We start from the raw sequence: 72,089 nt of genomic DNA on the forward strand, positions 1-72,089 counted from the left end.
CATATCCTTAATGTAATTCTAAGTAGTCATATATTACCATAGATTTACTTGAGCCTTACTCTCTCCTATCTAGAGTTACATGTTTTCTAATTAAGTCTAATTAAAAATATCTAGAATTATTTGTACGAGCAGATTCCAGATATCTACACATTCTGACCAGCAACACATAGTAATTATAGGTATTAATAATATTAATAAAAAAATGTTTTAGATAAAACTAAACATTAGAGAGCTGAAACTGGACATATCTTAAATGCATATTGCTTATATATATATATATATATATAAATATATATATATATATATATATATATATATATATATATATATATATATATATATGCATATTGCATATTGCTTAATAAGAATTAATATTAAGAAACCCTAGACTAGTATTTACAATGCTCAGAATGAATTAATAGATATGTGGACCTGGATTTATGTAGATATCTGGAAATACAGTTTTTTTACTTTTACAGTTGTGTAATTTATACTAGTGCTGTAACTGCAGATATATTTAACTGGGCTTTGGTACCAGTGGTACCATATGTCTAGTCAATATTTCCCTACAATGATACGTGGTCCTGCTAATATGAGTGGTCATCATGTAGTCAAAGCTTTATCTGATATTATTACTACATATTTAGTAGTTAAGGAAAAACTGCACTGTAGACAACTGGATTAGAGATTTTAGTGGTAATAAATGAGTAACAGCTTGTGTCTTTGGTGGCATTTCAGGCTAAAGCGTCTTTCCATAAGCAGCTGAATTCTCCAGTTAGGAAGGAGTGTCTGTTTACTTTTGGACATGTGTGAGACAGCGTGCCCTTCAGGTTTATATTTCTGGAGTTAAATCTTTTTCGTGGACCGTCGTCAATTTAGTTATAATCTGCGATGTATGTCGGAGTAGCGCACACACACTCCTCACAGGAACAACAACAACAACACCACCATAGCGCCTGTTTTTGTTTTCGTCGGAACTCTCGCGGGAGTTGGCGCCGAGTTCTCGCGAGCGCGGGCGGAGAGGAGAAATGGAGAAATGAGGGCTGAAAGGGAGCCGACGACAGGAAGCAGGGAGAGAAGCATCGTCGAGATCCAGTTCAGGGACTCCCAGAGGGAGCAGGAGAGCAGCTCGGCCAACCAAAAGCAGAAAGAGGAGAAGAAAGAAATCTTTACTAAGGTAAGTTATAGGCCAGGGTCGGGGGTGGTCGCCCTTTGGAGGCAGAGAGAGAGAGAGAGAGAGCGGGAGGGAGGTGGAGGAAGGTGGAGGAGATTCAGCACCCGGGACAGCGACCGCCGCGTCAAACTAGCTAACGCGTTTAAACCAGGAGGATCGATGGGTGTGTGTGGCGTTAGGGGCTCGTCTAGTTCATGGACTCTCCATCGTTTTTGAAGCGTTGCCAGTTTGTCCTCTTTGCCGACGTGCTGTGCAGTCTGTAGACTGTGTGCTGCACACGCTGACAAGCCACCAGAGAGCCATTTAGCTAAGCTAAGCGAGGCTCAGGGAGATGTAGGCATGATGTAAGTAAGTACATTTAATATCTATAGAACAGATTTAACACTGCAGATCAACTGAAAACACCCTACATGTCCAAAAGTTTATAGACACCTGGGCCAACCAATGTTTCTTCTGAAATCAAGGGGCTTAATTTAAGCCCCATCATTCAAACGAACACAGCTTCCCTTCTTCACAGCGCAGTGCTGTGGGTCTTTATAGCCCTTTGCTGGTGCTTAGCTTAAGGCATGGTGATCTTAGGCTCATGTGAAGCCAAAAAAACAAACAAACAGAAGACGAAACACAGACAGACAATATGAGAATGAAAACAACATAATGTTAATATTTGGCTGTTTGACCAGCGGTGGAAAAGAGCAGGAGTCAAGGAGAAAATCTAGGAAATGCTTGGTCACCAAACCCTTGGAGGTTAGATGAAGGTACGGTGAGTAGTCTAGCTGTAGAAGACCTCAGAGAGCAAGAGGGTTTGTAGGGATAAAGAGGATCAGACCGGTAAGAAGGAGCAAGATTGTTAAAGGCTTCGTAGCTAAGTGGAGGAATTTTGTATTGTATGATAATTGTAACCAGAAGCCAGTGGAGATGGAGGAGAACTGGTGTAATGTGGTGTAGGCAGCAGAGTTCTGAACCAGCTGGAGTTCGTGAATGGAGGGAAAGCTGATGCCAGCTGGAAGGGAGTAGCAGTGATCCAAAATGAAGGCAGGCTGAGTGAGGGATGGCCTAATTTTTGCAGTGTTGCTCAGGTGAAAAAATGTTTAATTACCGATCAATATGGTTGACTACAGATTTAACTAAGGAAAAATATGCGGGTGCACCCTCACCGCAGTTCATGCATGACCTTGGGTTGCACACTGTTAGAAACCAAGTGACCAATGGCATGTGTCTCATACCAGGTTGTTATTCGCCGGCTGCCACCCAGTCTATCAAAAGACCAGCTTGAAGAGCATCTCAGTCCACTGCCTTCTTTCGACTATTTTGAATTCTTTCCGGCTGATCAAAGGTGCTGTTTCTTAGAACTTCTCAAATGACTGATGTTTGGTACTGGTATAAAAACAACAAGCATCTGTAACAAGCATTTTCATGATTTCTCCTGCAGCCTGTACCCACATCTTTTCTCCAGAGCATACATCAACTTTAAAAATCCTGAGGACATCGTTCTCTTCAGAGACCGCTTTGATGGATATGTTTTCATTGACAATAAAGGTAATGCTTTTAGTCTTTATCAGGACTTGTATTTGCATTTGTAGCTGCGCTTCCCTTTCATTAGTAAAGATAACACTTCTCTTCCACTGCCCTTCACATAGGCCAAGAGTATCCAGCCATTGTAGAATTTGCTCCTTTTCAAAAAGTTTCCAAGAAGAAGCTCAAGAAGAAAGATGCCAAGGCAGGAAGCATTGAGGAAGGTATTTGTCAGTTATTCGGTTACTGATTTTGTGTGTTGTCAACAACAGAAGTGTTCAAATCTGGCTATCAATAATGACTGGTAGTTGACTAAGCAGGTTATTTAAATACTGACGGTCTATAAAGTACTATAAAACACTATAAAGTGCTATTATTTATTTCCTGTCAGACCCAGAATACAAACGCTTTCTGGAGAACTACTCTTGTGATGAGGAGAAGTCAATGGCCAACCCAGAAACACTGCTGGGGGAGATTGAGGCTAAAACTAGAGAGCTCATAGGTAAACATGTTCTTCTGCTTTGACAGTATGCACACTAAACCTGACAGTGGTTTTCCCTTTGACACTTATATTTCATTTGTCAATTAACATTTTTCATTGCAGCGAAAAGGACGACACCGCTGCTGGAATACATTAAGAACAAGAAATTAGAGAAACAGGTTGGGAAACAAATAGTACAGGCTTTATTTTTGGTGAACATATAAATTTCACAGCTTCACCTTCTTACACTGCATTGTTTTTTTAAACTACAGAGAATCCGTGAGGAAAAAAGAGAAGAGAGGCGACGGAGAGAGCTGGAAAAGAAACGGCAAAGAGAAGAAGAGAAGAGGAAACGCAGGGAGGAGGAGAGGCGGAAACGTAAGGAGGCAGAGAAACAGAAGAAACTTACTGAAAAGGAGATCAAAATCAAAGTATGGCCCCACTTTCTCTTTCAGATTATTCTTTCAAATGTTTCTTAAGACATCAAGGTCCATGATTCTAATGTTTTTCTAGCTCTTGAAGAAGTGTGACAGAGATGATGAGGTGGACTCAGACAGACTGAGAGATAAAGGAGACAGTGGAGAGACCGACAGGAACAAGTGGGAGAAACCGGCTGGCCACACCAAGTCAAAGGAACCAAAGGACAAGTAAGGACCTGTATGCTCCAAATGTGATGCATATCCAGACACCAGCTTCTGTCAGTGTTCCTGAGGAATCTTAGCCAGTTCCTCATTGGCAGTGGCCTCCAGTTCACTAATATTGTATGGTTTGCATGCTGCAATCCATTTCTTCAATTCCCACCAACACCCCAAGATTTTCTATAGGGTTCAGTTCAGACTGTAAAGATCCAGGATCTTTCAGGACTTCTTCTGTGCTTTGTGGTATACTTGGGATAATTGTCTTGTTCAATTCCTTCATTGGAAGGTCAAATGACGTCCAAGCTTCAGCTTCCTAATCGCTCCACAGAGTTTGTGGGATTGTGTTCTGTGGACCAATAAAACAAAACTGGAACTTTTCGGGCCTATGGATCCGTAGTATGTCTGGAGGAGGAAGAATGAAGTATACACTGAAAAGAACACCCTGTCTACAGAAAAAGCATGGCAGTGGTTCAGTGGTGCTCTGGGGCTGCTTTGCTTTCTCTGGCACTGGAAACCTGCAGTGCGTGCAAAGGCAAGATGGATTCAGTCAAGTATCAGGAAATCCCAGGAAAAAAACATCATGCCTATATCATCGGACCTTCCTCCGGAACAGTGATCCCAAGAATACCAGTCCACCAAGGCCTGGTTTCAAAAGAAGTCCTGGAAGATTCTGGACTTGCTGTCATAGTTGACACACCTGAATTGAACCCCATGGAAAACCCTTTGGTAGCATTTGAAGAAGGCAGTTGCAGCATGCAGAGCCAAGAGTACTCAGGCTGTGCATTACATTTGCAGAATGTTAAAATTGCAGTAGTCATTAAAGTGGCATTTTGTGTTGATTATGGAAAAAACAAACCAAAAACAAACTCCCTACTGTCCCTACTGCTCAACTGAAGATTCTTCTATGTGGTGGATTTCTTTGTGGTAGAGCTCAGCTGGAGAGCGATAAGGAGCAGCGCGAAGGCCATGGCCGCCGGCAGCGGGACAAGGAGCACCGGGGCAGAGAGGAGGAGCGCAAGCGGCAGCGGCACCACTATGAGTTCGACAAGTTCATGCGCCGTAAGGAGGAGACTAAATGGGGCAAAGGCTACTGTCAGGACAGGGCCAAGAAAGACGGCCATCACCATGGCTATTCGTACTGCCCGGAGACGGGGGACAAGCTGGGCAAGGAGGACAGGGACGATATGGGCAACAGGAAGGAGCGCATTCGCAATAAGGTGAGCAAGAGCTGATGGAGCCGCAGAGTCTCAGCCACAGTCCATTTACTGCAGGCTCTAGCTCCTCATAAGCATCAGTGTGTGCCAGATCCACTCAGTGATTAGCATCATGCACTTTATTGTGAAAGTTCAGTCACTACTTAAGGACAACACAAGCACATGTCATGGCATCGAGAGCATTTACAGTAGTGATAACATTCATCAGTCTGTCTGTCCAGCACTCAGCTATGTGGTTTTCATTTAGACTGTTCCTCCGTGGTCATTGTAATTCACATGTCATTATGGCTGTGGGTGTGCAATACAAATCCTCCTCCCTCCAGGGGCTTGTATTGCAGCCCATGCTTGTGTTGTGAGCCGTAGAGTGCTAAATGTGTTGTCGAGGCAGTTAGCTGTGAATTTGGCTGTGAGTTGGAAATCTTGGGCTTGATGATTGATGGAAGACAACGTGTCTCTCAGTCTGTGTTAGTGCATCAGGAGAAAAGGACCTCCCAGTCTGAGGGGACAGACCAGATAGGAGGGGCTCTGCCAGCCAAGGTACAGCTAGCCTTTGAGCCTTTCTACCCAAGGGGAGGGGGATACCGCACCGCTGTACGCTGGGAGACCCCACACCTTACCACGCTAGGCCTCGTTTTTGACAGCAAAAGGAGATGTTGCCCAGCGCCACAGCACTAGGGGTGTAACAATACACAATTCACCTCAATTAATTTTGCCATAGGATGCAACTGCATAGTTTAAACCTTTTAAGACACAGACAGCTTGTGAAGTCCACACTAGCATGTGAAGCATCTGCATGTCATAACGACACACTCTCTGTCTCAACTCACACCAGCACACCAAATTTCCTATTACATACTCCGAACATAACCCACAATAGCACATTCAAAGTTACCAGTTTATCACACTGCCAGCCTTAAGGTATCCCACACCACATTACATGACAAATGATGTAGAAATTCAACATATACTGTATATTGTGGACACCCCTTCTGATTAATGCATTCAGCCATTTATGTTGCACCCATTGCTGACACACAGCTTTGCCAGCCCCTGTAGAAAAGTACTGCCAATATCAGGTAAACATGACCTTTGTGGCACCATGCCTAATGCCAGGCATGGGCTAGAGGGGTATAAAGCCACCCAATGGCTGTCGAGCAGCGGAACTGTGTTCTCTGGAATGATGGATGGTGCTCCATCCAGTACTTTTAGGATGAGTTGGGAATGCAGTGGGGTGGTGATCATACAAAATCCTGATCTCGCTAACGCTCTTGTTGCTAAATACAATCAAATTCTCACAGCAATGCAGTTACTCCAACAACAAAAAGCTGGATCAACTCTTTTTAATACTCTTGATTTTGGAAGAAACTATGAATGAGCCAGCGTCCCAGTATTTCTGTCTATATAGTGTATAAGGTTTGATCATATTGTGTTGTATCATGAAATTAACAAATTAGCTTAGTTTGATTAACGTATTAACATATGTCTGGTCTATTAGCTTGTGGATAGAGTGTTAGATCAGGAAACTAGAACATACAACTATTGTTTTAAATAGTGTATATTATTATTATTAACACAGATAATAAACATTAACATTCTCAGCTCTCAACTTCTTATTTTTTAGTTTTAAAAACATACGCCACACTCTCAACTCAACGTCACCAACTCGTCACACTGCCATCCTTAATGTAAACCACACCAGCACATTCAGTTTTATACCGCACACTCCCGACTTACACATGTGAGCATGTTTAGCATCAGACAAAAAACTCTCAATCTCAATGTTTAATTTAACAGCATGCTCAGTGTTGTATGACACACTTCCAGCTCCTAAAATATATATATAATAATAATATGTTGTGCAAGATCATGGATAATTTTTCCTTATGCCATAGGATATTTTATTTAAAATATAGCAAGAATATCAAATTGCGAACCTAGTATCGACAATCTAATGAAATTGTGTGCTGACTGTATCGCTACACCCATCCAAAAAGCTTTAGTAATCAAGTCATTTTGAACCAAATGTTTTTTGAGACCCAATTTCAAAACCAAAAGTGATGGTTTACGAAACAGTTAAACTAGAGGTGGGCAGTATGACAGTATTTTGGAACATTTTGTGATCAGGACTTTTTGAGAATATGTGAGATATTTTTGTGAGAATATGAGAGTAGATTTCAGCAAAGCTTGAAGAACATTGACCTACTCCACAATTCATTACACAGAACGCAGTAAGTTTAATTGGATGAAGTGCAATAAAATTTGAATAAAAATCATTGTACCAAGTATAGGATAGTATTTAGACAGTTTTTTTTTATTTGCTGAGACTGGTGCATTTTGTCAATACATATATATATATACCGTCACTGTCCAATGAAAAACCTGTATCTCCAAAATGGTGAGTTTACAGGAGAAGGCAAAAATGTGCTCAACTTTGAATGAAGGTTAATGTAAAATAAGAGTTCATTTCAAGTAATTTAAAGCATTTCTATTGGTCAATTCATCCAGAGTTATAGATGTAGAGACATACATGTTGTACAGCAGCGATATGTAAAATGTCATTAAATATCATTATGTAATATTTTTACCATGCCACCCACCCCTAAGTTAAACTGTAGTAACCAAAAAGTTACCAAAAGGGAAAACAGATTTCAGTGCTTTTGCTGTCAAAAACGTGTTGCGTGCTGCTCTAAACTTTTTAATATGGGGGGGAGGACACTGATCAGAGCCAGAGAGCGGTTTACTTTTTGCTCTGCTTAAACAGGTCTTTTTGGGGGGTGCTCAGAGTTGATGCATTAATTATAAAGCATTATTGTTTTATCGCTCTTGTCTCGGGACAGGACCGGCCTGCCATGCAGCTGTACCAGCCAGGCGCCCGCAACCGTAAGCGCATGGGCTCCGGGAACAAAGCCTTCGACTTCAGCCCCATCTCTCCAGAGTCTGGAGCCGAGCACTGCTACGAGCTGGCCTTAGGGACGGGCTCTGAGAAAAGTGGAGATGAGTGACAGAAAGCGTAGCTCCGCTCGAGGCAGGGATATAGAAGGGCAATAATACAGCTGAAGTATCGGCCTGTTTAATCATGTTGTGTTTCCTTTATGCCGTCGGTGAGTGTTGTGAACGGAGCCTGTCTCCTCCCTCATTCTCATGCACTACGTCACCAGTATGTACAGAGTCATGAATAGTTATGTGAATGTTCATGGAGGCTACTGTATGTCAAAGATCACTGCCTGTTTGGATTCACGTTTTCTACACCCCACCACAGGAACTCAGCACACTTTATCTGTTGAACACTCGTCCGAGATCGTATACCTCATCATTTACCGAGGACAGATTTCTATGCCTTTTTGTAGTGAATCAAATGGATTCCGACAGACTAGAGAGTTTATGGATAGCGTATAGATTTTGCTGTAAAGATCATAAAAACATGTTGTGAAATCCGTATTTTTAATATACGAAATGTATGTTTAAGCGTCTAATCTGCAGTATGGCTCTGTAAGAGAAACTATTAAGATATTTCTGTGTGTGTGTGTGTGTGTGTGTGTGTGTGTGTGTGTGTGCGTGTGCATGCACATTGCTTTTTTGATCCTGGATATAACAGCACTGACTTGATTTCAGAATTGAGCATGCTCCTCTTTATTTCAGATAATAATAATAGTAATAATAACGCTAAAAATGATGCCTTTGAGTGCTAACTATCCTCTGTGTTAGACCTGCAGTGTGGCTTTTCGTGTGCTTGTGGTACTTCTAGGTACTTCTAGATCTTTAGCTGTTTTAAGATCACTGTTTCATCCTGCGAGCCAAGAAGAACAAAGTGTGTGTTCCATTAAAAGCTACTGAAGACAATTAGCTCCAGTTTTACTCGGGTCACTTAAGTCATGTGAGATGTCATTTGAATGATTTTTCTAAACGCTGTTCACAGTTTTTACGTGCAAGATCCAGATCATTGACAGCCACTATGTGTCACATGCCTTAGAGATGATTTGCACTTGACCGCTTCATCCACCATGTCTGAAATACAGGGTTGTTTTGCTCTCACTTGGAAGACCAAGAAAACCGAATCTGTTCCCATACGATACTTCAGAGATATCAAATGACATTTTTGATGGATTTCCATACACTGTTTGTCTACAATAAATATGTTATACCTTAAGCAAAGCATTGTTGTCATTCTGTTTATCTGAAGGGGATGCTACAATGATTACAGAAATTCTGAGGGTGTTCACGTAATGTAAAATAATGAAGACAATACATAATCTGATCATAATCTCTTCATAAAAATATATCAATATATTTCAGAAAATTGTTTTATCTGAGAAAACATAATTTATGTATCAGTTTGTGTGCATCAGTTTCACAATAAATTGATTCATTTTCAAACAGATAGCAACGTGTATCCGCTGTCACAGAATCTTTGGCCTCTCTCATGTGAAAGTGGTGTCTGGCCCCGCAATAGGTTGGGCTGGTGTAAGTCTGACACTGTAATAGCCTTCTCATGACTGATCTTGGTCATAATTTGTGTAGAATATAATTTGAGCTCTCTAGAACTTTTTTTGTCAATATAAATACTGAACATTGAATTCAACCTAAAAAATATGTGCATTGTTGCACATGCACACAAGACACTGAGTCAGGCCCTTCTAATATTTGCTGTTTTGTAACAATGTATTGTATGGAGACACCGTATTATGTCAGTTTGATACAATTCTGTGTATCGTTACACCACTAGTCCTCAGCCAGGATGAAAAAGATGTTTCTGCTATTAAAAGATACAGAGCCTACATAACCAGATGTTCACACCATTTGGCCTAGCATGCAACAGCCATGGTGATTTGTCTTCTTTTCCTTCCTAAAGGCCAGAGCACACCAACCAAACATCCTTAGTAGAAAAATGGGGATTGATTAAGACTTATTGATAGGCACTTCTTCTATGTTTTCTTTGTATTGTCTATTTGCTCCTAAGAGTCTTACGGCATCTTCAAAGATGCTGAAAAGGTCCACTAAGGGAAAGAAGGTAATAAAAAGATAAAGGCCTTTGTAAATTCATATGCAGTGCTCAATATCCAAGCATTACCAGCCAGTGCTCTGCAAAAACCCTGTAACCCTGTTAAAACACTCTTTAAAATATTCTGTTATGGCTTGAAAACATTGCAACAGGAGCCCCTTGTATTGTGACACACTGTTAAACGTTAAGGTACATACTCCAAAAAAGGTCTTTAAAATGATGCTGTAAAGGACATATTAAAAGGTAAAGGTGCAGGTATTTGTCACGGTACAGTGTCCTCTGCATTTAACCCATCTGTGGTAGTGAACACACACACTAGTAAACTAGGGGCAGTGAGTACACACACACACACCCAGAGCAGTGGGCAGCCAACTCCAGCGCCCAGGAAGCAGAGAGGGAAAAGGGCTTTGCTCAAGGGCCCAACAGTGGCAGCTTGCCAAGCCCGGGTATCGAACCCACAACCCTGTTATCGATAGCCCGGCGCTCTAACTGCTGAGCCACCACTGCTCATGATTACATCTCAGGGTCGTGGTCAGATCTTTATATGAGTGAATGAGAAAGAATTGAGTCATTCAAAAGGAATATGGATATGATAAGCATAAATGAACATAAAACTGCTTTAAAATGTTTTAACTATATTTAAACAATACTTCAAAACAATACAACTTTTTCTCTCACTCGAGAAATGTCTCCATCTGGTGAGCAAGAAGCAGCATAACGGATAAAAGAACAAAACACGGCACACTTAAGCATCAGTTTCACAATAAATGGATTAATTTTCAAACAGAAACCAATGTGTTTCCGCTGTCACAGCATTTTTAGCCTCTCCCATGTGAAAGTGCCGTCTGGCCCCGCAATAGTTTGGGCTGGTGTAAGTCTGACACTGTAACAGCCAGCTCATGACTGGTTTCGGTCTTGCACATTTACTTGGATTGAGTCAACTCGTTATGACCACAATGAAGGAGGAGGTAGGATATGAATGAATCGCTTACAACTCCACCCTTAGTTCTCACACTCTGAACACTCTGCTTTATTATTCAACGAATGGAACGTTAACGAATATGTGTGACACCATACTCTTTTTTTTTTTTTTTACCTCCAATAACACACCTGACCCAGCACAGGATGAGCTTTGGCTAATGAATAGTATCAGCTGTGCTGCATAAGAAAAAGTGTGGGTTCCTCATTGGAATTGGTGCTGCCCAGCCTTCAGGACTTCTTTAGTTCCTAAACCTTCAAAGTGTTAATTGATCATAATTGGTTAAAATGACTTCATTACTAAAGCTCTCTGGATGGGTGTAGTAGTGCAGCTGGCAGCTGCTTCTCTAGAGTGACAGAGAATTTAGTGAGAAAGCTTGAGTGGCGTTTGTGATCGTGAACTAATCACTAAACATCACTACCTGGCCTCACTATTGCTCAGGTGGCTGAATACATTCAGATCATCACATCAATGATCTAATTTACTGTAAAGCCTTTTCAGAAGAGTAGAGGCTGTTACTGATAAAGAGGGAACTGGCTGAAGAAGAACTGTTAGGTAAGCAGGCGTCTACAAACATTTGGACATACATACTGCTCTGTTAATTGCAGCATCATTGCGCAAACAGTGGAGAACACAGAAGTGTCAAATTAAGCCCACATATGAAAGCAGGGTTGCATTAAATGGCTGTATAAAGACCTGTACTCATAACAGGAAACACTGAATAACAGGAAACACGATACAGCAATGAGATGACCCGTACAAACAAAGAGTCAGCTGTCATTTCTACTTCACTTTATATGTTTTTTAAATGATGAAATTGGATTCGGGACCTAACGAGACTGATGGTGACATGATGGTGAGTTGATGATGAAGGCAACATGGCAACAAGATAATATATGGCCTCAGGATATTGTCTCGTGGCTTCGTTGTATTTTCACACAGCCTCAGAATATTGTCTTGGGCCCCTAAATGTAATATCCCACATACCTACATATACACACATACACCTACATAAGACACACATACATACACATACCTACATACATATAAGAATATAGTGGCATAAAGAAGAATACTATTTGTATTCTTCTTTATGTGACTATATTCATATGCTTATGTAGGTATGTGTGTATATGTAGGTACGGATATGTATGTGTCTTGCTTTGTTTTTTTTTTTGTTTTTTTTTTATGTTTGTCGAACCCCAGGAAGATTATTGCAATAGCAGCTAATGGGGATCCAAATAAAACAAAAAAAAAATCACAGAGCCTCAGGAAATTGTTATGTGGCCTCAATATACAGTACTATCACGTGGTCTCAGTAAATTGTCTCAACATATTATGACCTCTGGATATTGTCTTGTGGCCTCAATATATTATTACATTGTCTCAGGATACTGTCTTGTGGCCTCAGGATATTGTCTTGTGGCCTCAATATACAGTATTATTACATGGCCTCAGGATATGGTCTTGTGTCCTCAATATACTATATTATCACCTTGTGGCCTCTATATATTATCACATGGCTTCAGGATATTGTCTTGTGTCATCAATATAATGTATTATCACATAGCCTCAGGATATTGTCTTGTGACCTCAGTATATTATCATATAGCCTTAAAATATTTTCTTGTGGCCTCAGATTTTTATCTTGCAGCCTCAATGCATTATCTTTTGGTCTTTTATCTTTTATCATTATCTTTTTGCCTCAATGTATTTTCCCCAATTGTTTACACACAAACAAAGAACTATGCACACAATTCTGAAAACATGTATCAACCATTTGACTCCAAACTGCTAAATGTTTGTCATAATTCCATTAGTTCTTACTCACAAATCAGCCTAATCACATCTCTAAACACAAACTGCATAATTTAGCACACTTTGGCCTTCAAAACGCAACACCCTGATTACCAACCTTACTAACTTTGTCACACCTGTGCAAACTATATTGTAAGAACATTTCAATCAATTATAAAGTATAAAAGAGGCCTTAACAACCCAAAAATTGTTGTGCTGTACCTTTCACCATGTTCCCCTTTTCTAAATCCAACAGGAATTCTTATCTGCTGTGGTGGAAAGTATATGAACGCAGACCCTACGAGCGTGTGGAGAGAAGGCATGTAACAACATCCACGCCATGACCTGCATTTTTTTCCCCCGCTGCTTGGTCTGGAAGAACATAGCACCTGAAGTGGATGAGGTCGTGAAGCCTGCCCAGGATTAGAGAACTATAGAATAAACACAATGGCTTAAGACCTAAGATGTATTAAATATTAAAAGTAATAAATAAACTTTATCTTACTCTAAACACTAAGAGCACACAATGACCAGAAGTAAAAGCTAGCTACTGAGTCTGAGCACAAAACCACTAAACTCTGGTTAAGAGTGGCGGTGAGGGCAGCCAGGTTGGTGAACACATCAACCACTGAGAAACAGTCAAGGATAACAGCAGCAGTACACATCTGATAGACCTTAGTATAAAACATCTGTAACCTGGCAGTGAAGGTAATTTATAATAATATCTTTTAACAGATGATAGCAGTGTTATGATCGACTGGTTCGTGCGAGCTTAGTCTGCATTTCCCTTTGGTGTGGAGGATGTCCGCATGCTTGCTTGGTAGTGTGGGTCTGGGTGTGTTCGATGGTTTCTGTGGCATAATTTCTCTTCCCACATCCGCTCAGACTGTGCTGTACAAACGACAAACAGACCCAAAAAGGCCGGTGTTTTACTTTTAACGAGCTGATTATGGTTACAAAAGAAAACCATTTTGAGAATTGGTGGCTGCATCAGCTTACATGGATAAGACCTAAACATCTCTAAAAAAAAAGAAAGTAACTAATTGAATACATTTATGAACATTCAAGTATTTATGTAGGTATATACACTAGATGTCCAATAGTTTGTAGACACCTGCTTTGCTAAAAGTTCTCATGTTAGATTTTGGAACATTGCTGTGAAGATTTTATGGCATTTGGCCATGAGAGTGAGGTCAGTGAAGTCAGGTACTGAAAATTGATGATTTGTTACAGATACAAAAGGCCATTCAAACTTTTGCCAGATGTTTAGGCTAGAGCTCAAGTGCTCTAGAGAAGTCAGTTCCACTGCTCCTCAATCCAGTGCTGTGTGGCTTTATAGCTAAACCTACCAATCCACCGGATGGCATTGGGCGTGGTGACTTTAGACTCATGCCTGGCTGCTTCAGGGTGCCTTGCTATATTGGTGATGCTTTTCTATGGCAATTAAACAAGCTGCTCATGCTCAACTAAATGTCATATGTGAAGTGTAAAGTAGCTGAATGCTCTCATTAAAAGGAGTGTCATATATATATATATATATATATATATATATATATATATATATATATATATATATATATATATACCAATCATCATGACATTAGCACCACTGCCAGCTGAAGTGAAAACATCGATTACCTTCATCCACCCATCTGTCAAGGGGTGGATATGTTAGTTCTTGAAGGGGATGTGTTAAAAGCAAGAACAATGGGCAGGCAACAATGAGGGTCTTAGCCACTTCCAAATCATCAGGCAGGTCTTGTGGGTTTTTTCAGGTATGCAGTGGTCAGTGGCCACAAACATGTCCACATGTCATCCATTTGTTTTCTTAATGGACTTCTTTTATCCTTGGAAATGAAGCCCGGTTGAGCTTGAATTGGGCAGAGTATAACATGCCTAATTAATTCAGTTCTTTTCATTTAGTGAGCAAATTTCACTTTTTGTCTTAACTGTGAATTTGAGAAGGTGTGGTGACGCACTTCCTCTCTCTGGCTACTGTCGAGACAGTACAACAGTTTGTTTCCTGACTCTAACAGTCATATACCACGCCAACTGCCTGCATATCACACACGTGGCAGAGCTGCTTGTTCTTTTTGAGGTAAGTGCATTGGAACCCAACTCAACCACAAACAACAAGGCACCTTCTAGACTGCCTTCATTTATTCTTCAGGCAATTACAAAACATGTGCACAGCATATTCTTTCTTTCTTTTAGAAGCAGACGTTTATACATATTTGGAATTTGCATGTTTTTTCCAAAGTTAGGTCAATGTTTTTGTCAATAGTTAGCAACTGTTTTGTTGGTATCGGACACTGATGATTTGCATGGATGGATTGGAGTGGCTTGGAGTGGGTGTGAGGTGTTATGATGTGTGTGCAGTTGTATTATAGTGGGGCAATTTTGGGTATAACCTGTTTGATTCAGTGATGTGATGTCACTGGTGTTGTCGTTGGTAGGCTTTCTTACAAAATTCAGTCTTTCGAGCTTTGATGTTTTTGATGGCAAATACTTAGAGGTGGATAAAATATTCTAAAATTATATCAATTATTCTCTTTCAGCAAGTTTCAATGGCAAAAGATCGAGGATAAGCTTACACAGCGGAACTCTTTCACAGCTTATACCCTGTTTATAGGCCTCTAGGACATGGTTCTATGCATTTGTGTGAAAGTTACTCACATGAAAATGTGTCAAACAAACGTTCTGTTACAGAATTCACAACCACACTTGAAGGGCACAGCATGTCCGGATAACTACTACTAGCATGTAGGCTGTCATAGCAGCAGCAAAAACTATAAAGCAATAAGAGCAAACCTAACAGGTCCAGCTGTTGTTCAGTAGGGACGAACGTAAGATCATCTCAAAGGAGGTGCCAGAAACCACCTAACCTCAGACTGGACATCTAGTAGGTATACAGCAAACAGCACCTCAAGAAAAGAGGGTTAAAAAAAATCAGTGCAGCATGGATGACGTAGGTGTGTAAAGCCTATGATGCATTTCGAAGTTGTAAAAAAAAAAGGTGCCAGAAAAATCCTAATATCTGTCACACATGGTCAATACAAAACTGTACAGATTAAAAGAGTGTTGATTATCATGCTTCCGATAAACTGAGATTTCTTCAGTGTGTATGCCAACTGCATCGTGTGGTTAGGAACAGCTATGAGTGAGAATTTTGTGCAATGTGAGAAACTCAACCAACACCCTAGCACATCCTGTTCTTACCATGCTCTGCACTATAACATAGAAACTTATCTCTGTAGCAAAAGACACAAATAGTGCAAATTATCTAAAATTACATTTCCTTAGTAGCTTGGCATTAGTAGCTTAGTAGCTTGTTAAAAAGGGGACCTTCATTTCATCATTTATATATAATTCAGTGGCTGAGATGTATGCAAAGTCATTTGGGTGGTCTGGTGTGAAATATGCAATGCCAAAGAGACTTATTTACTTACATCTCTTGACAGCAGTGGTGATAGAAACCAGGGGACGTCATTTTATTATAGTCATTGTATTACAGTCATACTATTCACTACACAATAATAGTAATAAAAAAAATGTTTTACAGTTTAAGAAAACCATAAGTGAACCCTGTGGAGTTTTCTGGATTACTGCTGTGCTTGCAAATTAAACGTGGTCCGATTGTCACAATTCTAACCCAATCTAACTAAAATAATCACACAAACGTTTGAACAGTTCATGTCTTTTACTGAGTGCATTGAGTACCTTTGGCAGCAATAGCCTCCACCTATTCGTTTCCTGTAATTGCAAATAGAATTTGCACAATGTTGAGGTGAACATTTGGACCATTCCTCTCTGCAAATGCATCAATATTTTATAGTTTCAGTTCATCTGTATTTCTGGAATACCTGCACAGCCTTCTTCAGATCATGACACAGCATCTCAATAGGGTTAAGGTCAGGACTCTGACTTGATCATGCCAAAACACAAATCTGCCTTTTCACCCATTCTTTAGTTGTTTAATGTCTGCTTTTGGGTCATTGTCTTGTTGCATCACCCAACATCTCTTCAGCTTTAGGTTGTGGACTGCTGCCTTATAATGCTACATTATCCTACCTTATAGTGTTCTTTTTCCTCCAGAAATAGTGTGCAAAAGTTGAATACTGAGGTCATGTGAAGGTACGGTATATTGAGGCCACATAACAATATCCTGATGCTGTGTGATATTACATTAAGGGCCCAAGAAAATTTGTACTTTTGTCTCCTCTGTTCATAAAAGATTTTCTTAGAAGCATTGTTTTCCTAGAAGCATTACTAACTACTCTTTCTTAAGAATAACAGATTTGTTAGTGATCAGATTTTGTGTCTTTATATAATAAGCAAAGCACCTACAAATCCCACACTTCCAATCTCCTCTCCTTTACTGAGCTCTCGGTCATTACTACTTACTTTTTCTAGCCTGCACTGAGGATGCTTATTCGGTTTGCTCAAAAAGAAATATGAGGTGTGCAAATGTAAGACAAATGTAGTTAGACTGTGTTTGTCTATAAATTGTGACTTTGGTCACGATCAGACCACATTTTCTTAATCATACGACTCACCATGGTGGACACTGACTTAAGAACAGCTCATCCCACACCGGACTATTCTGAATGACTTGATTTACAAAACAATAATCAATGTATAATGAATGATTATTAAGTATAATTACACAGCAATTCTGAAAGTAAGAAGAATTGATACTATGGTCCGTATACAGTCTTGATACATGCATTTTCACTCTTTGAGCAAAGCGGATGTTGTTCACACTCGGTAGATTGTGGTTTGAAGTCCAATGCAGCATCTGTTGGTCTCTCTATGCCCCCACAGATACTTCAGCAAAGCAACCATGAACATGAGCAGCACTGTCAGCAAGCTGGACAATGCCACCCTGTCTATACTTCAAACCAAATGGTCGAGCAATCTTGTCTCAGCCATCTACATGGTTGTGACTGTGGTCAACCTCTGTGGAAATGGCCTGTCCTTGTGGCTGCTGTTGCTTCGCACATCCCCAAAGACTCCCTCCATCATCTTCATGATCAACCTGACCATCACTGACCTTGCCCTGGGCTTAGTGCTCCCCTTTCAGTTTATATACCAGATGCAAGGCTACAACTGGACGCTGGGCCCGAGCATGTGCAACATCCTCACCGTAGTCTTCTTTGCCAACATGTATTGCTCCATTCTGACAATGACTGCGATAAGCGTTGATCGCTACATGGGCATTGTGCAGGTCATGCGCTTCAGGGAGTGGAGGCACAAGACCAAGTATGCTATTTGCTCATGCATGGTCATGTGGGCCATAGTCCTGGCTATTCTCAGCCCACTGGAGACCACAGATTTGACGTTTCATGTTAGAGACCTCAACATCACCACTTGCTTTGACGTTCTGAAGAAGGACATGCTTCCGACAACCGCACACTGGGCTGCCTTCCTGTTTGCCTTGTTTGTGGTGCTGTTCCTCTGCCCCTTCATCATAACTGTGTACTGCTATATCAGGATCATCTGTGCCCTGGTCAACAGCTCCAAGAGCAACCAGAAAGCCCGTGCTGTGCGCCTGGCCTTCATCGTCTTGTTCGTTTTTGTGGTCTGCTTTGCGCCCAACAACATATTGCTGCTGGCACATTCAATCACCCGGCTGTTCTTCAAAAAGTCTCTGTACATGTACTACAAGCTGTCCCTGTCGCTTAGCTGCATCAACAGCTGTGTAGACCCATTCATTTACTATTTCGCCTCAAAGGAGTTCCGCCGAAAGATGAGACAGATGTTGGGGCTGCGGAGCCTCAGCACGCTGGAAAATGAAATGACTGATGGTCACAGAGACAGCTTGTTCTCAGGTCGCAATGTTTCTAATGGTAATGAAGAAGATGGGAACGTAGAGAGGCACAATAATCAGGGCAATGCCAGCTTGTAGTTAAAAAAAGACAACCTTTTTTTCCAACTGTGAATTTGCACTCATTTCTTTGTGTGGTCTCATGTTTTTGTTCTGTTTTGACTCTCCTCAGCCATTAAGGGGAAGCCAGACTGCTCATGTGACATGCCAAATCAAATCCCATGATATTGGTAGTGCTTCTTCTTGTCTTGTAGCTTTCAACTTCAATATTTAAGCTTTTTGGAGTTGTGCTCATGTAGCATGTGAATAAGTATTCTGTTATTTTTTGGGATCACCCCGTAAAAGGTAACTATCTGTGTTACTCCTGAATGTTTATTGTAAAAAAATAAATATGGTTAAACTATGTTGCAGCAAAATTGCTTAGATTTCTGCTTCAGTTCTGTTGTTCAATTGTAATTTGCTCTCTTGCAAAATGTCACCACTGACTAAATGTAACCATAATTTAAGTTTTGGATGCACTGACATTCCTCATTCTGGCATTTGATGTGTAACATATATATTTTTTTCTTTTTCGTGATAATGTTTCTTTGATTATATCACTTTTATAGATTTTCTTTTACAATATAACATGAATACATTATATGCACAACATAGACATTCAGTTCACATGAATGATTGCCCTGAAATGGGCCAGATACGCATGTTAGTCATTTTGCCAGTAGTGGTTTAGAGTTGAGCATGTTTTAGCAGTGGTGGTTTTGAAGCAGATGAAATTATTAAATGCTGCTTTCTCACAGCTGAAACAGACAGCTTCATTTTTTAAATACAGTATTACAATAATTATTGTAATTAATATTTGAACTTTTTGTATGTTGCTATTTTATTGTTATATATGTATTGTACATTGTATTTTTATATTCATTCAGTGCTGTATATGGGCCAGATGTTGGGCCAGGTTCGGGGCATACCGGCATGCTTTGTTGTATTTGCGACCAGTTACAAATACAGTAAAAAGCATTAAATACAGATACGTTAATAAATTAGCTCAGTGTCATCTAAACATTATGCTCTTTGGCAGTTCAAAACATACATCCTTAAATGTTTGTTAAATCTTTACATCTGATTCAGATATTATAATGCATCCCTAATTTGATTTAAATGCAGATTAAGGATCTCAGGGATTTAGTATTTCTGAAATGTGTTTAAATAATGTGTTTGTTTCATGTTGACTATATTACATTGTGTTATACTCCAGTTTTTGCCACTGCAACAACTTGTAAAATGAAAAATTAAATAAAAAATGTTTTTTTAAAGTTTTTTAGCATTATGGAGAACCTCCATTTGTTTTATGGATATTTGAGTTTAAATATATAAATAAATAAACAAACAAATTTGTCTGTTTTTAGTTTCTTCCATGGTTTGAACCCTGTAGCTGCTCCGTCCACTGTGTAAATAATTCTGGACCATAGGAAATGCTGTACATTACTTGAAATAAACTCTTTACAGCAACTTGGCTTATATATAGATATATATCTCTATCTATCTATCTATCTCTCTCTCTCTCTATATATATATATATATCTCTCTCTCTCTCTATATATATATATCTCTCTCTCTCTCTCTCTATATATATATATATATATATATATATATATATATATATATATATATATATATAGAAGCTATACTGCACTGACAATTCCAAGCCTGTGTTGAATTCACTGTTTCTCTGGTGTCACAGGTCCTATTCAGTCTACCACAGTTTAATCCCATCCACTCATACTGCAGTTCTTAGGAGTCTTTCAGCAATGAGTGCTTTTTCAATGAGGCACAATACAGGACAGCCATTTAGAACAGAGCATCATTTATCTAATATCAGCCTTAAAAACACAAACAGATACAGTCAGTCACTTTCATTCTAAGGGACAAAAAGAGGTTGGGAATCTTAAGGTAAAAAAATTATGATATATACCATATATATATATATATATATATACCATATCAGGAAATAGGCCAAAGGGATGGTGTGCCTTGTGGACCTAATGATATTTTGTGTTGAAAAAGTTAGCCTGCCAACCAGTAAGAACCTTTAATCGGACTTGGCACTGTTTCAAAGTATTGCATAAGGTCCTTCCTGCCTCGTCCCTTTTCCAGAGAGAAAGTCACTGCCAGGTTACGTTTCGAAAGTTCCTCATTTCGGTTGCTCAGTTCTTTCGATGCTGCCTTTGCTCAGTGGAGGAAACGGTGGGTATAAGACGCATGGGTCATGATCCACTCGGTCTGACAGTGACGGGAGAACACTCGCAGGGGATGGAGGGGATGGAGGGGATGGACCAAGGCGAGAGAGTTTACTGAGAACAACAAACCGTAAAGGAAACAGAAACGCAGCGACGATTACAAGGGAGCAAAGAGGAACAGAAACAACAACCGTGACAACCAAGAGGGGCAAAACAAAAGAACACACCTGGGGCTGGCGAGGCACTAGGGCTGTGCTAGCTGCCGGGGCTGAGCCTGAGCCGCTATACGGAAACATACACCACCAGGCAGAGCCTGGGAAATACCCTCAACTGAGACAAAAGGGGTGCGCTAGTCAGGGCGCTGAGTCAGCCGCCAAACCTAGACGACCGATCCGGTCCGACGGAGGGGAAGCTACCTGCAAAAAGGGAGCGGACGAGTTGCTCACTACCGGAGCTCCTGAACCTGAGCCCGCTAAACCCGTGAAGCCTGGCGAGATCGCCGCAGACCTGCAGACCTGCAGTAGCCCCCCCAACAGACCCTGAGAATAACACTGCCTAGCTAGTTAGCTTGCTATGCTATTCTCGGCACTAGCCCTAATTAAATACACCAGCCCACAGGTGATACACATTCACCACACGATGAACAGACACATGACAAACAACCGTAACCCAAGATGGCGACGATGAGTGTCAACACAAGAGTCCTTTCAACAGAAAAGTCCAGAGTCCGAGGTGGTCCATAACTAAACATGACAGGACTTTGAAGGGGGAGTTACTGATCGCCTGTGAGCCGCGGCCCGAGATCGCCCCTGGCCCGAGGCGCGACAACATGAAAGAATAAAGAAGAACGAAATACAAAAATGCAAAAACCAAACATTACAAAAAGAAATCAGTAATTTAATTACTATTACTAAAGTAAAAATAAATCAGTTATTTAACACCAAAAGTGTAAATAAATAAATAAATAAATAAATAAAATAAGAAAGAAAGAATGAGAGAAAAATAATAACATGTATTAAATATAAATAAATAATAAATAAACAAACAAACAAATAAAAGAATAAATAAATGCTTGGTTAAAACAATCTAGGTGGGTCATTTCCTCAACCAGGCACTGGGTTAAACTGGGTAACCTTGTACACTGAGAAATAATAGTTATCCAACATGGTTACCTTGACCCAGGACTGAGTTATTTTTAAGAGTTATTTTAAGTTAAACTTTTATTTGAGTTTATTTGCTCTGTTATGTGCACTTTTCTTAATATTCTTTTCTTAATAAAATGAACTGCTTATGAACAGAGGTACCCCTCCATAAGGACAATCTGTTCAAAGGAAATCTTCATTAATGTTTATGCTTCTTCTCAGCCACTAGTATTCTCGTTTGTTCCAACCCAAAAGTTGCAATAAAACTTTAAACACAACAAAACACACAACATTATATTAATATTGTTCACTCAAAAATGACCTAATATTCAGCTATACATTTTGACAAATCATGAAATGAGCTACAACTAACAGGAACCCTTCAGTTAAACAGAGAAAACAACCCTTACGGCCTGATGAGAAGCTGAAGCTGTTCTACCAGCTGTTCGAAATCTAATCAGCTTCTTCAGGTGCCGATAAATAACGCCAATAAATGGACTCATTGGCTGGGTTGTTAATAACACTGAAGTCACACTCTCAAAAGGGTCCTACACTGCTCCCAGCGGACCACATACACACACACTTAACTACACACACATGTTCATGTTCAGGGAATACTATGTGCAATACCCCCCCCCCCCTCCCCATGTGCAATTAAGAGTCTTTTGCTGTAAATAATATTGTTATTGCTTTTTTAATTCTTATTTATATTGTATATATAGTGTAAATTATTTATCTAAATTTTTGTAACTGAGTGTCTTGCTATCCCTTTCTGCTGTTACACTGGGAATTTCCCCACTGCGGGACTAATAAAGGACTATCTTATCTTATCTTATCTTATCTTACAAATATTTTTTAGTCCTAGTAACTTGCCTGGATATAGGGGTTTTCACAATGGTGGCTTTTTTTTTAAAAGAACCTTTAAATAATGGTTCTATATACTACCAAAACAAGTTCTACTGATGTTAAGTCAAAGAACTCTTTTAACCCTGTTACATTCCTCTTCTGCTGCTAATAAAAGAAAGTTTTTTTATTACAGAAGTGAGAAACTTTTTTTTTTGCTTTGTGCTGATTATGTACTTTCTGTTCTATGTGATGCCTAGATCAAAACAAATCTGTGGTAGAATGGAAAGACAAAAAAAATCTCAGCATCTGCCACAAGCGAGCAGGCTGGCTGTGTGCCTCGCTAGTTGTGCAGACGAGTCTGTAACTTGAGGTTAGCTGCAGCACAGCAGGAGGTATAGAGCAGCGTTATAGTCCCTCCGAAACCATTCACCCATAAATGGGTCAAGTTAAGACCTGAGCCATTCATTTCTTGTTTTTTTTTTTTTTTTTTTTTTTTTTGACTGTGGTACGAAGCACATTTCAAAGTCTTATCAAACAAAATGTTGAATTTACCTAAAAATCTGTTCTTCACAACTGTGTTAAGTAGTTATTAAGGTAATTATTGTTGAATACATAGTCAGTGAATTCAAGTAAATCACAAGTCACAAGTCATTTGAGTAAACTCATTGGACTGATGGTTTTTATGAGTTACTTCTACATTTGACCTTCAAAAATAGCCATTAAAGTAATCACAGTAGAAGAAAAAAACAAGTTATATGTTAGGTTGAAAGTTGTAGATTGTAGTTAATGTAAAAACTTACTTAGTAGAAGAGAAACATGGGAACTCCCTCACTCATTCAGACAACAACAAAAAGACGAAGTGGTTAGCAAAGAGTTTAAGAAAGAAGCCCACAAGATTGCAAGAAAGAGTAAGTTGGGGGAAAACCGGTGAGTAAAACATGTAAAACAGTATGACAGTGCAGGATGCCAAGGGCCAAAGAGAAAGATGCTGCACTAACGAAACACTTGTCTGTACTGTAATTTCTGTGAACTTACTGCATTTTGTTAAAACAACTGACTCAGATGCGCTGAGTTCCTGATGGTTTGCTTCAAATGGTCTGGCTTCTAGACTTAAGCTGGGCCTGAGAAAAGGCATGGATCCTTCAATGCCCAAGCTATGCATCAAAGCATTTTGAAATGTATATTTTAATGAGGTCACATAATTGAATATTGTATGAATTGACAACACCTGCCAGTCACGGTCCAGTCAATAACGTTTTAGACATATGAACAAAAGCAGAAACCAAAGAGACCTTCAATGCTGTACTGGGAAGCAAGCTAAAGGTACGTGAGGATAAGTGGAGGAAGTGTAGATGAAGATGAGGATGAGGATGGACACAGGAGCATGGACTCACCAAAGAAGCCAATGTTAGCATGTGTGCTGCATGCAGCCTGAAGTCCTCTGTCAACATGTCATACCTGGGCCACATAACTAGTGATATACACCCATCCAACACACTGAATCAACACAATATTGGTCTAATTAAACTAATTTGGATACTGACTCACTGACTTTCCACTCGGTTGTGTTTTTACCATTATTTTACCATTTTACCAAAAGTGATATTTTTCAACCCTCTACAGTTTTGTGATGATTTTGAAGCTGCTCTTTTAAGGTCCCGCCAAGTCAAAGGTCTGGAATGCTAAAGGAATGATAAGTGCAACACCAGCCCGCATGATGCACATATTCCAATAAAGTCAAGTCAAGTCAAATTTATTTGTATAGCTTTTTACAACTGTTGTCGTCAAAAGCAGCTTCACACGATTAGTAATTAGTAAAAGACAGAAAAAAAGAAACAACGTAAGAAAACATGAAGGATCCAAGACCCCAGTGAGCAAGCCAACGGCCAAAGTGGCAAGGAAAAACTCCCTCAGAGCTGTAGGAAGAAACCTTGGGAGGAACCAAGACTCACAAGAGGGACCCGAACCATCCTCCTCTGGTCAGAACTATTTAAACATTATTGATAAAAGTTACCAAACCATCAATTCTGTTGAACTGCTCTGATCATAATCATAATATATTAATCATGGTGTAGATAGTTAATAGTGGTGATATTAATAGTGGCAGATAGTTAAGAGTTCATTTAGGTTTAACATGGTCATTAAACAGGTAGCAGTGGTAGGAGGGTGAGCCACTGGTGTGGGTGGTGCTGGGTGGGGGGCCTGCTGGTCGGACTAGGAGGTGGCAGCTGGTCTGACGCAGGTAGAGGGGACCTCAGCGGGCAATCTTACAGCAGGTCGAGCTGGGTGGCCATTTACTCTGAGAATAAATAAACACTTGATTTAAGTAGAGCAATCTTGTCTACATGGCAGTTCAGGTGTTTGGGGTGTCAATCTAAACATGGCCCTTCTCAGCTGTCTGCCCACTTGTCAAAAATGAGTTTTCAGGAAAAAAAAGTTTTCAGGAAGATATTATCACTATTAGTACATAAATAGTGAAGACTCTCCATCTGCAGTATTTTTCTCAAATCCCTAATCCACTGCTGAAATAGAGACCAAACTTTAAGAACTGTAAGAAACGGCATTTGGCCAACACTGTACAGAGGGAAATGGTTGGACTTTCATATTTCATTATTAATGGATGGACTAGCTGCCCCTACTCCAAAAATGGCAAGCGAGGCATCAGTGATGATGGTTTTATTAAATATTTGATGTATAATCGAATATAAGTAACCAAAACAAATGTATCTTAGAGCAAGACCAAACTGATGGGTAGCGTACTGATCTCTAGTTTACACTTATTGCATTAAAGGAAAGATGTTTTGGGGTGACCTTGTAACCTTGTCTCTTGAAAGGTTCTTCTAGGGATTTTTACTAAACACAATGGTTTTACATAGAACCAAGACAACTCAAAGACTTAGTACAAGACCATTGAGGAACCTTTGGAGGTTCTTCACTTTAAAGCTGTGGAGGAACCTCTTAAGGTGCTTTAAGGAATCTTCAAGGAACATTTTTTCTTCTAAAACCTTTTATTGGGTCCCTTAAAGCACCGTAAGAGGTTCCTCCACAGTTTCAAATTGAAGAACGTCCAAAACGTTCCTCAGAGGATTTCCTACTTGTAAATGGCAACAGCGTAAGTAGTTTTTCATCCAGTTTTCACCAAAATGATGGCACACGAAGAGGAGTAATTTAACGCTGATATCCGATGTGCATAGTGCCGCTGTCAGCCAAAAACCATGTGTCTTCGTTTTTGACTTTTTGGCATGATGTGAATCTAGCAGTAGTTCTTACATTGGGTCACAATTTCATGATGAATGGACCAATAGAAATGCTCCAAAATGACTTTAAATCTCTTACACTGACTTCTATTAAAAAGGTTTTCTATTCTCCTGTAAAGTTGTCATTTTGGAGATACAAGGGATTTGTCCAACAGCAACAATACCGTAGCTTGTGATTTTAGCTTATTTGCTTAGACAACACCAAAAACCCTCAGTCTCTTTATTTTCTCGTGGTTTTTGAAATGTGGACTGATGTTTTTTCCCACTCATTCAAGGGAACCACTGTAGAGACTTGAAACTATTCTCTTGTTACGTTGTATTAAAAACAGCGAGGAATGACCCATCCACCAGAAAGAAAAACTACTGTCAGGTGGATTTTGAGAAGGTGCTGGGGAGTGTGGTTTGTGGGTGCATTCTGGCACTCGCACAGTCTTGGTATTTTTTCTATATTACTGTGAGGAAGCAAGAAACCCCATTTCAAATAGCCGTCCTAAAAAAAAACACCCTTTTGATACGTCATTAGAAGGGGATTTCCTAGCCTGGCTGCTGTTATGGCATCTGTTAAACCTCCTGACCAAGAAGCAGCATGCAGCAAAGAACTGACCCAGTTTTTAGAGGGGAGTCATAAAACTACTGACTCATAACAGTCAATGATTGAGTCAGTAATCATTGACTGACAAAACATTGAGGACAAGCCTAATTTTGCATTTTGCATTATATAGCAATGTGCACCAACCAGCATTCTGAAGATCTGCTTTACCTCAGTTCCAACCTGCATCTAAAATCCTGTCCTTCCTTTACCAGACACTAATAAATCTTATCCAGCCAGTCAATGTCCCAAGACGTTAACTAGCCAGTCTCATCCGGCTTTTAATCATCTTCTTTTTTCTGCACTTTAAAATGCTGTTGTTTTATTATTAAATGTATAAGAATTATAAGAAAAAAAAACTCATATATTTCTCTACAGGTAAAACTGATATAGAAATGATCAACACTGCGACTTTACACTGACATTTACACATGTGACTATTACTGGTATGCTTGTTTAGAATGACTGAAGATATGAAAAATGAAAGCAAGGGATATAAAGGGCTGTATACCCTGTAAAGCCAAGTCTATCATATTTGATGCATATCTGCAACATCAGTGTGATACTAGAAAAAATTTCTTATAATTATTGTAATTAATTATTGGCTAATATATAATAACAATAATATTTAATACATTTATTAAATAATGATTACATGACTAAGAAAATAAAATCAGATACATGTTTTCTGCTCTTGAGTCAATTATGCATGTACCACAATAATGCACAGTCATTTTTAATAATTCGAGGGGATGCTCTTTATGTTTTAGTTTGTTAAATAAAAAATATTACAATCCTAATTTATGAAATAAGATACAAAATAAAAGTCATATGCAGTTTTAAAGAATTCCAATTTGTTTTTGCCAATTATTAAATTGTTCTGGCTTTAGGGTTAATTTTATTATTTGTTGCATCCACACTATCACTGAGTTTACTAAAATAGATTACTAAAGGCAACCTTAAGTCAGCTAGCTAACCAGAAGGTAAGAACAGGGTACACATACATAGTCATACACAGTATAACTTGCAGTGAAATGCTTTTATGACAGTCTGCCCACATCAAAGCTATACAATAAAGATCTACATTTAAACTTAACTAAACCTTAACTTAATGAAGTAAAGTGTAAAAGTGCAAAAAAAATAAATAAAATAAAAATAAATAAAAATAGAATAAGTTACATTTAAGTTAAAAAATAAAATATAAAAAATTAAAATATAGAAATATAGAAATATAAGCAAAAAAATAAAAATACAAATATATATACACAGATGAAATAGTGTGTGTCTGTGTGTGTGTGTGTGTATATATATATGTATACATATGTACATATTTATCTGTATGTGAGTGTATATGTGAGTTAAAAAGAAATATTTTCGTTATTGTCCGTAGTGTGTTTTCCGCGAGCCATGGTTGTGTACTGTAGTGAGTGAGGGTCCAGTTTGTGTATGTAGATATTTTAATTTAGTGTCCTAGTCCCTGTCCCCATTCAGAGCACGGATGGCTTGTGGAAAGAAAATGCATGTAAAATAATAGTGTACCTTTATTTAGAGAAGAGGAAATTCGGTGTTAAATTCCACCCAAAGTGGCATTTTTTGTGTTTTAAAAAAATCCTCAAATTAATACCAAAAAAAAAAATAAGCCGGAGGGGGGGGAAATAAAAAGTTTTTGGTCTGAACGACCATTTTTTGGTCGAAACTACGCTTTGCTCTTCTCTTCACCAGGTACTAGCTAGCTAAAGCCCTTAACATCCAATCCTCCACAGTTTGAACTGGATGACTGATGATGAACACTGAGGAACCCATGTGGCTACTGAACGCACCCCCTCGATGTCTCTCAGTGCGCATGCGCAAAGGAACTCCGCCCACTCTCAGCTCTCAGCAGTTCGGTGTGGACGCGAGGTGGACAAGGGGGGCAGATACTGCAGACAGCTACTACTGCTCAGGTGAAAATGAAGAATAAGGACTTTTCATTTGTGTACATTAACGAGAGATATGATTTAGTAATGCTGTGTAGTGCGTATTAATACTGATTAAGTACTGCGCTTCTAGCTCGAGTGGTTTAGCAGAGCTCGATATGACCGCGCATTAAAAGTCACTGGGCTTCTTCACATCTGTTTGTTAACTAGCTAACGATTTTAAATACAACCACATGTTCAGTGTTTTGCATGGATAACGTTTTAAAGCTTAAATAAATTGCACAGAACGGCAAAGCTGCGATATGAAGTAGCTCAGAGAACTTAACTGACTGTTGACTTGGACCTCGACCTTCCTCGTAGTCAAACATCTAGCTGGTTTCTAGTCAGAAGATGCGTGCTGATCTGTAAGGGGGGACCTAATGGGCTCCTGTATAACGTCACATGCTGTTTGTCCAAATCTTCCTCTTCTAAAGTTGCTGATGAGTTCACATAATATAGACCCTTATAGCTTTCTGGCACCAGATCTGTAGACTGTAGACCAAAGTTTTCCCCAACTTCTCTGCTTTGGAGCTCACCTGTGACTCCAGCTAGTTCAACAGTAAAACTCATAAAACTCATGACTGTGTCTGACTGATCTACTTTTCAGGTTAGACCTCCAGAAGCGGCGGATCATGGTGCTGAATCCGGTCATATCCAAGCTGAGTGGCAAACTTGTTGTGCTGGCCAGTGCATCTCCAAGGAGGTTGGAGATTTTGACCAACATAGTAAGTTGCACAATGCAAAACGTAATGAGCTGGTAAGGGAGGCCGATATGGCATAAATTTAGTAGCACAACACTTTAAGAAATGTTCATGATACTTGATCAGATGATCTGATGATGGAAGAGACGGTAAACCGTGGTGGAGCATTAAAAAAAAAAAACCCTATTCGAAATTTGATTTTATCATAAAGTTGCCATTTACACAATTCATTAAACACTGGATCAATAGAATTTACCACATTTACTATAATAACTGTAATGTTACCTTTGTGAAGATACTGTTTTTGTTTGCTTGCTTGCTTGATTTATTTTAGAATATATATATTTTGGACAGGGACAGTATTATTATATGCAAATGATCTAGCATAATAATAAAAACAAAAGTGAAAAATAATAATAATACATAATAATTGTTTTTTGTCTGTAATGTAGGGCTTACGGTTTGAGGTAGTGCCTTCCTGGTTCAAGGAAACTTTGGACAAAACCTTGTTTAAAAGTCCTCATGAATATGCAGTGGAGACAGCAAAGCAAAAGGCATTGGAGGTGGCCCAGAGAATGCCCTTTGTAAGTCTGTTATTACCAAATAAGTACATTTCTTACCATAACTAGCTCCTCACTTTTCAGTTTTTGAGGTTAGTTTGTCATTCCTGTGTTTGTTTAATTTGACATGTCCTGGGTCTCAGAAACACCTGAAAGCTCCAGACATTGTGATTGGAGCAGACACTGTGGTGGTAAGGACCATCTCTTTTAATTTACACTTGGGTGAATAATAGTATGTTTAAAATCACAATCTGTGAGTTTTTGTTGTCTTCTGTTTCCAGACGGTTGATGGTTTGATTCTGGAGAAGCCTGCTGATAAACAAGATGCCTACAGAATGCTGTCCAGGTTGTTTTTTCGAGTGCACCTACTGTGATATAAACATGTTGTCGAGGAAATACTGTACACACATAATGCTTGGTTTATCATATGACTGCTCTTATCCATTCTGTCTCAACTGTGTTTCAGACTGAGTGGGAAAGAGCACAGTGTGTTCACCGGAGTGGCCATTGTCCTCTGTGAGGAAAGTGAGGGTGAGTTTAGTGAAATCAGAAAGCTTAGTCTTACAGTTGGCCCAGTAAAAAGCTGTAATTGTATACTTTAGGACAAAAAAGGGTTTATGGGCTATAGTTGGTTGAAGCATCTTTTCCATAGTTGTCTGGTTTCATGGACAAGGCCTAATCTCTAAAATGTTTATTTCATGATTTTTTTTACATTTCAGGGGGCGATACAGAATACAAAGTGGTAGATTTTTATGAGGAGACTAAAGTGAAGTTTGCAGACCTGTCTGAGGAGATGCTCTGGGAATACATCAATAGTGGAGAGCCCATGTAAGTCCATTTAATGTCTGCATGACACACTGTAGATTATTATCAAGTCTGTCAACCCAATGACATGTTAAATACTGCACTTGAACTTTTGAACTTGTGGACTTTAGTATAATTATTTGAGTTTGTATATTTGCCCTTACCTGCTGAATAAGACTTAGAGTAGAGTGATAGATCCTAATTTGCAGTATTATTTTTTTAAACATTTATGTACATATTGTTTTCTCTTTGGATGTGAAGGGTGAAGGGCTGATGTCTGATTTCCTTGTTTAAATGGCATGTAAACATTTTTATAGACTAACCATTCTGTTAAGACATTGTAAATGTAAGTATCTTTGCCTAATGTATTACCACAGCTCCATGTTTCTAAATCGGCTTTTAATAAATCCAAGCTGACTGGACTTCATCCCAAATTCTTCAAATGGCAAATGTTACCATGAAGCACGGGTTTCATTTGGTAACCTGAATTATTAACAACACTGACACTATATAATCTACAGCTCTATATTTATGTAAAAAATGAATGCCTAACTGCAGACACATGCTTAACTACAGTCCCATGTTCAGCTGTATTAAAATATACCATTTCCTTGCCACCCGTGCTTTGGTTTTAAGTGTCGGCTGTTTTTTTTTCTCTCAGAAACCTAATAAATCTAAAGCAGTTACAGAGTCTTTTTCTTGACAGGGACAAGGCTGGTGGTTATGGGATCCAGGCTTTGGGAGGCATGCTGGTGGAGTATGTGAAAGGAGATTTTCTTAATGTGGTGGGCTTCCCACTCAATCACTTCTGCAAACAGCTGGGGATGATTTACAACAGCCCACCAGAGAGCCCTGCTCACAAAATGAAGCGAGAGGACTCCACAGGGCACGAGGGGCCCTGGGCCCTCGTCAACAGCCTGTCCAAATGCACTGAGAATGGGGAGGCCAAACACCAGAGCACCAGCAACTTGAACAACTCTGACTCCGGCTGTGGGTCAGTTCGAGAGCAGAACGTGGTGGGGCCAGAGTGTGCCAAGTTCAACAACGAGGGCTTTCCTCACCACATAGTGGATCTACTAGATGGGTTCAAAGCCTCAAAGGTGCGTACGTGTATTGATATTTAAAGACTGTGTGTTTTACCTTGACTGACTGTAGTTCAATAGTAAAAAGTAAAAAATGAATGTGTGGTATTAATAGACAGTTGATTCCCTCTAAGGTTTTACACTAGATATGGTACTGTTGTTGCTTAGATTTTTTACAGGCGCAAGAGTTGATCAGGCACCGATGGTAATCAAACGACTGGCAATGAGGTCAGGCAATGTTGGTCAATTAGGTCTGATTTGTAAAAGGCACTTAGTAGAGCTAGTATAACAAAACTGCATCTGTGCCTGTTCACCTACATTGCTTTTTTTGTATCTGTTATCTAAGAAGCTCCTGAAAAAAGGGCAATGTCTGCTCTTTTAGCGTATTTCCCTTTTCCAAAAGGCATGTTGAAGACATCCCATCCCTGATTAAGACAAACCCGCCCACTCGGATTGGATCATGTTTTTTTGATTGGATCACTTTTCAGATCACAAAAAAGGGAGACACATGAGACAGTCATTTTAGCTTTCAGATTAAAGGTGTTTTGTGTTACTGGTTCTTTTGTTTTAGTGACTTTCATTTTGACCCGGTCTGTGTGTAATGTCGTGGTTGAGTTTAGCAATGACCCCTCTCTCCTACTCTGTTTTTTTCTTTTTTAAAGTAATAGTGGAGTCTATCGTTCTGAGGTTTGACTTACTTGAAACTTGAAACTCAGCCCGTGTCCATATGAGACCCCCGCGCCTCACACTAACAGAACTCTTCACTCACACATCTGTGTGAAGTTTCTATACTCAGTGTGTTTCCTCCTGGCTCTCGTTCCACAATATACAGACAGTAGCGTTTTTTCCACACGCTTAGTCTGTATGTTTTCACTGCAACTCTTTGGCAATTAATCTGCGATTCACATGAATGTGTCCTGCACTGGATTATCCGCGATCCGTTAAACTACTACGCACTAGAGTATTTAGCTAAGCTAACAGGCATCAACATCTGAAGTGAAGATTATATTAATTAAATGTCGGTTACAATGTGCAGTTGATCTGGAGAGCTCTTATATAATGCCAGACATTTCCACTGTTAGCTTGATGATAACATAACACGTTAGTGAAATAAGCATTATCTTAGCGGGCCTATTACACAAAAAAGCTAAACATGTATGGTCTGTCTATACTGCGCTCCACAAAAGCTACTGTTGCCATTGAGCAAAGCCACCCCTCCTACATTGACTCCTGTACTGAGACAACAAATGAGAGCAGTGGTCATTAATTTACAAAAATGGGGCAGTGGTGGCTCAGTGGTTAGAGCGCCAGGCTATCGATAACAGGGTTGTGGGTTCGATTCCCGGGCTCGGCAAGCTGCCACTGCTGGGCCCCTGAGCAAGGCCCTTTACCCTCTCTGCTCCCCGGGCGCTGGAGTTGGCTGTCCACCGCTCTGGGTGTGTGTGTACTCACTGCCCCTAGTTCACTAGTGTGTGTGTGTGTGTATGTTCACTACCACAGATGGGTTAAATGCGGAGGACACATTTCGCTGTACAGTGTACAGTGACAAATACGTGCACCTTTACCTTTACTTTTTAAAACAGCACCCTAGGAATCAAGGTCAAAAAGGACCAAATTACAGGTTAAACACATCAAACAAAGACTGAATGTCAGTTAAGATGTTAAACTGCCCTTAATTGATTGCAAAGGTGTTTGATTGTACAGTAGTCTATGTAAATTATGTGATTCTCCTCTAAGCGATGCTTAACACTGCACGATGTGATCTCAGGCACCAGAGCATCCTGCCATGCTGGCTTTTACACAGCAGTGAGTTTTTTTATTTAGCTGAATAGTCTAAATAAAAGTTGCGTCTAAATCCTTTTGGACACACATGGAGTGTATGGTTAGTATATGCATATTTTTTGTTAGTATATTATATTGACTAATTTCTGATTATACTCTCTGCTAGACTTTGTTTACAGCATCCAAGTTGGGGGTGTTTGATGCTCTGTCTGACTCTGAAGGCCTCACAGTGGAGGAAGTTGCTGACCGAATTAAAGCTTCAGTGCTGGGCACTGAACGATTGCTGGATGCTGCCGTCTCCTTGGGGCTGTTATGTAGGCTCAGGCTTGAGAATAACACTGGTAAGAGTAGTGTGATTGTACATTTAAATATACACCAGGTAGTGTTATTACTTAGTTACAAACAGCTCGTTATACCTTAGCAGCACTGAAATTACTGCCATAAAGAGATCAGATACGAGGTCCTTATATAACCTTAAAACTTTCAAGCTTTTTGTCTGTCTAGTAAACAGAGACCATAGCGTTTCCTCTGTGTGCTCATGTGTCACTGAACTGAAGGCTGGCTGTGAAAGTTGCTTTGTGTGCATTGTGTGTCCCAGTGTTCAGGAACACAGATCAGGCCAGTCGGTTCCTGGTATCAGACAGCCCTCTGTCTCTGCATGGTTACATCCTACACTGCAATGACCTGGTCTGGCCCCTGTTTACCCATCTAGAGAGCGCCGTCAGGGAGGGCACCAATCAGTATGAGAGGGCTTTTGGGAAGAAGACTGAAAACCTGTTTCAGGTTAAAGAGCATGAAGAAAGCTTTTTATTACTTTTATTTTATTTATTATTTTTTATCATTTTTAAATTATTTGTATTTTAATTAAAGGATGGCTATTTTAAGAAAGATGACGTCAAAATGCGATTCATGAATGCTATGCACAGCATTGCGAAGGTGACTGGAAGAGATGTGGCCACAGCATTTGATCTGTCCGGCTTTAAAACTGTCTGCGATGTTGGGGGTAGCTATTGCTTATATTGCTTGCTTATATTGTAAGATTGTAAAGAAAAAAATGCACTGATCTCTGATGTTATTTCATATCCTACCACAGGCTGTACTGGGGCAATGGCTTATGAGTTCACTAAAGCCCATCCGGGACTGTCTGTAATAGTGTTTGACTTGCCACCAGTTATTGAAATGACAAGTCACTTCCAACCGAAAGAACAGGATGACAGAGTATCATTTATTGCAGGTCAGTGGAACCTACACTTTATGTCCAGATGTTTGTGGACACCCTTTCTAATGAATGCATTCAGCTACTTTAAGGTGCACCCATTGCTGACAAACATAGCTTGTCTAGTCTCAGTACAATAAGACTCTCTGGAGCAGATAAACATAAACTTATTGGCACCATGTATAATGCCAGGCATTGGCTAGAGGGGTACAAAGACCCCCCAGCATTGAGCTGCGGATGAGGGGAGCTGTGTTCTCTGGAATGCTGGTGCTCCATCCAATACCCCATTAAGGCTCTTGTTGCTGCTCAACTCTTCATAGCAATCCTCCTAAATCTAGTAGAAGGTCTTGCCTATATAGTATACAGTAGAGACAGGATAAACATGATAAGCTCTTTTTTAATACCCTTGATTTCGGAAGAAACTGTGAATAAGCAATATGTGTCCCAATTATTTTGTCCATAACATGTGATATGAAGTTTAGATTTTGTCTGAATAGGAGATTTCTTCAAAGATGACTTGCCCAAAGCAGACCTGTATATTCTTGCACGGATTCTTCACGATTGGTCTGATGACAAAGTACATGAGCTTCTGAGTAAACTCTCCAAGGCATGCACACCAGGTAACATAATCCATGTTTTAATGCTACATGGCTAATTAGACATGAGTTACAAATGCAATCATTACCTAACCTTTAATCACAGCGTACAACTTTGTGTGATGGAGTACGACTTAATGCCACAATAGTCTTTATTCATTTGTTACTGGCTTTTTTTTGGGCTTCTCTGTTCGGTTTCCTCTAGATTTCTTTTCAGGACAGGTGATAAACCTGGTACTCTAGATAGCATTAAGTAAGAAAGGATAATATTGACTATAATATTGAATATGATAGGACATTGTGAGCTGTGAAGATCCTCAGACCAGTTACACACTAACACAGCTGGACAAACATCACATTAAGTATGGGATCAAAATGTGCCAGCATAGTGCAACCAGAGCTACTCTAAAACCTATTTATCATCTTGTGTGCCTAATTATTAGTAATATTGGCATATTCTTATAGCTAATACAGATATTGTTGTTGTCATGCAAAAACCTTATATCTTCAAAATGAAAACTTTACAGGAGAAGGAAAAACCTTCTTAACTGTCAGTGGAATGTTTTACTCCAAGTCATTTTGGAGCATTTCTATCAGTCCATTTATTATCAAATTGGGGCACAATGTAAAGAACAACTGCCAGATTCGCATTATGCCAAAGTAGTGGAAAATGGCAAAGGTGCAAAGTTTTTGTATGACCGTGACGATGTATTAATTTTTGACATCTTACACAATAAAGGAGGTCTTAAGTCACCAGCTGAAGTCCTCAAACAGTGGGTGCACTGAGTGCACAGGGTTCATCTGTGTTAGTGTTATTTACAGTAGCTGATAACGTATTGAGGATGACTGAATTTAGCTGCATTTCAAAACCGGCAGCACTGGTCATTCATTAAGTAGCATGCTCCATGCGTTTGTCACTGCGGTGCAGGCGGTGGGCTGCTGGTCTCCGAGATCTTCCTGGACGAGGAGAGGAGCAGGCCAAGCAGGGCACTGCTTCAGGCCCTCAGCATGACGGAAGGGCGGCAGAGGAGCGCTGCCCAGTACAGCGACCTACTGAAGGAGCACGGCTTCACTCCTGTACAAACCCAATACACAGATAACCTGCTGGACGTCATGCTTTGTATAAAAGAGGACCCAAATGCTGAACCAATGCCTGTTACACCTTCTGAGTCTGTTGAGACTGTAATTGCCTGAAATGCCGGTTGTTTGAAACACTAGATTTACATGCATTATGATCAGTGAGTTGAATGTGCACTACACTGAGTGGTTTGACAAGGTCTCCTGTACATGTCTGTATAATTATGATTAATCTCTGTGAGAGGTGTTTATTGATCTGTTACACTGAATAAATGATTCTTATCCAAAACCAATGTCGGCAATGTCGTCTGGTTTCTTCAGTGTAGACCGTAAGGCCTTAAGCAGGGTAATTTAATTTGTAACCCCTGTGTTTTCAAATGGCAGGCTGTGCCGTGCTCCTGGCTGAGACTGTTCTGGACGAGGCCAAGCCGCAGGCCAGCAGGGCCTACATGCAGTCTCTTAACATGCTGGTGCAGACGGAGGGCAGGGAAAGGAGCTCAGCTCGCTATAGGCAGTTGCTGGAGGCCCATGGATTTTCCCAGATAAGAGTGTGTCACACAAGGAACTTTTTAGATGCCATATTGGCATTCAGACTATAAGCGAAGAGAGATGCGCTGGTTCTTAACTTTAAGGACAGCCGAACTAAGGTCATTATTCTAGAAAATGCCTAAATATAAGAATTATTACTTTGTTTTGATTTGATTTTTGTTAGAGTGTAAAATCACTCAATAGAGCACGTTTTTGAGGCAGAATAAACTATGTTATAAATGTTGGTAGATTCCTGCTCATCCAGTGTTTTTTCAAAATCAGTGTAAAGCTTCTGGGAAGGAAACGCTAAGTGCCCTGACTGAATGGATAAATGATGACAATGCAGGTTTAAATACATTATGGGATAGTTTCCCTGACATGGATTAAGCCTAGTCTTTTCAAAGCAGAAACTCTGTTGAACATTTAGTGCAGTCCTCGACTTACCCCCTGGCAGAACTGGCAGAAAGTGCTATTACAAACTTTTATTACTTAAGAATAGCCCTAAAGTTTGTACAGAAGTAATACACCTTTTGTGTTAAAGGTTTATATATATATATATATATATGTCCAAATATGTGCATACATTTCTTATGTAATCAATGGTATCATCTCCTAATTGGCTGCAATAACATCCTCTATTATTTAGAAGGCTTTTACACACTAGATGTTGGAACACTTGTGAGAGAGTGATTGCATTCAGCCACAGTAGGAGTGGTGAAGTCAGACAGAGTTTGGATGATCGGTTTTGGGTCACAAACACCACTACCTCATCCCAAATCTAGTGGATGTAAACTCTTACAAATATAGACGCTTCAAGCGGATCTTTGCACAGTGCCAGAGAAGAACCACTTTTGGTTGTATAAGGAACCATGTTCGTAAAAGAGATGTGTGAGTGTGAAGAATCATTTAAAGGTCTAAAGAACCTTCAATTGATGTAAAGGTTCTTTAAATGTTTCTAGGTTCTTCACACACAGATCTTGGGAGTACCATTATTTTGTAAGGCTCCACTCCTCCACAGCCCTCTCGCTAATTTGTCTTTGGGCATGGTGACTTTAGGTCTAGTCAGGGCCTTTCTGAATAAGTTATAATATTTCTGGATATAAAATGCATCATGTGAGTAATGCCTGCCAGCACAAGAAATCTCGCGATAGGAGCAGCTGGGCCTGCGAGAGCTGCCCGTCCGTCCTGCTCGCTGCGAGTCTGCGCATCACATCCCGCTCTCTGCGCCAGCTGACCATCACCTCGCCCTCGCTGCCCACCCAGACCCCGCTGTTCAGCCGCTTTTAGCCCGTTTACGACAAGGTGCCATGGCCGACTACGCCATATCTTTCGCGAAAGACTTTTTAGCCGGCGGAGTGGCGGCTGCCATTTCTAAAACAGCCGTAGCTCCTATCGAGAGGGTGAAGCTGCTGCTGCAGGTGAGAACATTACTCCACTTCCTCAGCCATAGCTCTTCCACAGCCATAAGGGTGGGTTTTCCTTTAAAGTAACGTTAACAGTGCGGAGTGCCCCCTTTAAAACCTGTAATAGCACACAGTCTGTGCTGTGCTGTTCACTGCAGTCTTTAGCTGTATCCTTGGGAGGCCATGTTGAAGTCCTCTGCAGCATCCCTGCAGCTGTGAGCATCTGCACTGCTGCACAGCTCACCTCCATCTCCACCCTGTCATCTCTCACTGGGAAGACAGGATTTAATGTATTAAACGTGCTTAGGTTTTGTCAGAGTCTCTCTCTCTCTCTCTCTCTCTCTCTCTCTCTCTATTTTTTAATATTATGTATATATATAATATTTTATATATATAAATATAGAAATGATATCTATAATATCTGTCTAACATATTTAAACATGTGGAATCTGCATTGCAACAGTGTTGAGAGATGGAGGTCATTTAACTAAACACACAAAACTGAAGAAATGTCTTTTTAAAATAATTGGGATTAATGCAATTAAATGTAATAAATGCAGTGTTGGTTTGAAGAAAGAGCCCCACATTTATTATTATTAAATTGGATACAGATGACTAAAACATGGTTGGGGAGGGTTTTGTAGTAGCCTGTCTTTTTTATACCTCAGACGTTTGATTTGGTTTGCTGTTGATTGGTGAAGTGAGTGGGTTTACTATGCTGAGATCCAAAGAGCTCTGTGAGGCTTTCAGAAAGAAGGCTGTAGATGCAGATGAGTCTGGGAAGGGGTTTAAAAAGATCTCAGAACACTTGGAAATTAGTCGTTCCCCTGTCCGATAAATAATTTACAAGTGGGGAACATTTAAAACAACTGCAAATATGTTTAGGTCAGGCTGTCCTAGCAAGTTCGGCCTGAGAGCAGACCACACAAAGTCTTAATCCCAAAATGTTAGAAAAGATAGTAATAAATGATGGGCTGCCCCACCTTTTTCTTCACAAAAAAGTATTTATATTAGTTACATTTTATGAATAATTAATAAAACATTTAATCAGTTTCTTTTGTTTAATTTGTTCACATGACTGTACACACATACATACACACACACACACATCATATATGTATGTATATATATATATATATATATATATATATATATATATATATATATATATATTAGATATTATAGGTTTATCCAGTCTTATACAAAGGTTTGGGCACTCTAGTCATATCACTCATTTTGTGTGAAAAAGGCCTATTTATTTACTGAATGTAACACATTGAAAAAAAAAACTAACCACAATGTGCCATTACATTTGCACAGGCCACATTTAATATGTATTTGTGTTTTTATTGCATTAAATTAAGCTACTTAACAGTAACCATGCTTTAGAATTAATGGACGTTTGGCTTATTTTCACTTAGATAAAAGCATACGTGTAATTTCACTGTTGTGTGTATATATATATATATATCTGCTTACATAGCATATATATTTATGTTTGCCTTAATGCTTATCATAAAATATAGCATTAGATATTTGTTTTTTAATATGTAACTAGAACTTGATGATCCTAAATACACAGTCTACCTGTTTATTACTCAAAAACATAGACATTTGAGCAAGATTAATACATTTTGCTCTTTAAAATATATTAATATTTAATATATTAAAATATATACATTTTATACAATTGAAACTGCCAACTTCAGTAGGATGTTTTTGTGGATAAAAATATTAACTGTTATGAATTATATGGGAGAATATGGATTTCAAATACATATTTAAGGATTTAAAATATTATTGATTTTACAGCATTAATAACCATACACAAATGCACATACGTTAAAAATACTCTAATACTATTTCTAAATGTAGTCCTAATGTCATCTACCTTCTTTAAATGTTTGTTTATTGATCAGTATCAGCATTGGCAAATGAAAAATGAACAATAGGGGATATTGCGATGAGCCCACTGTTCCCATATCAGTGCAACCCTACAGAGTGCTAATCTAAGGTAGCAGATCTGAAGGTGTTGTGAACCTTTAGATGTGGCAGTAGGACTGGCAGTAGAACCTATTGATGTCATGCAAAAACCTTGTCTCTAAAATCATCTTTACAGAAGAAGGAAAAAACCTTCCTAACTTTAAAATTCATGTAAAAAGACTGTATTATTTTATTGGACTATTTTATCGATCCATTCTACGTATAATTTGATGTTTTACGAATAAAAAAAACAAACATTTAATCAGTTTGTAATCAGTGTTTAGTTTGTTCACATGACTGTACACACACACACACACACACACACACATACATATATATATATATATATATATATATATAGATAGATATAGATATATATAGATATATATATAGATATTTATAGATATAGATATAGATATAATAGATATTATAGGTTTATACAGTCTTATACAAAAGTTTGGGCACTCTAGTCATATCTCTCATTTTGTTGATTTTCTAAGTGTAAAAAAGCCCTATTTATTTACTGAATTTAACACATTGAAAAAAAAAACTAACCACAATGTGCCATTACATTTGCACAGGCCACATTTAAAATGTATTTGACTGGCAGTAGAACCTATTGATGCATGCAAAAACCTTGTCTCAAAAAAGCCAACTTTACATAAAAAGGAAAAAAACCTTCCTAACTTTCAAGTTATTGTAAATAGAGTGTATTATTTTATTGGACCATTTTATCGATCCATTCCATGTTCCATTTTGATGTACAATCACAGTAATAGTGGGTAAACATCCAGCAGGCTGTGGGTGGGCAGGCAATCTCTCTCACTGGGAGAAGCAGAGCTTTGGCGGATAGCATGCAGTCCAGAAAAATGACTGACATGGCGCATTTGAACGGGACTAAAATCACTGAGGAACCCTGGTAACAATTACATTAGCCCATTTCCCAATGTAAAACTAATCCTGTCTGAATAGGGCTTTGGTCTCAGTCTTTAAACCATTGGTTAGTTATATGAGGTGTTGTCTTGCCTGGTGAGAATAATTACTGAAGTAGGTGGTGGAATGAGACCGGGGGATATATTCTAGGTCACTGTCAGCTGAATGTATTACCAAAGTGCATTGCGAGTCTCCTGTTACTACACAACGGAGAAGAGAACAAACAGACCTTTTCTTCTGGAAAGTGTAAAAAAAAAAGCCCACATGGTAACAGACATGTTTTCCTTTACCGTACAGGTGCAGCATGCCAGCAAGCAGATCAGTGCCGACAAACAGTACAAAGGAATTATCGACTGCGTGGTGAGGATTCCCAAAGAGCAAGGCTTTGCCTCCTTCTGGCGTGGCAATTTGGCCAACGTCATCCGCTACTTCCCCACACAAGCCCTCAACTTCGCCTTTAAGGACAAATACAAACAGATCTTCTTGGGCGGTGTAGACAAGCACACACAGTTCTGGCGTTACTTTGCTGGAAACCTGGCATCTGGAGGTGCAGCAGGAGCCACTTCCCTTTGCTTTGTGTATCCCCTCGACTTCGCCCGTACCCGACTGGCAGCTGATGTCGGCAAAGCTGGCTCTACTAGAGAATTCTCAGGGCTGGGTGACTGCCTGACCAAGATCTTCAGGTCTGACGGATTGCGAGGCCTGTACCAGGGCTTTAACGTGTCCGTGCAGGGCATCATTATCTACCGAGCAGCTTACTTCGGCGTCTATGACACAGCGAAAGGTAAATCCGGTGGACAGTGCTACCTCTCTGTTACATTCTTACAAATTAAGGTATCAAAGTGGTTCTTTGGAGCAAAGTAAGAATCATATTTGATTCCCTAAAGCAGTGCTTCCGGGTCTGGAACAGTCTGGCACAGATTCAGGGAACTCTGCTGGGGCAGTGGGCCCCCTGAACTGGCAAATACTACCCTGTCGACCCTTAAAATTGATAAAGTTTTAAAGGGAATCCTGTCTGTTTAAGGATGTAAGCCTAGGAAATGGTGTATATATATATATATATATATATATATATATATATATATATCCAACAGTATAATACATAATATATGTATTATACATTAATATACAGAATATATATGTATATGTATACATATATATATATATATATATATGTAATATACATTGATTATACAGAAATACATTGTATACAGCAAAGAAAATACATTACAAATTAAAATAGCCTAAGTCCCTCTAAGTCCACATCAGATGGTCTCTTTTCTACTAAGCGAGAAACTGTAAGCTACAGTTGACCTCCATGAACTTTTGATGAAGAGACTTTGGGTCATGCAACAAGACAGTGACCCAAACCACACAAGTATTTCAACCAATGTTTGACTGTAACCCTGCCACTGTGGCATGACCATGTTTGGTGGAGATTATTAAAAGGGGATTCACATGTTATTAAATTTAAGGGTTCAGTCACTTTTTCTAGCCTGCAGTGAGGGTGTTTACAAATGTATAACAGGTCAGTCACCACTCTGCCATGGAAACACCGTCGGCAACCAGCATAGATTCCTTACATTCTATTAAAAAATCTTTTGAAATATAAACTATATATAAACACACACATTTATAAATATATAAATATGTATATACAGAACCAAAATATGTATTCCTATTTTTTTTTTTTAATTGTGTCCACTACCATATTTCACATTGTGGGAAATAACGATTCACATTTGCAGACCTCTATTCAATGTAAAACGAGCCATATTTTGGTTACACCAGCTTAAGGGTAGGTGTAAATATTTAGTAGCTACTAGCACCTAAGTACATACTAGTTTGTGTAGTGTAACCCATTTTCATTTAGTAATGCTTAACCTGAACTAAAGACCTTAAAACTAGCCTAAGTCTGAACATACACACAGCTGGTGCAACCACACCCTTGCTCCAGACACAGAAGGGATCTGTGTATTTAGTTCTGTTCTTGTTCATGAGTTGTGTTGCAACATGATTATTTACATGCCTTCATTCTTGCGTGTGGTGGTGGACAGGCATGCTTCCTGACCCTAAGAACACCCACATTATGGTCAGCTGGATGATTGCACAGAGTGTGACGGCAGTGGCTGGCGTAGTCTCTTACCCTTTCGACACTGTGAGGCGTCGCATGATGATGCAGTCTGGTCGCAAAGGAGGTGTAACACACAAACACACACACTTGCACATAAGCACACACTCAGAAGTCATAATATAGAGCACAATGACTGGAGCACTATATTTCGAGGGCATCTGAGAGACTCCCTCTGCTCTCCATAAAGAGCGCATTTGCATATGCTAAAGTCTTTGTCTTTTGTCCTCTCAGCGGATATTATGTACACTGGGACCCTTGACTGCTGGAGGAAGATCGCGCGTGACGAGGGCACCAAAGCGTTCTTCAAAGGGGCTTGGTCCAATGTTCTCCGAGGCATGGGAGGGGCGTTTGTGCTTGTGTTGTATGACGAGTTCAAGAAGTATGTTTAATTACGAGCCAACTGGTAAGACTAAACGAAAAAGTAGCAGAATAGATTTTATTGATCAAGGTTTGTCAAGCTTTCCCCAGCTTTCTCTGTTCTCTCAGCAGTGTATAGATGAGTTCTTGGTTATCTAGGATTAGAGGCCAACAGAAATGCGTCATAGTCTTTACCCTGTGTTGTATTTCATTTAACCACGATGTGAATTTGTTGACACTTGTACGCACTTTTTATTTGTCGCTCATCTATGACAAAAAGGAGTTGAGAATGTTTTAGCCTTCACCACCATATCTTCCCATGTACTAGGCTCTGAAACAGTGGCTGACATACATCAGGCTTTGAGTATCTCCATCAATCCACAGACACATTTCTGAGTGTCTTGGTCATAGCATTCAAAAATGGAGCAAAGGAAAGGGGCAAAATGAACTAGCACAGGCAATAACACAGTGTCGCCACAAGGGGGCATGATCACATCTGTTTGTTTTGATTGTGTAATGCACTGTCCTAATCCATGTCTGTTTCTCCTGCACAGCTTACCCACCGTCTCCAATTACGAGGCTATAGAATATTATGTTTAAAACAAAAAGCGGAGCTCGAACGACATGGAAATTGGATCTTGGTGTTTCTTTTCTTCTCTTCTTTCTCTTAGGTGGAGAGTTAGTATTGTGCTTAAATCAGAGGCATATTCGACATGATGCTTTAATTCACATCAGACCTACCCTTTATCTCTCTGTGCATTAGAGTGGAGATCAGCCCAGTAAATGCCTCCAGCACTGAGGCCATTCAGAGCCTGGGTGACATGAAAAGTAGCCTCTGTTTCCATTCTTCCTCTCTGTGGAGCGCCGCTGAAGTATTTTCCTTCTCCAGTAATGAGGGGAGTCATGTTTTCATGGTGATTTTCCTGTCAGTCCGAGTCCTTCGTTGTGCCAGGTTGATCTTGATGAAGTAGATCCCATTAGCAGGAATATGAAGGCGAAAGAAATGAAGGAAAGGCAGTTTGAAGTCCACGCAGGACATTATAATGTGAAGTCATCCAGCATGTAAAACATATCATAAATCAGATGATACAGCAACCATTAAGGGGGCCATATTTGCAGAGATGTGTTTTTTCCTAAGTGAACGACAGGAATGCTTGTAAACTCAAATAAAGTGAATACCTCATACGCTTTCTGAAGTGTTTCCCCCCATATTACTTGTGTACATTCTTTTTTTTATCAGGAGAAGTAAAGAACTTATTAAGAACTTATCAGAAGAAGTTCAGCCTGAAAGCTAATGTTACCAACAATGAATGGAGGCCTGTAGTCCCCAGAATAGAGCTGTTTGGTGAATATTCTGTTATATAACACAAGCTATTGTTAGCAACATTAGCATTATTGTCTAACCCATTCCTTCAATCCCTTAACACAGAAAGGCTTATTACACACGAATGTGTATTACTCCGTAACTACAGGGATGTCTGTACAAACTGGTGGGGCTTTTCTTTGGTAGTCTTTTAAGTCTTTTTAAGGGGTTATGCAGGGATGTACAGTAAAAGGGGAAGCACACTGGCATTGGCAGATAATTTCATTAAAATGATCTGTATGGGCCAGATTTTTAGATTGAACTGAGATTACAAACCAGTGTTTACTGATGAAATTATTGAACTCTGGAAGAACTGAATGTTTGGGTGTTGCTGAACTGCTGTGCAAAAATATCTGCATTTTATTAATTTCACTGCATATCCTGTAGAAATACATATTCTATGTTGCTGTAGTGTTACAATTTAGCTAGATGTTCTATATTTTCTACATTTTATAAGTTATATACAAAACGTGATTATGTGTCACTATCACTTTGCCATTTACAGATATGAACATGAAAAATATGTGAGAAATCAGATCAATTCTCATATCAGTGCATCCCTACTTTCAAGTATCTGTATGAAAATCCTGTTCAAAAATGTTCTCATCTAATACTGCAGTCAATTACGTGATCACTTTTTCAATATTGGGGTACATTGCTAACACCAAATATTTGGCTTAAACGGACCTACAGCAGATCTTCTGACTAGTAGATGGATTTAAATTAGAATCTAAATATGGAAATAATGGATGAAACAGTTGAATGACGGACTCCCTTGAACCAAAGTATTTCAAAGAGTCTGTAATCAGGCTGGCCTAAAATCACAGCTGGGCACATTCATGCCATAATGTCTCCCATTTTGTTTACCAGCATCAACAGAGAGGCTCTGCAAGTCTTTGTAATGGAAACCATGCAAGCCAAGGCAACTTGCTCAGAGATCAAAGGCCAATGTAATTTACTGGAATGGCTGTATAACTGAGCAATCTTGTGTAACGTGAGCTGCGTTGTCGGACTCTCAGCGTACTGTACATGTCAGATAAATATTAAGTCATTTTCTTCAAATGCGACTCCGACAAGAACTGCTGAATTGCTCGGAATTGCTGGGCCTGCAAGTAATTATAATACTCGTGTTAAGTGCTTTGATATTAAAATGACTGGTTTAAAACCATTTACTGTCCTCAGATAGCAGGAAATCTACAACTACTTCCATATGCTGATATTATGGAAAACAGTGTACATGGATAGCATGTGACATTATCTGCTTCCTCCAAAAGTAAACAGGGAGGCATTTAGATTTTCTTTCACAGGTTTTATTAGTTATTGTAAGAGCAAACCTTTTTAGATGCTTTAATGGTCAGTAAAATTGTAAGATCTGTCTACATTTTTGCCGAATTTAACTGAGGAGAGATTAACAAAGTCATTCAGAGGGTGAAAACATGTGTAAAATGGTTCACTGTAGAGAAACTTACCAACTAGGAACTCTCTACAGTCGCTGTGACAGAATACAGTCAAAATATCTATACACACACAGCCAATCTTATAGCTTACAAGAATAACCAGTGAACCTCCACATGTCCTAGGAGTTTAATATGGAATGTTGATAATGATACAATTGTTAGAAATCTGAACCAAAAAAAAAGATCTCTGGGGATCAGTCTATATTGAAAATGACCACAAAACAACGTTTCAGGCATCAGGTTGGATATTTGTAACTATTTAGATTTGATGTATAAAGTAATCACTTTCCATAGCTTTTCCAGGCATTAAAAGGAGCCCTAGAATGGAAGACCATATTTTCCTTGGCACCCACTGAATAATGAAAGTTAGAAGCACAGAACTGACATCCTGTCGACCTCAAACACTGTCCATTCTCTACTCAAATTGCAAGACCAATTGCCCAATCCCCATTCATGTGAACTCCACCTATCATGTCTCCTCTGACAGATATGAATCAGCCACCGCCGGTGCAGCATCACTAGGCAGCCTCCCCAGCTCTGATACAACAGCTAAAAGACGTCTGATGCTGACCAACATCACACTAGGTGTGACATGGGGAGGGAGTGCCATCAACCCACCCTGGAGAGAGCAAGGCCAATTGTACTCTCTCGAACTGAGGTCTATTGAGGTGTAGCTCACGTCAAGTCGGCAAGCCAGAGAATCTAGCGGGCGCTAGGCTAAAAGCTAACTTTAGCTTGCAGAGGTACCCCTCTAGGAAAGCACTGCGAAGCACGTTAAAATCAGAGAAGTTGTTAACTCAGAGAAGCCCCGCTGTGAAAACTGCTCCCCAGTGAGGCGCTGCTTGGGTAAAGCACCTCTCCGGTAAGAAGAGGTAAGGCACTATGTGGTAAGACTCAAGAATATTAAAAAATAAATAAATACAGTGTTGTTGTTAAACAGCAAAGACCAATAATAGGCTAGACTATGCTAAGCTATGCTATACGGCTCCTGTGAGTTGTTGCAGTGACCTGAACCAGCCAATTAGAGCAGTGCTCAATTTTTTTTGGTCCACAAGCTCACCATGAAGAGCAAACAACATGGTTGTGTCCCAATTGCGTACTACACACTAATACTATTTCTATGTATAAGGTATATACTAAACACAAATCTTAATGATTAATGATAGGGATGGAGCGTTGCTATGCCAGGATTCCTGCTGCTGTCGCCGCTGCATCATTATCCACCATTTTTTCTGACAACTGTTCCAGACATGAGCAGCTCCTCCTTTTCCGGTTCACATTGCATTGTAGGATAATAGTGTCCATCATAACCACACTTAAAAACTGACCAGTTCTGAGTGTGTATCTTGGATATATTTGAATAAACTTAACTTTGACACTTTCATCTATACTACACACTTCATGCTCAAAAAAGGAGTTGGTTTTAGGAATTGCTGCACAATTGTAAATAGGCTTGTAAAAACGCATCTGAGCATTTTTCACTCTTAATAAAGTCACATACTATTTATATAAATAAAGAATGACTTAGAAAACTGTAAATAATAATAATAATAATAATAATAATCAAATACATCCAATAGCACCTTTACATTCTGCAGAGCTCTGGTTCCTGTCACATCCACTGTGAAAAATTCAGCTTTGGACTTCTGTATTTCCCTAGAAAGAAAAGCTTTTAACTTTTATCAACCCACTCTCTATGACCTCGTGAGCCTCTTAACTATTTAACTATGCGGACAGTTGGGGAAATCTGTGGAATTCCCCTTTATTTTCTTATGCTAATAGGTGCTGGATGTGGTGAAGAGGTTCCGCTGCAGTTTTACTTTAGTACTTTAGCATCATTTGTTTTTGATCTGGTAGTTTCATACTTGAGTTTCTATGCCAGTTCTTTAATTGCAGGTGTATGTTTTTTTACTCTTCTTGAGTCATTAGACGTTTAGAAATCTTTCCATAACGTTATAAAGTTTACTAAAAAAATCCTGTGAAATGTGAAATACCACCCATGCATTATCGACCTTACAGTACTTTCACCTACGCCCTCTGGATGGCACTGTTGAAAAGGAAATGGAACACATCTTCTACAGAAATCAGGGTGTCTGCAAACACTTCTTTCTCAAGCTTTACAAGAAAACACCAGCAGCCAGACCTAATCCAGAGATCTGAGAATGTACAGCAACTTTGAAAAAGAGTAGAGAGTGTGCAAATTCATACATCCACCATAAATATGGTCCATAATACGGTTCATCCCATGATTTAAATGGTAATTACTCTCTGTGGTCCAAATGCCCCGTGCTATAAGAGGAGACCCAGTCAGCCAGTGACAAGAATACTTGGGCATTAGAGCTAAAATAGTTCATGACAGGCCTTTCATCCAGCACTCTGATGACTCTTTGTTGTTATTTTGGGTTGTCCCAAAAGACCACTCTCACCTAGCAGCCAGCAGCTCGCCTCACAGCAACACACTCACACTTGCAAGCACATGCATGGCCTGCTACACTCTCCTGCATGGCGTTCACTCTCATGTCAGTCTCCTTTCAGTGCACCCCTCACCACGTCTGTTCTTCCTGAAATAAAAATGTGTGTCATTCTCATAAAGTGATCGTGATTCTCTGAAACACTTGTGCCCCGATAAGTAGCTCTCAGTTATATTATCTTTTCATCCTTCCAGTTATGCACTGAATCGCTACGGTTTCGGAGACGTCTTGACAGTCGTTGAAGTGCAGGCTCTGAATGTGCTTCTCTGTGAGGGCCTGGAAGAGAATTTCTTGTCAGTCAATTATCAATCACTTCCTGACAGGTAAGCAACTAGGTCATCTGCTTTACACGTATCGCTTCTGCTCTGTTTCTGATCTGTTTGCTGATCACAGGTCAGTTAAGAGACCAACGATGTACTTACTCTGTGTGCACGCTTTCAACCAGGGAGAAAAAAATGCTCGCCTCACTGCAGAACAAAAAGAAACATCCGCACAGAGCACACTTGGAAGATAACACTTTGATAAAGGTCTCAGAAATAATTTGCCAGGGAAAGGAAGCAGTGGTTGGTGTGGTTGTTTTTGTGACAAACATGTTTTCGTTGTTTCTAGTGAGATTGAAGAGATGGCCTAAATGAATGGTTAACTAATTGTGACCTGGTCAAAAGCAGTGCAGCACTGCAGTTGGATTAATACGGTGAAGAGAACATCTATATCTGTACCAAACAAGCAAAGAAGAAGAAAGGCCAAACGTGAGGGCAAGCCACACTCCTAAAAATAATGGTGTTTCAAATGGTTCCATAAGCGATGCCATGGATGAACTACTATTGGTTGCATAGAACCATTTTTCTAATAGAGAGCCTGTACACTCTATGGCATCTCTCAAAGAACCATTTGAAGCACCTTTATTGTTCACAGGTTATGTGGCATCAACCTGGAAATGAACAATACTTCAGTATTCGTCAATGCGTTTCTCTTTATTTCCAATATACTTTAGCTTTAAACGGTTACAAATAAGTAAGTGGAGAAATTAAAATCGTGTTAAAACACTTAACTAAATAAACAATGGAAACACTTCAAAAGAAAGAAATAAAACAACTAAAATAATAAATAAATACCACCACCGTTATTAACAAAAAGATCTGTACAATGACTCATGAATAACAGAAGATCTGAACTTTGTAAACACAGTATTAAAGTATTCGCTCTAGCCTAGTATTTAAGTAAGAAAGTGCAAATGTTCCTGCCCCATTTGATGAACGCAGGTATGTTTAAATAAGCTTGAGTTTTGAAAAGCTTTGTGTCACATCGCATTCAGTAGGGAGGTTTTCATTCAGCAACTCATTACTTTGTGAAACTATCACCTTTAGTGTTACTGTTTTTCACGACACAGTTTCATACTCGTGGATTCATAGTACATAAAACTGAACGTCCTGAAATACAGTGTGCTAATACTATGGCTAATTGACTGATGACTTCTGATGGCTAAAAGAATCAGCAAGCCCCAAGTTAAGCTTTAAAAAGAACAATTGTTGTTTAAAACATTGTCCGCATCGTCTCGCTGTCTCTTCTTTTTTCTCTTTTCCACCCCCGACTGCCTTTTCGAGGCCATGTCCAACCACAGGTGTCTGCCAAACTTGAGATTGAGGCATAATCGAACAGACCACTGGGAGGTGGGGGCACCATGGGGAAACTGGAAATAGGGCTGCACAGGAGATTCATCATTTTCTCAAACAAATATGTTACTTTTGTATTGCTTATATCTATCAAAATGCTTTACATATTTTTTTCTGAAATATCTTATTATGATTACTATTATTATGATTTCTTATGAGTCTGAGTTGTTGGTGCCCCCACCCACCCCCCCTGGTCACTTGGTGCCCTATGCGCAGTGCAGAGAGTTTGCACTGATTAGAAGCTGACTGCGTATTGCTATATGTCATAACATCTCACATATCTCCGTACCTTATCCCCACCACACACATTCAGTACTGAGCTATACACAGGAGCTGTGTTGGCCTTGCACTGTCCTGTCTGTTTACTGTGTCTAATGTCTGTATAGTATTTCTGCTGTTTATTGTGTTGTTCAGATTCCAAGTTCGCACATTTATGTATCTGTACTGGATTACCTCTGTTCCATGTAGCACCATGATGGTCCAGATGGAATGACTAGAAAAACCCTGACTTGACTTGGGCCCAGGCCTAAAGAACCATCAATACACTACCAAAAAGAGCTAGAACAAACAGAAGAGGTATAAATAAACTAAACATGGACAAGAAACACCTGGGAGCAATGACAACAGGGTGTGGCAACAGACTACACACTGGTGAAGGGCCTAACAAGGAGGCGGGACTAGTGAGGAGCTAGGGTTATTCATTGGGCGGTATTTATTTTAAAATTGTCTGAAAATGCTACCGAAGGCAGGGAGTAGTGGCAGAAGGTCAAAGACTGTGGCTGGCTTGCTTTTTTTCCCACCTGTTTTCAGTGCCTACCCTTAATGATCAAGAGACACAGAACAGGAATCTGACACAATAGACAGGTTGTAATTGTGAAATACTGTCCTCATTTTGAGATACAGTCAACATTTTTGAATACTGTGGTATACAGTATTGGTGTTATATCGCCCAAGCCTAAAAGGAGCAACAAACCAGAGCCATGAGAAAGTCATCTTGCTTCTCTCCAAATGTGCTTTGGAGCTAATGAATTTTGTTTACAGAAATGGTGGATCGTAAAGCCTCTTAGTAGTTTCCAGCAGTTGTTACAGCGCAGTATAGTTGCAGCAGAACTGACCATTTGCACTTATAAAGGGAAAGACATTTTAAAAATGTGATTGTATATTATCAGCACATCTGCATCAAATTATCCCCCAACTAAATGAGTAGATTTCAGGGAATGCTAACAGATAGCATAACAGATCAAGTTAGAAACACAGCATGAACTACACTGTAAATTCCCATCTTTTAATGCTTAAATTTCATCCAACTTTGTGGAATCTGAGAGAAAAGCTTGATCTTTTTACAAGTGTGTGTGGGTATGTGTGTGTGGTGGTGGTGGTGGGGCAGTTAAATATTAAATATATCCCTAAACCTAAGCCCCTTGGCTTTTGCAGTTATTTCACTGTTCCTGTTAATCTGTAGATTGTAGATAGAAGTCTTTATTGTCACTAATACAAATATTAACATCCATAGTATAGACACATTAAATTAGTCATTTGCAAATTAATGACTGAGCATCAGTCGATACCAATATGTTCTTTGTGTTTTTATAAATACACACAGACAGATTGTTTAACTTAATATATTTTGGGCCTTTTTATTATTTTCATTTTATTTTTTTTATAAATTGCAATTGCCATTGCAATTTGCATACAGGCGGAACAGCTCCACCGATTATGCTATCTGCACACTGCTCTCTCCCACCTGGACAAGAATAACACGTATGTGAGAATGCTGTTTGTGGCACCATCATTCCACCGTGGCTTGACACCAAGCTTCAGGATCTGGGTTTAAACAGCTCTCTGTGCAACTGGATCCTGAACTTCTTGACGGAACGACAGCAGGTGGTAAGGATAAGCAGTATCACGTCCTCCTCACTGACCCTCAACACCAAAGCCCCCCTGCGATGTGTGCTCAGCCCACATCTATGTTCCCTGTACACCTATGACTGCACAGCCAGACACAGCTCCAATGTCATCATTACATTTGCTGATGACACAACAATCATGGACCTGATCTCCAATAATGATGAGACAGCTTACAAAGAGGAGGTCAGCTTAACTGTCCCACTGGTGCCTGGAAAGCAACCTTTCTCTTAACATCAGCAAGACCAAAGAGCTGGTAGTGGACTTCAGGAAACAGGAGAGAGTGCACACCTCTATCTCCATCAGTGGGAATGCTGTGGAGAGGGTCAGCAGCTTCAAGTTCCTCAGTGTTCACATTAATGAGGAACTTATGTAGACAGAACACACCACACAGGTGGCGAAGAAAGCACAACAGCTACCTCAGATGGCTGAGGAGGTTTGGTATGAACCCCGAATACTCAGAACGTTCTACTATGTAGGACGTTCAGGACGTTGTATTCTGATGGGCTGTATCACCAACTGGTACAGGAACTGCACCGATCATGAGCGGAAAGCTCTGCAGAGGGTGGTACGTGCAGCCCTGCACATCACCAGGGTTCAGCTTCCAATTTACACAACTGAAGACCAGAACCAGACGGTTTAGAGACAGCTTCTACCGTCGAGCAATTAGGCTGCTGAATGAACAATAGCCTATGGACTGGTACAGTGCGCTCATCTGTATCATCACACCTCCTCCTTATACTCTGCACCCTGCACTTACTACTGGAACTCCTGTGTATGGTCACACTGTACCCACAAAAACATAATGTACATAATACCCTAAAATTGTAATTTATTTTTTTGAAAGGCTTACTTTTTGCAAAGACCCACATCCAATTGTACTTGTACCATATGGTCTCCATAGAAAAGCAGTACCAGTGGCATGAATGGGACACTCTTTAGCTTAAGCTTCATGAGCTTAAACTCACTGTACCCAGTGTTGAGCATTTACTAGATTGGTTTAAAGCCCTCCAAGCACTAAGCTGTGAAGCAGTAAAACTGTAGTCTCTGGAGTGATGGAGCTCCATCCAATACCTTTAGCATGAGTTGGGAGAGATGCTTGTGATCCAGAACTAATAATCCAACTTCAGCAATTGACCTTATTAATGCTCAGGTGGCTGAATGCAATCAAACCCTCACACCAGTGCTCCAATATATTGTAAATCTAGTGCTGATACTGCAGAAAAGGAGGACAATCTACCTATTAATACCCTTGATTTAATGGAAATTTGGAATGGGAAGGTGGCTGCAAAGTGTAGACATGCATATATTGCAGAAAAAGTGTGTAAAACACTTAGTCGAAGTGTATGTTGGTATTTAATTGGAACAGCAAAGGCAAACAAACACATGCATGGTTGTTTCTATCTCTGCGTCTTTGATCGTGGTGCTGGCCTCAAACTGCTGATGTGTTGGAAATGCCATGTCGCTGCTTGGCACTGTGGCACTCATCAGAGAGCAGCACACTCCGAACGCAATCAGGTGATGGCCTCCTCCTCTTGTAGAGGACTACCCCTCCACCTTCACGTGCCATTTCGCTGAACTCCTTTCCACCAACAATATCAATCAATTCTCCAACATCAGAAGGGGCTGAAGAACAACTTAGAAATCATATGCATCTCCTGCTGCTCCCATGGCAGCTGTGTTGACTTTACTGTAGCATTTCTTTGATCCCGCCGTGCTTTGATTCACTTTTCTCTCACCCTTTTAGCTAAACATATCATTGGAATTTCACTCTTTGTTCCTGACAGGCCTTGTCTTAGCTCGACTTCTCCTCAGACATGTAGCCCTTCCCAGAGGAGGAGCCATACACTGTAGCCGGTGAGGAATTGAGCTTTTCTCAAAGAGTTCTCTTGCTTCTTTGACTCTGCCTTTCCCTTTCACTCTCTGTCCTGACCTCTCCAGACTGGACAGGCATTCCATCCTCTCACCCGCTGGAACGTCTCGGATTGGTTTCTGTGGTCGGTGTGTTTTCAGTGGATGGTGATGAATACTGAGCGCTGTCTGGCAAACTTCAGCTCACCAGATTCGGCTTTAAAAGATGTTCTACCCAACATGAAACCATTTTGATGAGGGAGAATAGAGGTCAGGACTTGGCTACAGTAATTGTAGATGCTTACCAAGACTGAGGGTGGATAAAAAAATATTGGCTACTAATTTAAGAAAGAAGAATGGTACAGTATAGGTAGTATTCCCTAAGTCCCTAAATATCCAGAAGCCACATTGTGTACATGTGGACTATGTTTAAATAATAATTCAGGTAAATAAACTTTATGTCCATGCTCTGGAGCAGCCACATTTAGGCCTAAAGCGATCACACTCAATGCCAAGCATTAAGCCACTCAACACTGGGCTGTAGAGCAACAGAACTGTGCTCTCTAGAGTGATGGACTTCCACAGAATACCCTTGGAATAAACTGAAGTGCCAGAACTAAGCTTTCAACAGCAGTAACCTAACCTCATATCCCTGTGCCTGAATGCATTCAAATCATCACAGTAATTTTTTGGAGCTAGTGTAAAAAAATCATCTAGTCTTTCCAAAGAGAGTTGATGCGGTTACTACAGCAGACTTAATTTGCATTACTACTTTTATATATTGTCTTTTTTTCCCTCATTTTCCCAGATGTGAGTAACTCCCCTCTTTCCGTTTTGTATGGCACTGTGGGATAATCGTTTGTAATAAACCACACTCAAAAATGTAACATATCTAAGTATGTGTGTTGTGGATATTTGACTATACTCAAGTTTGACACTTTCATCGATACTACATACTACATACTGAAAAGACTAGTTAGTATTACGTATTAGTTCGCAATTGGGACACTGATTTATTTTTAATAAAATTCAGCATTTAAATGTAATTATTGTATTTAAATGAGAAGAAAGTGTAGCTGTATTGCTTTTCTATCAGTAGTTGCATGATCAATAAACACCAGTGCCCCAGTTCTATTGGAAGCCATGTAAATAAGTTAGGACACCCCTTGAAAACCTTTGTTTTTTAAATATATTTAAACATATGAACATTTAATCTTTACTTGATCAATATTTGGAGATAATAATATTTGGAGGTAATAAAACTAAACACATACAACTGAAGAAATGTCTGTAGTAATGAAATGAATGTAATGAAATGTAATTGCAATTTTCTTGTGAGGAAACAAGTTATGACACCCTGTGCCCTTAAAGGCTGGTATTTCCCCCCTTGGTTGAAATAACTTCAGTTACATGTTCCTTAAAATGATCTACCAGTGTCTGACATCCACTGGGAGAGAGATTTTCCCATTCCTCCATGCAGAATTCTTTCAGCTTGGTGACATTTTAGCTTTAGTTTTTAGACCGAAGGTCTCACGGTTCCCTCAAGTGCCCTCTGATACAAAAAACATTTTGATACAAGAGCTGTACATGTCATGTGATGACATTTTAAGATTGTTGAAGACTTCTTTAGACATTTTGCCATCTGCTGAGCTTGCTAGGACGACCTTCTTTTCAAAGGCCTCAGAGAGCTCTTTTGGTCTCACTGTGGTAATAACACATCAAGAGCAAACCAAATGAAATGTCTGAGGTTTAAGTAAGACAGCCAAAATCCCCTCTAATAATGTCTAGTCATCTGCAGCTGATGTGCTTCCCCTGATTCTAGTTTTAGGCATTTAAAGTAGTCTCACAGGAAAGTACTATTTTTAATAATTATATTTTACAAATTATTTTAAAATCACATTTATTTTCGTTATATGTGTCCACATGTTTAAATATATTAAAGAAGACCAAGGTTTTTAATGAGATGTGAAGGACTATGCATGTCTATACCAAAACAGTGCCTCCACCATGTTTGACAGATGTGGTATGCTTCAGATCATTACTATTTCCTTTCTTAAGTTCAATTGAGTTTTAACAGTGGTTTACATATTGAAGTAAAATTTGTGTATTTAAATTCATTCAAGTTTTTTTTTATTGTAGACTTGACAATCTCCCCTCAAGAGTGTTCTTGACTTGACTTAACGTTAAATTATGAGGTTTTCTTCACTAATAACAGATTCCTGTTTTAATTGGATCTAGTTTTCTCCCATGGTCTTTCAGGTTTTTTAAATGTACCTAATTTGACAAATGCTAAAGTTTCTACTCTCTCTTTCTGATAGGTTTGTTTGGTTTTCCAGCCTAATGATGGCTCCTTCACTTGCATTGTCTCCTCTTTGGGCCACATATTGAGAGTTCTCACAATCTTGCAATCAACTCAAGACCTTTTATGCCTTAATTCATCATGAAGTAATGACAGAACAGGCCAGACTTGGCCATGACACTGCGTATCAGCTGTCTACTTATCTTTGAGCTTGTGAAAGCGGAGGAACTGTGTATGAAATGGCTGTAAAACAGTAGGAATCAGTAGGTGTAATATTTTTATAAACCCTCTTGAATTAAAGCTAAAAATCTTCTTTCATTTCAAATCCACTGTATGATCTTCAGACACAAAAATCTAAAAATACTTATGGACCTTACTGTATGTGGGGCCAACAGACAGCTACGCATTTAACAGGTAATGTGCAAAAAATAAACAATAAAAGTAATGAATCAACAATGAAATAAATCAGTTCAAAATGAAATTAAATGTGTGTCTAAGAGGTGTGTGCTTCCGTTAGTGTCATTACTTTGACCATTTATAGCAACTAAACAGCTGTGTTCCTGGAAGCTTGTAAAAACTGCACCATGCTCGCTGGAAAACCGTTTATCACAGTAGGTGCTGACTTTTTTTTTAAACAGTAAATGCTCAAACCCCATTGGAGAGTTTTACAGTCGTGTAGGTGTTTGTGTAGGAGAATGGCGGCTCCCGTCCTGTTACTTGTGCTTATCTAGCCTTGATTCGCAAAACATACTATTGCATGGACTCAACATATACACAAGTAGAATCAGTCTGCCCCTTCAGTCTGTATTAAACTGCAGTTCAACTGTTTCTGTCGGTTTTATTTCAGCTGTGAATAAATAGCTGTGATGAGGTGGGAGACCAGCTTCTTTTTCCAACATAATACATTATGATATTAAAGATCATGAGTGCAGCCCCCTAAAAAGGGGCTCCCCCTTACGGTTACACTGATACTCTTCTGAAGTAACAGATGCTATCATTCTGTTTCTCACATTCTGAAGGAGTAATGGTTTGTTGTTGAACTTTTAACACAGGATCACTTATTCCTCAGAATTACATACACTAACTGGCATTGAGTGATGGGGCGGGGGGAAGGGGGAGTTCATGCCCATCCTTGGCATACAGAGAATGTGAGGTCAGTTATACTCTCTGAACTCTGTCACTCTCTGCAATAACAGGGTCTACGCCTATTCACATAAGAGGTAGGACCTGCTTATTGCATTAACGTATTTTTGTATGTTTTTGTAAATTTCTGTTTTTTGTGTTTGTATTGTGTTGATATCACAATAATTATACATATTTCTGTGTAGTTATAGTGTAGTTTCATTACAGGTGAAACATGAGTAAATACCTAACTCTCAATTGCTGGAACATTAAGATAGCTTAGCTTGGTGCTTTTATTACTCAGCTGACTATCTGGTCAATCAGTCTTCCTCTGCTAGCAGCTCAGGGACTGTTTTATAGATTGTGATAAGGTTTTCATAGAAACTGCTGACATACCAGGTTGATAAACAATAAAATAAGTGTTGTTCTTTGAAATCAGGATAAGAAGCTCAGTGGAACCATTTAAAAAGGTTTAGTTTAAAATAAATTGATTTGAATATGTTTTGGCCTTTTTCTGCTTCGTTTTACCACTGAAATCACTGGTGAAAATGGTCTTAGAAACTGCCCCTTTCAAGTCATCCCAAACACATTCAACAATGTTGAGGTCTGGACTCTCTGGGGTGGTCAGTCAATTGTTCTGAGCAGCAGCAGCTTCTTTGAAGGATTTAGAAATGGTCGTATTTTTCACCAGAGAGTTTCTTTGTCTCAGTACGAGCTTCCTGATCAGCTCCACATTCTATTCGACCCGCAGTGTTGAGTTTTCTTCCCACAGCAGAAGAAGTGAAGTTTGATTTTCCCCTCTCTCTTAAGGATGGAAACTTTAAGTGCTATTTATCTGATGTGCACATCAGATATTAAGCCTTTTTCTTTTTCCTACTTGTAAATATCTCCTGAAAAATCAGCATAAATAAACTTAAAGGCTGTTTGGACTAAAGAGTAATGGCTGTTTTAAATCAAGAGTAGTCACTGACAGGGACGGACTGGCCATTGGGAGGACCGGGACATTGGGCCTGAGAGTTCCCTAGTGCACTGCTCTCTGTCTGAGAGGGATATAACTTTATATATGGTGTAGGCTAGGGTTGGGCAATATGGTAAAAATATTCTATCAGGATATTTAAAGACGATACACAATATTTATCACGATACATGTAATCACAGACTAAAAACATTAGATTCTTATTAACTACTATTCAGATACTCTCCTGTACTGAACACAATGATTTGTATTCAACATCTGCTGCTCTTCATCTAATTAAAGCAGTCTAATTACACTGTTTGTAATTAAACCTGCAGCTGTACAGTATCCTTAATATGACTGAAAAACCATATTGAAGAAAATATATTCTCAGTACTGTCTAGCACTTTTAGTTTAAAGTGTGCAAGGGCTAAAAACGAGTTTATCAGATGAACACCAGTTTGGGATCTAGGTCGGGGGTTAACACTGGGGTTGAGTTGGTTGGGGTGAAAGGGTTGAGCTGAGGTCAGGATTATAATGTCTGTTAAATGTCTGAGAGTTAGAAAAAACAAACCTGCAGTCTGATCATGTTACAGAGGTAGATGGATGTAGCGTTGGGAATCTTTGCTGAGGACTTGTACTGTTGTGGCATGATGTTTACATCCATATGGGTCATCGAACCCTAATGGATACTTTATTGGTGTTAAATAGGACCATGGCAACAGAAAGAACCATTCTTTCTAAACTCATTCTTTCTAAAATTACCTGTAGATGGTTATTATTAAAAAAAACTTTTAAAAGATGGGTCTATATAATACCAAATGTGGTTCCACTCTTGTTGCGAGTCAAAAGAAAAAAGAGTTATTAGAGTACACATATGCTCAAAGCCCCTGACTCATTTGATGTTTCTCATAGTGAGAAGACATAGCACCTTTAGCACCAAGCATACATACACACCTCCCTCCACCCCCTAAAAGAGTGGGTGTTTACTGGCAGTTTTTGAAGTGTAGGTTCATAACTTACAAACAGTGAGATAATAATCTCATTAAAACAATTTTTTTGGGGGGGGGTGTAAATGTATACTGTAAGCTGTACTGTACGCATCCGCTGTAACTGTTCTATAAAACAAAGGCCAAAAATTCCCCCATTCAAAATGCTAATAACTCTTCCCATGTGACACTACTTCATGGAATACTTCATTGAATTTTGCTTTAGTTACGAGAGCTTCAACCAATCTGAAGCTTACATTCAGTTGATTGAAAATGACAACTGATCCATATTATATTGCTGATCTTTTCATACTTTATTAAAAGCCCTGATAATCTGCCCTGGTGACAACTGCTATTAAACCATATACAGTATATCACATAATATAAACTACAGTATGTATTCATATATAAGACCATTCATATATAAGATATATAAACAGTGGATTTTGGCTCAGACTAAGCTTCTATATGGTGATTACATGTTTCCTTAGGGTGAAGATGGATTTAAAGATAAGCTGTGCAGCAGTCCCGTAAAGAGATAAGGTGCAGAGGGAGGAAGTGATAGGGGGAACATTTTTAGAGGTGGGGACAGTGCTATGTATGTTCACAGCATCGCTTTTCTTCACGTAGGTGAGATTGAAAACACTGAAAGGAGGACTGGTCATGAAGTGCTGGAACTGCAGTGTCCTGCTAGTTCTGTCTGGGATTCTCTGCTTTCACGCCAGGGTAGAAAGCTTTTCAGTAGGTGAGTGTGTCATGTTTTTTTTTTTTCACTTAGATTGGGGATTTTGTTTTCCACAACTAAAAAGTACTGTGGTCAGGACTGACAAGATGAAGATGGATGGTACAGATTTCTATGAATATGTGTGTATGTTGCTAAGAGACTAAGATATTCATCCTAAACACAGATACATATATATTTTTGTGGGACACTGAGGATTTGTACTAATTATATTATTAGATGTATCACAATACATTAGTATAGCCATTACTTCAATATATAGCATCTATATCTGACTTACACAGCTTTTCAAATAAGCATGACTGACAAACGTGAATAGGATATTACCACAACATCTAGTGGAGAAACACATACCACAGTCATAGGTAGCAGCGAGGTTAGGTGCGTCATGGCAAGTATGCTGAATGGGGAACCACATCTAAGGTGCTGGTGATCACAAGCTACTCTGGGCTCTGTGAATGAAGGAAACAGCGAGACGTACTGAGTACCACATGACATATATATGCCATTTGTCTCACTGGAGCTGAACTGAAGTAATGCAGATGTTATTGGACTGTAGACTTTCAGCTGAAATTAAAGAGGTTTAACAAAAATACTGCATCATCCCTTCAGAAACCTTCCATTCTCACAGGCTAAAAGGTACACTAAAAGGACACTAAACTGCTGAGCAGTTTCCTTGTTATTTTAATACAAATGAAGGAGATAAGAGGTCTGATGTTGATTCCAATTATTACATTTGCATTTGGTTCTTGGAAGCTCTTAGTATGCAGCCTAAAAGATGTGGAGGCGACCATAAGACTGAAAAAAAAAACCCATAAAGAGCACAGAACCTTTAGGAGTGGCCAGATCAACAATTTTCTGTTTAAAAAATAAATTCACTGTGAAGGTCTGGGGAACGGGTGGGCCAGTCCATAGCTTCAATGCCTTCATCTTGCAGGAACTGCTGACACACTCCAGCCACATGAGGTCTAGCATTGTCCTGCATTAGGGGAAACCCAGGGCCAACCGCACCAGCATATGGTCTCACAAGGGGTCTGAGGATCTCATCTCGGAATCTAATGGCAGTCAGGCTACCTCTGGCGAGCACATGGAGGGCTGTGCGGCCCTCCAAAGAAATGCCACCCCACAGCATTACTGACCCACTGCCAAACCGGTCATGCTGAAGGATGTTGCAAGCAGCAAATCGCTCTCCACGGCGTCTCCAGACTCTGTCACGTCTGTCACATGTGCTCAGTGTGAACCTGCTTTCATCTGTAAAGAGCACAGGGCACCAGTGGCGAATTTGCCAATCCTGGTGTTCTCTAGCAAATGCCAAGCGTCCTGCACAGTGTTGGGCTGTAAGCACAACCCCCATCTGTGGACGTCGGGCCCTCATACCATCCTCATGGAGTCGGTTTCTAACCGTTTGTGCAGACCCATGCACATTTGTGGCCTGCTGAAGGTCATTTTGCAGTGCTCCTCCTGTTTCTCCTTGCATGAAGGCGGAGGTGGCGGTCCTGCTGCTGGGTTGTTGCTCTCCTACGGCCTCCGCCAGGTCTCCTGGTGTACTGGCCTGTCTCCTGGTAGCACCTCCAGCCTCTGGACACTATGCTGACAGACACAGCAAACCTTCTTGCCACAGCTTGCATTGATGTGCAAGCCTGGATGAGCTGCACTGCCTGAGCCACTTGTGTGGGATTGTAGAGTCCGTCTCATGCTATCACGAGTGTGAAAGCACCACCAACATTCAAAAGTGATCAAAACATCAGCCAGAAAGCATAGGTACTGAGAAGTGGTCTGTGGTCCCCACCCGCAGAACCACTCCTTCATTGAGTGTGTCTTGCTAATTGCCAATAATTTCCCCCTGTTGTCTATTCCATTTGCACAACAGTGTTAATTCCTAAGTGGACAGTTTTATTTATTTGGAGTTATATTGTGTTGTTTAAGTGTTCCCTTTATTTTTTTGAGCAGTGTATTTGTTAAACCACTCTGATAAAAGTCTTTGAGGAACTTTTGGATGGTTATGCAGTTTGAAACTAGGGGAGCTGTGCTTTGAGGAACCTTCAAGAATCATTTTCTTCTAAAATCTTTTCTTAAATGTTCCTCAAAGCACCTTAAGAGGTTCCTCCACAGTTTCAAATTGAAAAACCTCCAAAAGTTCCTCAAAGGTCTTATACCCTCTTATATAGTTCAAGCACGTCCTGATTGCTTCATTTCAAGTCCTTTGTACAAACTGTGTCACTGTCCATTTATTTAGGGACCCAACTATACACTTTAAGGAGAGAAAATGGCCATTAGATAGATATAAATAAACCTATGATTAAACAAGTACATTATGTTTACTTTATTCTTATTTATTTATTTGTATTAATACAGACTCCATTAAAATGAGGATTAGCAACACATCACATACAATAAATGTGAGATGGGAACAGCCAGATAAATCCAAGAATCCCCACTGTTACAGGAGTGATTTGCAGTACAAGAGCCACTGTGACTCATCCTGGCAGGTACTGTATGTCTGGCAACTACTAAAGCCTACTGTAATATTCTGTTATTAAGCCCTAAAAAGATTGTTAGACAGTTTGGCTACAAAATTATATCAGTCTTAACAAAGAGGTTCTTCAAAGGTTCTTTAGTGAAGGGAATGACTATTTAAAGATCCATCTGAATGCTTAAACGGTTCTTTTCCTGGTTATGTTGTTCTTCATATACATGTTAAAAAGGAGTTCTACTATTGTTACGGTACACAAAAAAGTATTTTGGCATGTAACAATAGTAGAACCCCTTTTGGGTGCTATTTACCATTTATAAAATGTTCTTTAAAGAACGATACACAAGTAGTTTAATGTCATTTGACGTCAAGGTTCTATATTTAACCAGTGCCTTTAACTAAGGTTGGTAAACTTGGTAGTATTACTATAGAACTTTTTTTTCAATTGAGAAAATATCTAAGACCACTGATGTAGCTCAGCCATCTGAATGGTTTGTGCTTATTCCTACTCTTTACAGACTGTTAAGGACATTACATTGTTCAGCTTTGAGCTGCCTGCTCCAGACATGGAGAAGAATTATGTCTTCAGTATAAGAACAAAGCTGGCATGTCTCAATGAGAACTGGAGTGAATGGAGTCCAATAAAATACTGGAAGAACAACACAGGTGAAGGTTTCAGCTGTGCCATTTTGCTCTGAGCATAGTGTGCCATGACCAGAACATAAGAAATTGTGCTCAGTAACTGAACTTAAGTTTGTGCTTTTCTGCTGCTTTTCTTAGATTTACGCATCACTGAGGTTCGGCTTTTGCTGTTTGTTTTGTACAAAATTAACGATGTTTTCAACTATTCATTGTAATAAAAGTGGAGGAGCTGATCAAACTACAACTTACTCCATAAGATGCTTGCTGGCACCCCCTGAACCGTAAGATTAAACTGGTTAAGCAGGTTAAACATTTGTACTTTTCTGGAGTATTATTGAAACTGGATGTACTTTTACTCAATTACATTTCCAGGACAAAGACACACCTTATACTCAGTACATTTTCCTTAGACCTAATTTAAACCCTTAAAGGTTTGTAAAATTAATAAAATTAGTTACAATTAGTGGAAAATGTACTTGTATTAAAGGTAAGAAGTTTCTTTCCTTTTCCTGTAACACTGCCTTTTGGAGATACTAGGTAACTCTATAGAAAACATTTGTAGCCTTCATTGTTAAATAAAAAGTTCATATTATTAGATTTTCTTCTACACCATTTCTATTGGTCCATTCAGCATGAAATTATCAAACAAAGTAAAGAAATTAGGCATTTTCAAGTTATGTACAATTGTGTAAAATAAAGTATGTAAACAAAAGATACAAGGTTTTGTCACAACAGCAAAACCATAGCTGTGTTTGAAATTGTGCCCTATTCACTACATAGTGCACTACTTTAGGGTTACGATATTTTGTAGTGGTGTCCAAAAAAGCTGTGCTGAATTTTCAGTGCACTGTAACAATCCCATAATGTACTGTAATGTTTACTGTACAAGCGATGTAAACAAAAGAGACGTGAAATGTCCATAATTCATTGCATTGTTTGGTACAAAGATGTCTGAAATTGTTTATTACCATGTGGAATTCTCTTCACTATAGTAGTGCTCTCTGTAGTGATCTGGATTTTGGCATGTAGGGCATAGTTTATAGGGCACAGTTTTGGATACAGGTCAAAGTTGTATGTGCAACTTTACAAGAGAAAATCCTTCCTATTTTTCATTGGAAGTCAATGTAGAAAGATTGTATTCCAGGTCATTTGGGATCATATCTATTGGTCCACTCATTGTGAAATTCTGACACAATGTAGAGATTCAAAATATGTAGAAAAAGAGAAAAACATGAACATGCTGTGTGACAGCAACAATCTATAAACATTACATAATACTATGAACTATACACCGTTCAAATACTTAAACAACATACTACGTGCTTGAGATGTCTGTGTGACCATCGAAGAACCTACTAAACCATATAACGATATTTTTTAACAGATCTCTGCATTGCAAACAATGTGTCAGTTAGCATCAAGAACTATCTGTTGGTAACCGTGCTGCCGTTGGTGTTTTTGCTGCTTCTCTTCGCTGTAACACAGGAGCGGTATGTTTCGTCGATCTCTTTTTACAGTCTGTCTTGTTTTTGTGTTGTTATTTCTTGTTTTTATGTCTTGAACGTAAACAAAGTTCGAGAAGAGTAGTGAGTGGACAAGAATAGGCCGGTGTGTTGATGTGATAAATCTCTCCTCGAAGGGTAAGAAGACTTGTCCTTCCTATAATTCCAGATCCAAAGCACACTCAAGAGAGCATCTTAAACATTGAGCAGTTTCAGGTAAGTCCAGAACACGTCATCTGGCCTTTAGCATCGCAGCACATTGTATTCTCTTTGCTGGTCAGTCACTCTTTTCGCCCTGTTTTTCTTTTCCTCTCGAAGTGGTTCACCAGCTTCTCACAGGAGTGCGAAGAATTCGAATTGGTAGAAATTGAGATGGCCTACCAGAAGGAGGAGGACGAAGAGGAGGAGGAGAAGAGTGAAATTACTGATGAACAGCTGCCACAGAAACCTACATACACCACTGTGCCTGAAAGCCATGACCTAGACCTTACCACAAATGCCAGCCTGTATTGTGTTAACTCGTCTGATTCAACTGACGACAGCGAGGCTCTGCAGTGCTCTTTCACCATGCCAGGCTACATTGCTATTTGAGTATTACATGCTGAGTTATGTAGGATTAGGATGAACACCAGGCAGGTGGTAGGTTGGGGTAAATGGCTTTCTAATAGAGCTTTTCGGTTTGTGTGTTACCACTATGTGGTAGTTTTGTGGCCTTTTAAAGCTGCATTATTGTATTAGGTTAAATTAAAACCTTCACAGTTAAGAAAACAGTCACATGCAGATGTTTTGGCACCGGGGTCAAAATAAATGTATTGCTCATTGTTTTGCTCAAGTTAAACAACAGTTCCATATGGAGAACACACTTGTGCACATTGCAATGGATAATTACTGTTTATTTGCTTAATTTAAGCATATTGAGGGCAACATAATGAATAAATATTTGTCAATATTGTTTCAAATTCAGCAAATAAGTAACAGAAAATGCCATATTTAGGTTTTCTGCAGATAATTTGTTCACTTATTATTCCTTAGACCAACAACAAAATGTCACATGGACTAAGGTAATCAAACCTTTCCACTCAACCAGCTGGTTCCCCCTCTGATCAATGCTTATTAAAGCAGTGTTTAATCTAGTGTTGTCATTGGCAACACAAGTTCATCCTTGTGAACTTGAGCCCCCAAGGAGACCTGATATGTGTCTTCGCTCCGTCTGCCTGTGTGCAATACTGAGGCCGGACAAAGGAGGGCACTCTGACTATTCTAAAGAGCAAAGTGCCTGGATGAAGCATATCAAAGGCAGCAAGGAGCACGCTCCCCTCAGCATCACAGCCCACCGTAAAAGGAGGATGTAGGTTAATTTGAAGGCTGATTTAAAAGATTAATGCGTAGCTGCCTGCATAATAGATGTGTAGTTCAGTGTGACGCCATCACAAAGCCAGGGCACTGAGAATCTGCTCCTGCCACGTGCTCCTTAGAGCCATGATTGATGATGAGGGACAGAAGGAAAACAAACAGGAGCAGGAGAGGATCATTCAAGCGCTCATTATGAGACGCACTCATGAAGTTAAAGACTCGGCTATGCGGATGGACGGGTGATAACAAACACTCGCACCCTGGTTAGCACCTGCTTAAGTCTCTACAGATCAACCAGTGTTTCCCTTCACACTCACCTTTTGTTAGGCCATGTCGCTAGTTTTTGCCGGCCCCTCGACAGTGCACAGAGCCCATATTACAGCCATATGAGGTGAAGAGAAACTCTTCTGTAAACACTTTTTCACTCAGCCGTGAAAACAATTTCGGATGTTTAATTAGGCCTAAGCATTTTTGAGTTTATAGCATTAACAAGCCTAGCGTCGTTTATAAGAGGATTTGAGGGTTTTCAATAAAGTTTATTTGCTCTCTGTTTTCCACAACTGAACACTCCATCTGCACACGTTGAGACATTCCCCCAACTCAACTGAACTTGATCTAGATCATATCCTCAACTTCAAGTAGTAGAGACGGCCCACCTTGCCTTTACCTACCTAGGAGTCAGGAATAATGAGAAAGTGACCATCCACTTAGATTAACCCCCTAGTGCCCTAGGAAGTCCCAGAGAGCATAATTGGCCTCACTCTCTCTCTAGGTGGGAATAATGGTCATCCTTCTTCCACCATCACTTAGCACAATGTCACAAAGCCAGCCAGTGTGTCGGTTAGATAATGTAACAGGACTGGCGGTTAGTGATCTCCTCCAAGCGTGTTCAGCTGTCCAGTTACTTTGCGTTACACTTTTAAAAACAAAAGTGCTTCAAAGTATTTGGGAAGCGATACCCTAGAAAAAACACTTTTAGTTTCCTAAATAACCATGTTTGAAATAAAAGTGTGAGTGTGAAGAACCTTAACTTGATGTATTCATGGAACAAAAAGTGGTTCTTCCATGGCATCACTCAGAGAATCAGCAGCTTTATTTTTAAGACTGTAGATGCGGTTGGTTGGCTTTATATGACTTAGTAGAAGCACATGCTAATTGTGACCTAATGCTAATTGCATGAGTTGTAAATGACTAAATTATGGATTTAATAATGGACCATATAAATAAATGAATGGTCCGGTGAACCAACATAAATTGGAATTTGATCTCTTTTGATTAACTTACATGAAAAGTTAAAAAGTTGCAAGTGTTTGCCTTGTCCTGTAAAGTTTGGGAGTTTTACCATTTTGGACATAGTTGAGTTTTTTCTGGACGGCAAGGATATGCTACACTTGTAGAAGACGGAATATTCCTTACATTTTATTTACTGAGAATAAATGTAAAAAGTATATGAATGTCTTAGGTTTGGTAGATTTGGGATTTTACTTACAAGTCTGACCTTTCAGAAGATACCTTTCTGAAGCTACAACGAGCAAAGACATCAAGTTCTGAAGAAACAGCACCAAGAGGCTGATCATTTTCATCTTTAGAAGAGCTCTTCATTTCACAGTGATAATCGTGGCTGAGGGTTTCAGAAATGTAGCAGTAAATGGGAAAGGCATTGCAAATGTTCTTTAAAAAAGGCCAATGACGAAATTTGGACAAAGCGAGTTGCATGTGACAGGTGTTTTCTGAGAGCAGAATGAGGTAGAAAGTGGGTGTTTTAGCAGTAGGCTGCATGACTCGTAAGCTAAGTGCATCTTACTTGTGCTCTGCACAGGCCATGCCTTGCAGTCCTTGCAATTTCATAACGCAACTCATAACCACAATGTTAACAACAATGTCCAACATGCCTTCATACGCTGATCATAGCAGAGAACTCGGATGATTTTTTTCCCTGCCAAACTTGTAACTCACTCACTCTAATTGAGCTTTTGAACTTCTCAAAACTACAGCGCTTCTAGAGAAAAAAAAATCTCTTTTTAATCAATGTTTCATCTTTTTCTTCCAACCAACTGCTCCGTGGTGTAAACTTCCTTTGATGCACAAACCTACAGCCTGGGGGTGGATGTGATTGAGCCGAGCTGAGCTGGAGAGGCTGTGCAAGTGTTCCACTGCAAGCACCTGAGCACTAACCGAGGGGGGCATGCAAACCGTGACCACAAAATTCTTGTGAAAACAAAGAAATTATCTCGCAGTGGGGACGTGGGGAATTGCCCAGTGAACAAAGCAGCTGTGCACAAATGAATGGGAGAGGAAAGAGGGTTTGTTTAGGAACGCCAGCATAATCAGTTAACAGAACCATTGTCTGGATCTTGCTTCTACTTTAACAACCTTACACCTCAAGTTCTTCTGGCACTCAAACAAGTGGAGAAAAACTGCCCAATAAATATTTTTTTACGGGGGTGTCATTTCAGGACACATATGAAGTATACTATTTGACATAATAGGGTCAAGAAGGTTATTTGGATGAATGCCACAGGAGAAACTCTTTTGGTTCTCTATCAGTCAATGATGTAAACAACCTCCACTTAATATAAAAGTTCTATCTAGTACGGTATATGTCATTTTAAGTGGAGGACACTGCTCATAAACATGATTCTTTTTATTTGTTTTACACTAAATATTAATTAGGAATTTGTTATTGTGTGGTTATTATTATAAACAGGTTCTACAAAATGTAACCACATTATTATTATATTAAATATAATACTATATAACTATACATTTCATGCAGTACATATACTGTAGTACTATATAACTACAGTATTATATACTACAATCCATCATACTGTTGTAAAAACTATTCACAATAATATCAATATTTCCTACATGATTACTTTTTATAAAAAAACATTTACTTTGTATATCAAACTGCTAATTTTAGCAAAAAGGCAAAAAGGGTTCCATATATATATATATATATATATATATATATATATATATATATATATATATATATATATATATATATATATATGTAGAAAAGGTTCTTCAAAGAACCATATACAACAGCTGAAGAGAAACCATGCCAAGAACCTCTTTCATGAGAGTTTATGTATAATAGTATATCTAAAATCTAAAATCCCATGTATATTATATGGCATAATCTACTGGATGTTTTGAAAAAGTGTGACACTGCTTGTATATTCAAGTTTATTTGAATGTTAAAGGTGGTACAACAAGAACAATGAAGCATCTGACCGAATTTGCGTGTGTTAAAACACCTCCTTACACACACACTTTGCCTTTGACGCAAAAAAAAAAATTCTGTCAGGCTTCCTTTTCCTCCTTGCCATTTACACACACAGATCTCCGACATGCTGCTTTACATCAGATCAGCGTAGCTTTGAACAGACATACACGCACGCCATACGGATACACAAGCACATGTTCACATACAGAAGCTTTGTTCCAGGGTTAATGAAGTAGTTAGTTGAACATCATTTGTAAGACAGGAACTCTGATTTACGACTTACTAAACTAGCCAGCTAGCTATCGCCAGTCTTTTAATGACAGGCCTGAGACTTGGAGTAGCTAGCAAGCTGCTAATTTCTCACACCATTAACAAAGTAAGTTTAACACTGAGCCTAACACTCAGTTCCGTTAAACTCTGCTCCACATTTGCTGTAGATGCTACTTTGCTTAGTTCTCTTTTAAACAAACTTTTTTTACATTCGTAAAATGGAGTTTCGTCTGTTACAGGAAATATGTTGCTGATGTAAAAACATAAATACATGTACCTATGAATGTTAAAATCTAGATTATTTTACAAAAGTAATATTTTTTGCCAAATTGAACTAATTCACAAGGATGTGTTGAGCGAGTTTTGCTGTGGTAGCCACAAACCACTCCTATGCAAGCACTGGGTGGGGCACGACCCTCGCTACCTCCCTGAATCTAAACCTGTGGTTCCATATCAATTAAAGTTATTTCTTACAACCATGAACACAAGCTAAGAACCGTGTAGGGATCTCTATTTTTGTGAGAATGCAATCAGTTAATCAGCCACACCTTCTCTAATCAAATCCGTTTAAATAGTGCTCCCAGAGCCAGCCGTAGCGTTCGCACACCCTCAGGATTGCGCAAGAGCAGCAACAAACAGCTTGCTCAATTAATAAATTAAGTACGCTAAATATGGCTTACAGTCATGTTACTTTAGAAGTACTTAATGATAATCAACACCATAACAATTACATCTTTTACACTTTATACTTTTAATTATACATTGTACTTTACTGCCTGGCAAATGGGAAGGAACCCCGGTCCCTGGTGGATTGTTCTCTTAAACATTTACAGTGCTGGGTGTGTGTGTGTATGTGTGAGTGTGTGTGTGTGTGTGTGTGTGTGTGTGAGTGAGAAAGAGTATAAAATCCAGCAGTGATACACACATAACTACACTCACGCACACACACACAGAGATCTCAACCTCGCTGGAGTGGCATGTTTTATTTATTGTAATGTTTTAGTGGGGGGAAGATTCATTATCATAAAGGCCCCGAGACATTCCGCACAAAGAGCAAAAAGCAGACTCGCACTTTTCTACCCGCTGCCTAAAGAACATGCAGGTGGAGCCCCGTGATCGAAGACTAACTGTGGCGACGTGACAGAAGTTGACAGTGTCAAAGAGCCGCTGTCTCTCGCACATAAACTGTCCCTGAAGCAGGCACTTACGGAGAGATGTAAAACACCGCAATCTCTTTTTCCACCGGCGTTGTTTTTTAGTCCCATCAACCTGTTTTTAATACGCCACGTCGAGCCTGTCATGGGCCCCAGGCAGTAAACGGTCGACGACAACTGCTACTGTTGGCAAACCCACTGGAGGCTGACCATATTGTACCTGTGCTAGGCTCCTTTACACTCTCTTTTCTTTCTTAGTGAAAATCCCTAAGCAATGAGGAATACCACCTTTTTTTATTTTGTCATCCGGCCTGTTCTTTTGGCTGTGTGCATGTGCATGTGTGTGTGTATCACAATGGAAAAAAAATAAAGTGATGTGTGGGATTTGTGGCATGAAAACTCAATATGAACTCTGCAGAGGCCTTCTTTTCTATTCAATTATTTAGAGTTCAAGAAAAGAGGCAGCAGTATCAACATGTTCCCACCGAAGCCGCACTGCTCAGCAAGTACGAATAACATTTATACAGCGGCTTCGCCAAATAGCCGGAAATGGAAACAAACACCTCCAATTGGATTCTCGGCCTCACGCTCCGATCTCCCAGCACCTCCCAGCACAACACGGCCCCGCTGAAAAACCCTTGCGTTTCTTGCACGCCGACAAAAGCCTCAATGCATGCTCGATGCATTCCTGTCTGTTGTAGGCAAGTATGTCCTCCTTTTACTCCCATCCTCGTGTTCTGGCTGTCTACTGCTTCCAGATGAGGCACCAGGGGAAAAAAATGAAAAAGAAAACCCTAAATAAAACCCTCCTCCACCCTGCCGCCATTTAA

General features: G+C 39.5%; 4 protein-coding genes and 1 long non-coding RNA gene across 7 annotated transcripts; all 5 read left to right on the forward strand.

The window, feature by feature from the left end:
* The first annotated feature begins 742 nt into the window (after positions 1 to 742).
* Positions 743 to 9,171, forward strand: upf3a (UPF3A regulator of nonsense mediated mRNA decay). 2 transcript variants are annotated; one of them, XM_072686182.1, is made up of 11 exons: positions 743 to 1,177; positions 2,401 to 2,507; positions 2,604 to 2,710; positions 2,812 to 2,910; positions 3,078 to 3,188; positions 3,291 to 3,346; positions 3,440 to 3,598; positions 3,681 to 3,814; positions 4,734 to 5,022; positions 5,479 to 5,556; positions 7,857 to 9,171. In XM_072686182.1, exons 1-11 carry the CDS (start codon positions 1,037 to 1,039, stop codon positions 8,019 to 8,021), a joined length of 1,446 nt encoding a protein of 481 aa, XP_072542283.1. In that variant the 5' UTR covers positions 743 to 1,036; the 3' UTR covers positions 8,022 to 9,171. The 2 variants fall into 2 exon arrangements, with proteins under 2 accessions (XP_072542283.1, XP_072542284.1); XM_072686183.1 differs by lacking the exon at positions 5,479 to 5,556 and having other exon boundaries at positions 744 to 1,177.
* Positions 9,172 to 14,851: 5,680 nt separating this feature from the next.
* Positions 14,852 to 20,092, forward strand: p2ry8 (P2Y receptor family member 8). The gene is made up of 2 exons (XM_072685192.1): positions 14,852 to 14,892; positions 17,619 to 20,092. Exon 2 carries the CDS (start codon positions 17,638 to 17,640, stop codon positions 18,700 to 18,702), a length of 1,065 nt encoding a protein of 354 aa, XP_072541293.1. The 5' UTR covers positions 14,852 to 14,892; positions 17,619 to 17,637; the 3' UTR covers positions 18,703 to 20,092.
* An 8,466-nt stretch (positions 20,093 to 28,558) lies between these two features.
* On the forward strand, positions 28,559 to 37,205 carry asmtl (acetylserotonin O-methyltransferase-like). 2 transcript variants are annotated; one of them, XM_072686175.1, is made up of 14 exons: positions 28,559 to 28,635; positions 29,255 to 29,372; positions 29,801 to 29,932; positions 30,052 to 30,099; positions 30,190 to 30,254; positions 30,375 to 30,439; positions 30,628 to 30,736; positions 31,419 to 31,812; positions 33,743 to 33,917; positions 34,175 to 34,359; positions 34,447 to 34,579; positions 34,670 to 34,810; positions 35,290 to 35,412; positions 36,850 to 37,205. In XM_072686175.1, the coding sequence occupies exons 2-14, from the start codon at positions 29,280 to 29,282 to the stop codon at positions 37,062 to 37,064; spliced, it is 1,878 nt and encodes a 625-aa protein (XP_072542276.1). In that variant the 5' UTR covers positions 28,559 to 28,635; positions 29,255 to 29,279; the 3' UTR covers positions 37,065 to 37,205. The 2 variants fall into 2 exon arrangements, with proteins under 2 accessions (XP_072542276.1, XP_072542275.1); XM_072686174.1 differs by lacking the exon at positions 36,850 to 37,205 and adding an exon at positions 36,317 to 36,818.
* Positions 37,206 to 38,210: 1,005 nt separating this feature from the next.
* Positions 38,211 to 43,928, forward strand: slc25a6 (solute carrier family 25 member 6). Its single transcript, XM_072686176.1, has 4 exons — positions 38,211 to 38,411; positions 41,610 to 42,096; positions 43,370 to 43,510; positions 43,678 to 43,928. The coding sequence occupies exons 1-4, from the start codon at positions 38,301 to 38,303 to the stop codon at positions 43,833 to 43,835; spliced, it is 897 nt and encodes a 298-aa protein (XP_072542277.1). The 5' UTR covers positions 38,211 to 38,300; the 3' UTR covers positions 43,836 to 43,928.
* Positions 43,929 to 60,530: 16,602 nt separating this feature from the next.
* LOC140560682 (uncharacterized) lies at positions 60,531 to 63,747 on the forward strand. The gene is made up of 3 exons (XR_011979988.1): positions 60,531 to 60,633; positions 62,986 to 63,119; positions 63,622 to 63,747. It is a non-coding gene; the product is annotated as an uncharacterized lncRNA (long non-coding RNA).
* The last annotated feature ends 8,342 nt before the right edge of the window (positions 63,748 to 72,089 follow it).

This window comes from Salminus brasiliensis, chromosome 8 (assembly GCF_030463535.1).
Source record: "Salminus brasiliensis chromosome 8, fSalBra1.hap2, whole genome shotgun sequence".
Taxonomy (NCBI): Eukaryota; Metazoa; Chordata; class Actinopteri; order Characiformes; family Bryconidae; genus Salminus; species Salminus brasiliensis.

Bases quoted from the DNA above. Each gene is read 5' to 3' on its own strand.
- slc25a6 (XM_072686176.1), top strand. From the start codon at position 38,301: ATGGCCGACTACGCCATATCTTTCGCGAAAGACTTTTTAGCCGGCGGA. The intron at 38,412-41,609 runs GTGAGAACATTA...TTTACCGTACAG, and splicing joins GGGTGAAGCTGCTGCTGCAG to GTGCAGCATGCCAGCAAGCA. The intron at 42,097-43,369 runs GTAAATCCGGTG...GGTGGTGGACAG, and splicing joins CGTCTATGACACAGCGAAAG to GCATGCTTCCTGACCCTAAG.
- asmtl (XM_072686174.1), top strand. From the start codon at position 29,280: ATGGTGCTGAATCCGGTCATATCCAAGCTGAGTGGCAAACTTGTTGTG. The intron at 30,255-30,374 runs GTTGTTTTTTCG...ACTGTGTTTCAG, and splicing joins GCCTACAGAATGCTGTCCAG to ACTGAGTGGGAAAGAGCACA. The intron at 30,737-31,418 runs GTAAGTCCATTT...TTTTCTTGACAG, and splicing joins ATCAATAGTGGAGAGCCCAT to GGACAAGGCTGGTGGTTATG.
- p2ry8 (XM_072685192.1), top strand. From the start codon at position 17,638: ATGAACATGAGCAGCACTGTCAGCAAGCTGGACAATGCCACCCTGTCT.
- upf3a (XM_072686182.1), top strand. From the start codon at position 1,037: ATGAGGGCTGAAAGGGAGCCGACGACAGGAAGCAGGGAGAGAAGCATC. The intron at 1,178-2,400 runs GTAAGTTATAGG...GTCTCATACCAG, and splicing joins AGAAAGAAATCTTTACTAAG to GTTGTTATTCGCCGGCTGCC. The intron at 5,557-7,856 runs GTACAGCTAGCC...GTCTCGGGACAG, and splicing joins GAGGGGCTCTGCCAGCCAAG to GACCGGCCTGCCATGCAGCT.